This window comes from Oncorhynchus kisutch, linkage group LG22, assembly GCF_002021735.2.
Source record: "Oncorhynchus kisutch isolate 150728-3 linkage group LG22, Okis_V2, whole genome shotgun sequence".
Classification (NCBI taxonomy): domain Eukaryota; kingdom Metazoa; phylum Chordata; class Actinopteri; order Salmoniformes; family Salmonidae; genus Oncorhynchus; species Oncorhynchus kisutch.
Genome location: NC_034195.2, coordinates 57,225,264 through 57,286,211, shown reverse-complemented (window position 1 = coordinate 57,286,211; position 60,948 = coordinate 57,225,264). Strand labels below are relative to the sequence as shown.

General features: G+C 43.8%; 1 protein-coding gene across 2 annotated transcripts; it reads right to left on the bottom strand.

Moving 5' to 3' along the window:
- Positions 1-15,073: 15,073 nt before the first annotated feature.
- kif23 (kinesin family member 23) lies at positions 15,074-57,704 on the bottom strand. Of its 2 annotated transcripts, XM_031801766.1 has the most exons (23): positions 57,576-57,704; positions 57,296-57,362; positions 56,741-56,869; positions 55,669-55,774; positions 53,576-53,712; positions 53,292-53,404; positions 49,403-49,573; positions 47,167-47,214; positions 46,711-46,823; positions 45,283-45,404; positions 41,955-42,057; positions 41,584-41,663; positions 38,625-38,744; positions 37,865-38,024; positions 35,537-35,701; positions 35,228-35,394; positions 33,167-33,340; positions 28,493-28,693; positions 26,724-26,960; positions 21,386-21,474; positions 19,243-19,324; positions 18,031-18,101; positions 15,074-16,298 (listed from the first exon to the last, which is right to left on the bottom strand). In XM_031801766.1, exons 1-23 carry the CDS (start codon positions 57,587-57,589, stop codon positions 16,283-16,285), a joined length of 2,685 nt encoding a protein of 894 aa, XP_031657626.1. In that variant the 5' UTR covers positions 57,590-57,704; the 3' UTR covers positions 15,074-16,282. The 2 variants fall into 2 exon arrangements, with proteins under 2 accessions (XP_031657626.1, XP_020311421.1); XM_020455832.2 differs by lacking the exon at positions 47,167-47,214.
- Positions 57,705-60,948: the final 3,244 nt, after the last annotated feature.

The window sequence follows — 60,948 nt, the reverse complement described above, 5'->3', positions numbered from 1 at the left end:
GTAGCACAGTGTGTAACAGCCTACTATTAGGCTACATTGTAGCACAGTGTGTAACAGCCTACTATTAGGCTACATTGTACCACAGTGTGTAACAGTCTACTATTAGGTTACATTGTAGCACAGTGTATAACAGTCTACTATTAGGCTACATTGTAGCACAGTGTGTAACAGCCTACTATTAGGTTACATTGTAGCACAGTGTGTAACAGCCTACTATTAGGCTACATTGTACCACAGTGTGTAACAGCCTACTATTAGGTTACATTGTAGCACAGTGTGTAACAGCCTACTATTAGGTTACATTGTAGCACAGTGTGTAACAGCCTACTATTAGGCTACATTGTAGCACAGTGTGTAACAGCCTACTATTAGGTTACATTGTAGCACAGTGTGTAACAGCCTACTATTAGGTTACATTGTAGCACAGTGTGTAACAGTCCACTATTATTGACTATGACCTGTAAAACAGTGTCAGTGATAACACCAGGGTGTGTCCCTAACACATTCCTGAGCTACAGATAACATGAAACTGTCCAGTGCTCTAGACATTTTTTAATTTTTTTAATTTTACCTTTATTTAACCAGGTAGGCTAGTTGAGAACACCTTTATTTAACCAGGTAGGCTAGTTGAGAACACCTTTATTTAACCAGGTAGGCTAGTTGAGAACACCTTTATTTAACCAGGTAGGCAAGTTGAGAACAAGTTCTCATTTACAATTGCGAAACGGCCAAGATAAAGCAAAGCAGTTCGACAGATAAAACGACACAGAGTTACACATGGAGTAAAAACAAACATACAGTCAATAATGCAGTATAAACAAGTCTATATACAATGTGAGCAAATGAGGTGAGAAGGGAGGTAAAGGCAAAAAAGGCCATGATGGCAAAGTAAATACAATATAGCAAGTAAAATCAGATAATGTGAAACTCTCTCAGAGCTCTAGACATCAGATAACATCAAGCAGCACAGAAAAGTCCAACTCTGTGAGGCTGAAACATTAGTTGGCTGCTCTCTCATTCCCTCTGTGGTGCATTCTTTAGTTAGACCCATAAATGGCTGTAGTCGTGGCAACAGAGCAAAGTAAACAACCAAACAGTCATGTGAGAGCAGTGAGTCACCACCGGGGTATTCCACTGAAGGAGGAGGAGGAAAATGATTAAAAACATTTAGCTTAAACATTCAGTGTTTTCTATTCATCCATTCTGTGCCACTGGCAGGTCTTGCTTAGTTTTGCGATTTTGACTGGAGTAGACTGTTCACTGAAGTCTTACCTATATAGGAGACAGTGCTGAAGTGTAGTAGTGTAGCAGTATAGTGGTGTGGTAGTATAGTAGTATAGTAGTGTAGTAGTGTAGCAGTATAGTGGTGTGGTAGTATAGTATTGCAGTATATTTGTGTGGTAGTATAGAATTGTAGTAATATAGAGGCATAGTAGTGCGCTATTGTAGTATAGTAGTGTAGCAGTATATTATTGTAGTAGTATAGTAATATAGTAGCATAGTAGTGCAGTAGTATAGTGGTGTAGTGGTGTAGTAATATAGTAGTGTGCTATTGTAGTAATATATTAGTGTAGTATGGCAGTGTAGTAATATAGCAGTGTACTAGTATAGTAGTGTAGTGGTGTAGTAGTATATTATTGTAGTAGTATAGTAGTGTAGTGGTATAGTAGTATAGCGGTGTAGTAGTATAGTAGTGTAGTAGTGTAGTAGTATAGTAGTGTACTATTGTAGTACTAGTGTGGTGTAGTAGTATAATATTGTAGTAATAGAGTGGTGTAGTAGTATAGCAGTGTACGATTGTAGTTATATAGTAGTATAGTAGTGTACTATTGTAGTAGTATAGTAGTGTGGTTGCATATTAGTGTAGTAGTATAGTAGTGTGGTTGCATATTAGTGTAGTAGTATAGTAGTGTACTATTGTAGTACTAGTGTGGTGTAGTAGTATACCATTGTAGTAATAGAGTGGTGTAGTAGTATAGCAGTGTACGATTGTAGTAATATAGTAGTGTGGCTGTATAGTAGTGTAGTAGTATAGTAGTGTACAATTGTAGTAATATAGTAGTGTAGTAATATGGTAGTGTAGGGGTGTAGCAGTATATTAATGTAGTAATATAGTAGTGTAGTGGTATAGTAGTGTAGTGGTATAGTGGTGTGGTGGTATAGTAGTGTAGTGGTATAGTGGTGTAGTAATATAATAGTGTAGTGGTATAGTGGTGTAGTGGTATAGTAGTGTAGTGGTATAGTGGTGTAGTAATATAGTAGTGTAGTGGTATAGTGGTGTGGTGGTATAGTAGTGTAGTGGTATAGTGGTGTAGTAATATAGTAGTGTAGTGGTATAGTGGTATAGTGGTGTGGTGGTATAGTAGTGTAGTGGTATAGTGGTGTAGTAATATAGTAGTGTAGTGGTATAGTGGTGTAGTAATATAGTAGTGTAGTGGTATAGTGGTGTGGTGGTATAGTAGTGTAGTGGTATAGTGGTGTAGTAATATAGTAGTGTAGTGGTATAGTGGTGTGGTGGTATAGTAGTGTAGTGGTATAGTGGTGTAGTAATATAGTAGTGTAGTGGTATAGTGGTGTGGTGGTATAGTAGTGTAGTGGTATAGTGGTGTAGTAATATAGTAGTGTAGTGGTATAGTGGTGTGGTGGTATAGTAGTGTAGTGGTATAGTGGTGTAGTAATATAATAGTGTAGTGGTATAGTGGTGTGGTGGTATAGTAGTGTAGTGGTATAGTGGTGTAGTAATATAGTAGTGTAGTGGTATAGTGGTGTGGTGGTATAGTAGTGTAGTGGTATAGTGGTGTGGTGGTATAGTAGTGTAGTATAGCAGTATATTAATGTAGTAATATAGCAGTGTAGTGGTATAGTGGTGTAGTAATATAATAGTGTAGTGGTATAGTGGTATAGTAGTGTAGTGGTATAGTAGTGTAGTGGTATAGTAGTGTAGTGGTATAGTAGTGTAGTGGTATAGTGGTATAGTAGTGTAGTGGTATAGTAGTGTAGTGGTATAGTGGTATAGTAGTGTAGTGGTATAGTGGTGTGGTGGTATAGTAGTGTAGTGGTATAGTGGTGTGGTGGTATAGTAGTGTAGTGGTATAGTGGTGTGGTGGTATAGTAGTGTAGTGGTATAGTGGTGTAGTATAGCAGTATATTAATGTAGTAATATAGTAGTGTAGTAGTATAGTAGTGTAGTGGTATAGTGGTGTGGTGGTATAGTAGTGTAGTAGTATAGTAGTGTAGTGGTATAGTGGTATAGTAGTGTAGTGGTATAGTAGTGTAGTGGTATAGTGGTATAGTAGTGTAGTGGTATAGTAGTGTAGTGGTATAGTGGTATAGTAGTGTAGTGGTATAGTAGTGTAGTGGTATAGTGGTATAGTAGTGTAGTGGTATAGTAGTGTAGTGGTATAGTGGTGTAGTAATATAGTAGTGTAGTGGTATAGTGGTGTAGTAATATAGTAGTGTAGTGGTATAGTGGTGTGGTGGTATAGTAGTGTAGTGGTATAGTGGTGTAGTAATATAGTAGTGTAGTGGTATAGTGGTGTAGTAATATAGTAGTGTAGTGGTATAGTAGTGTAGTGGTATAGTAGTGTAGTGGTATAGTGGTATAGTAGTGTAGTGGTATAGTAGTGTAGTGGTATAGTGGTGTAGTAATATAGTAGTGTAGTGGTATAGTGGTGTAGTAATATAGTAGTGTAGTGGTATAGTAGTGTAGTGGTATAGTAGTGTAGTGGTATAGTGGTATAGTAGTGTAGTGGTATAGTGGTATAGTAGTGTAGTGGTATAGTGGTATAGTAGTGTAGTGGTATAGTGGTATAGTAGTGTAGTGGTATAGTGGTATAGTAGTGTAGTGGTATAGTGGTATAGTAGTGTAGTGGTATAGTGGTGTGGTGGTATAGCAGTATATTAATGTAGTAATATAGTAGTGTAGTGGTATAGTAGTGTAGTAATATAGTAGTGTAGTGGTAGAGTGGTATAGTGGTGTGGTGGTATAGTAGTGTAGTGGTATAGTGGTGTAGTAATATAGTAGTGTAGTGGTATAGTGGTGTGGTGGTATAGTAGTGTAGTGGTATAGTGGTGTGGTGGTATAGTAGTGTAGTATAGCAGTATATTAATGTAGTAATATAGTAGTGTAGTGGTATAGTGGTATAGTAGTGTAGTGGTATAGTGGTGTGGTGGTATAGTAGTGTAGTATAGCAGTATATTAATGTAGTAATATAGTAGTGTAGTGTTATAGTGGTGTGGTGGTATAGTAGTGTAGTATAGCAGTATATTAATGTAGTAATATAGTAGTGTAGTGGTATAGTAGTGTAGTAATATAGTAGTGTAGTGGTATAGTGGTATGGTGGTATAGTGGTGTAGTGGTATAGTAGTGTAGTGGTATAGTAGTGTAGTGGTATAGTGGTGTAGTAATATAGTAGTGTAGTGGTATAGTGGTATAGTAGTGTAGTGGTATAGTGGTATAGTGGTGTGGTGGTATAGTAGTGTAGTGGTATAGTGGTGTAGTAATATAGTAGTGTAGTGGTATAGTGGTGTGGTGGTATAGTAGTGTAGTGGTATAGTGTTGTGGTGGTATAGTAGTGTAGTATAGCAGTATATTAATGTAGTAATATAGTAGTGTAGTGGTATAGTGGTATAGTAGTGTAGTGGTATAGTGGTATAGTAGTGTAGTATAGCAGTATATTAATGTAGTAATATAGTAGTGTAGTGGTATAGTGGTGTGGTGGTATAGTAGTGTAGTATAGCAGTATATTAGGGTAGTAGTATAGTCGTATAGTATTAATGCAATATAGTAGTGTGGTGGGGTGGTGGTGTAGTAGTATAGTAGTGTATTATTGTAGTAGTAGAGTAGTGGTATAGTAGTGCAGTGGTATAGTAGTGTAGTGGTATAGTAGTGTAGTAGTATAGTAGTGTAGTAATATAGTAGTGTGGTAGTATATTCTTGGGGTAGTATAGTAGTGTGGTGGTATGGTAGGGTAATAATATAGTAGTGTGCTATTGTAGGAGTATATTGTAGTAATATAGTAGTGTAGTAAGATAGTGGTGTGCTATTGTAGTGGTATAGTAGTGTAGTAATATAGTAGTGTGCTATTGTAGTAGTATAGTAGTGTGGTAATATAGTAGTGTGCTATTGTAGGAGTATATTACTATAGTAATATAGTAGTGTGCTATTGTAGTAGTATAGTAGTGTAGCAATATAGTAGTGTGGTAGTAAAATAGTAGTGTTCTATTGTAGTACTATAGCAGTGTAGTAGTATAGTAGTGTATTAGTATGGTAGTATAGCAGTGTAGTGGTGTGGTAGTATATTATTGCGGCAGTATAGTAGTACAGTAGTGTAGTGGTATAGTATATTAGTATTGTAGTATTGTAGTATGGTAGTGTGGTGCTATAATAGTATAGTAGTATTGTATAGCTTAGTAGTAGTGTGGTAATAGTAGTTTAGTAGTATAGTGGTGTGGTGATAGTAGTATAGTGTAGTAATAGTTGTATAGTAGTGTAGTGGTTTAGTAGTACAGTATAGTAGGGTAGCGGTATAGTAGTATAGTGTAGTGGTATAGTATAGTCGTGTAGTGGTTTAGTAGTATAATGTAGTAGTGTAGTAGTCGAGGTATAGTAGTGTAGTAGTGTGGAGACAGTGCTGGAGTGTACTAGTGTCTCGGCCCACAGCAGACAGTCTTAGTAAAACTCCACATAACTCAGCTGGTACTCCATCTTGGACAGGACATGAACAGGAACCACCTGCCGGACAAACACAGGAAGCTTTAGTTACTTCACTGTTATATTGTCTCTTGGTTTACTAAAGGATTATTAAATGTTTACTCAACATTTACAAATGGGTTCCTAAAGGCAGTTGCATGTATTCATGCTTGCCAAGAGAAGCATCGGAGAAAGCATCCGAGCAGGTGAAACGGTGCCCCTCTGTGAAACGGTGCCCCTCTGTGAATCGGTGCCCCTCTGTGAATCGGTGCCCCTCTGTGAATCGGTGCCCCTCTGTAAAACGGTGCCCCTCTGTGAATCGGTGCCCCTCTGTAAAACGGTGCCCCTCTGTGAATCGGTGCCCCTCTGTCTCTCTGTCTCTCTGTGTCAACCATCCATCTGCTCCAAACTGGTATGACATTGTTTCCGCTAGTAGCATTGAAAGGAAAGCAAGGGAAGCCAGCGAGCATTTGACCTCCCTTGATAAAAAAAAGGTATAAGAAATTAGCCAATCAGCATTGAGCTAACCTGAGCAAGCTCAACTGTGAATGGTCCTGGCACACCAAAAAACAAGTGTCAAGAGAAGCCACTCCAATCAAATTGCATTGAGAGCAATACGTCATTGAAAGAAACAACTTGAATTGTTGCATCTCGTTGTGTTGTTGTCCTCCGGTGGCTAGCTAGCTAAAGTTGTCCCTTTCCTAAATTAGCCGTGGATGGAGATAGGACTCGTGTTTTTACTTAATTCTCCTTACTGGTCAATGATTATAACGGCGATTCTGAACCAACCAGTCAAACGTTTGGACACACCTACTCATTCAAGTTGTTTTTTTCTTCTAGATTTCTAATCAATACAAAATGTAATTAAAATGACTGAATTAGGTTGGCTAAATGAGAAGGAGTAGTCTACAATGATCCAACCAACAGGTAGGCTGTTGTTTCATATGAATAGAGTTGTTGAGGACAAGGACGCCTCAAAATATCCTCAATTAGCCTTGCTACAACAACAAGCTAGATGGCTAGGCTAACTAAGCTGGCTAATGTAGCTAGCTTCTTTACAAGGATGTGGTGCAGTCAAGACCGGCACTACCAGATGGCATGAAGTTTGTCTTTAACAGCAGCAGTCAGTCTACACTCCCAATCACATCTGCTATCCATGTGTATGTGAGCAATAAACATTTCATTTGACATACACTGGCTTCTGCTCCTCTCTCGACCATCAAGACCACAAATTAAACTTGAGCGCTTTCAATTGTAACTTTTGAGCATGGCATCATTGTCCCAGATCACAGAGAAAAAGTACATCTAGAAGCTTCCGTTGGCCAGTCCAGCGTTGTGATGGGCTATGATGAGCCGTCTGTTTAGTTAGCAAGCCGGGTTGACCCTTACAAAAAAAAAGACTGCGGTTTTGAAACTGCAGTAAAAGTGCATTAAATGCTTTATTTTGGACGCAATAGTCACACTCTAACTGCAATCTTTTTTCGTAAGGGCCAGCAGCTTGATAACCAAATTAATTTGGGAAATACATTCTAATAGGTATACTAGACCTTGTGTAGAGTGGAATCTACTTGCTAAATTTAGCTAGCTTATTACTTGTTAGCCAGCATAACGAAAAGCAGACAGTCAGCTCTAGCAAACACCATCGAAGGAGCCCACTAATTGCAGGCAGGACACAATATTTAGGAGATTAAGCCCAAGGAAGGACACACACAGCACATTGGAGATTTTTGATTATATACTGAACAAACATATAAAAACACAACATGCAACAATTGACGATTTTTACTAAGTTATAGTTCATATAAGGAAATCAGTCAATTGAAATATATTCATTAGGCCCTATTCTATGGATTTCACATGACTGGGCAGGGCCACAGCCATGCATAGGCCCACCTACTAGGGAGCAAGGCCCAGACAGCCATAATGAGTTTTCCCCACAAAAGGGCTATATTACAGACAGAAATACTCCGTTTCATCAGCTATCCGGGTGGCTGGTCTGAGACGATCCCGCAGGTGAAGAAGCCAGATGTGGAGGTCGTGGTCTGCGGTTGTGAGGCCTGTTGGACGTACTGCCAAATTCTCTAAAATGACAGAGGTGGCTTATGGTAGAAAAATGAACATTCAATTCTCTGCCAGCAGCTCTGGTGGACACAATGGTGTAAAGTACTTGTTTTTTGGGGTATCTGTACTTTTGTATGTTTGACAACTTTCACTTAATGTACTTTTTACTCCATACATCTTTCCTTACACACAAAAGTACTCATTACATTTTGAATTCTTAGCAGGACAGGAACATTGTCGAATTCACTTATCACGAGAACATCCCTGATCATCCCTACTGCCTCTGATCTGGAGGACTCAATAAACAGAGAACATCCCTGGTCATCCCTACTGCCTCTGATCTGGAGGACTCGCTGAACAGAGAACATCCATGGTCATCAGAGTGCCCCTGGCTATCTGTAAATGATGTCTGAGTGTTGGAGTGTTCCCCTGGCTATCTGTAAATAAACAGGAAAAAGTGGTGTCATCTGGTTCTTTATAAAAAGGAATTTTAAAAGATGTATACTTTTACTTTTGATACTTCAGTATATTTAAAACCAAATACTTTTAGTCAAGTAGTATTTTACTGGGTGACTCACTTTTTCTATTAAGGTATCTTTACTTTTACTCAAGTATGACAACTGGGTACCTTTTCCACCACTGGGTGGATATTCCTGCAGTCAGCATGCCAATTACACACAATTACACACTCAAATCTGCAGCATTGTGTTGTCACACAAAACCTCACATTGTAGAGTGGCCTTTTATTATCCCTAGCACAAAGTGCACCTGTGTAATGATTACTGTTTAATCAGCTTCTTCATATGGCACACCTGTCAGGTGGATGGATTATTATGGCAAAGGAGAAATGATCACTAACAGGGAATTTAATTTTGCATTTTTTTATTGTGCACAAAATGAGAGAAATAAGCTTTTTGTGCATATGGAACATTTCTGTGAACTTTTATTTCAGCTCATGAAACCAACACTTTGTTGCGTTTATATTTTTGTTCAGAATATGAAGACACAAAGGGGAGAATCTTCTACATGCTACTGTTCATCCAGTACATAACCATTCCCAAATCATTTAAATGTAAATTTATGATAAACCAGCAAAACTCAGGTTAACATGTCAGAATCAGATTCATTGACCAGATACATTTATATGTACAGGAATTTGACTGAAATGGTAAACTATAAACAGAATATATAGAAAATAAAATATATTGATGCAGAATTTCCACAGATCCACATAGTGCATTTGGAAAGTATTCAGACCCCTTAACCTTTTCCACATTTTGTTGCATTACAGCCTTAATCTAATATGGATGAAATAAAATGTGTCCGTTAGGGAGGGCGATGGCGTGGGGGAAGAAACTGGTCAGGTGGTGGGAGGTTTTGGTTGCGATTGACCTGAACGGTTTGCCAGAGGGGAATCTTTGAATCTTTGGAAGAGGGGGTGAAGGGGTCGGCGATGATCTTTCCTGCACGTTTCCTTCCTGGAGTCGTGCTGGACCTCGGTGGAGGGCAGGTGGCAGCCAATGATCCTTTTTGGGGGGAGTTTGCCATCTACTATAAGTGGTGTATATTCAAATTTTGGGGGTCAAATTTAACTTGCAACATGGCCTAACAGTTTTTATTGAAGCCAGTAACACAATCTTAGTGATTGACAATACACAGTATTGCATGTTGACTAACCAATGGCAGTGAAATTAGATTAAATCTAGTCATGATCAGTTCCATATATTTCCTTCAGAAAGAGGCGACCCATCATTCAGGGCAGGTGTTTCAGCCTAGCAGAGCAAGGTGTTTCAGCCTAGCAGAGCAAGGTGTTTCAGCCTAGCAGAGCAAGGTGTTTCAGCCCAGCTGGGCAAGGTGTTTCAGCCCAGCTGGGCAAGGTGTTTCAGCCCAGCTGAGCAAGGTGTTTCAGCCCAGCTGAGCAAGGTGGTTCAGCCCAGCTGGGCAAGGTGTTTCAGCCCAGCTGAGCAAGGTGTTTCAGCCTAGCTGAGCAAGGTGTTTCAGCCTAGCTGAGCAAGGTGTTTCAGCTAGCTCTGACCGTGAAAATGCGCTTTGAACAGTCATCCAACCTGGAAATCCAAGTCGGGAGCTCTGGCCTGAAGATCACTGATGTCATGATTCAACCTGGAAATCCAAGTCGGGAGCTCTGGCCTGAAGATCACTGATGTCATGATTCAACCTGGTTTCTTTCAGGGTTCCAGTTGTCTTGAAAGCACCATCAATCCAGAGAATGACAGACTGATTAATAAATTTGCCCTTAAGAAGGACCGCCGCTCCACCTTCCTGTTCAAATGAGCACAACAAGGCGAGTCCAAAAATGTCTTGTATGCCGCTGCATGAATGATGTAATATGCCAGGGATATATGTATAATGTAGCTAAGAAAGTAATACTAAGTGTATGTTGTGTAGTAAGATGTTAGTAGCCCATGTGCCTCACACTAATCATTTGGTCTATTTTCACCTCTTAATTTCACCGACTGTTCTGACTTGGTGGTGCACATGTAGCCTATAACCTGTTTTTGAGAAATGTAATCATTGAATACTGCAACAGCTGTCATTGTCTGCTTGTATGCCCCTTTATTCTACGGTTCTGACTTGGTGTACAGGGAGACCACTGTAACGGTCCATTTTCGGAATTCTGTTGTACATTTCAAAAGTGCTGAAAATTATAGTTATATTGACTACGTCTGTTATCACTCGCTCATGTCTAAATCGAAATGACAGATTGCCACTTATCCGCTCATCATGTTTTTTTTTTAAAGGCAGTAAATTAAGCTGAATTAACCGTTTCGCTGCCAGACAAGGCTCCGCTGATAGCCAGGTGTAGCAGTGGTAAGGTGTTGGGACTCTGCTGTTGGGACAGCTTTATGTCGGCCCTAACAGTTTGTGGGCACCATTTGTCACCTTTATAGTGCAATTAATGTATTGTTTAGAATTGTGTAGTGGCTTTGCTGGCATGCATATAAAATAATTTGGGGGAGTCTTCCCAACCAAGATGTACATGCTAAAATAGCCACTGCATTCAGGTAGTCTTTTCAGAGCTATTATTTCAGTGGCATAACTCTCCACTAGAGGACGCTCCACTAGAGGACTCAGGCTGATGGTAGGTCTTCAGTGATGTCATGTCTTTGTAATGGGTATAAAGTTCAACTCTTTACTGGCATACCTTGGTATGGCCCATCAACATAAGGTTCATAGATGCCACGTCTATCAACTCAAATTGTCACGTGCCGAATACAACAGGTGTTGTATTACAGTGAAATGCTAACTGACGAGCCCTTAACCAACAATGCAATTAAGAAAAGAGCAACAATAAAATAACAGTAACGAGGCTATATACAGGCTGTTACGGTACCGATTAAATGTGGAGGCTATATACAGGGTATTACGGTACAGAGTCAATGTGGAGGCTATATACAGGGGGTACCGGTACCGATTAAATGTGGAGGCCATTTTTATTTTACTTTATTTAACTTAGGCAAGTCAGTTAAGAACAAATTCTTATTTTCAATGACGGGAACAGTGGGTTAAACTGACATGTTCAGGGGCAGAAAGACAGACTTTTATCATATCAGCTTGGGGATTCCATCTTGAAACTTTCCGGTCACTAGTCCAACGCTCTAACCACTAGGCTACCCTGCGCCCCCCTATATACAGGGTGTTACAGTAGAGTCAGTCTGGAGGCTATATACAGGGGGAACAGGTTAGTCGAGGTAATATGTGCATGTAGGTAGGGCTAAAGTGACTGTGCATGGTTAAAACGGAGTAGCAGCAGCGTAAAAGAAAAGGTGGTGGGGGTTAATGCAAACAGTCTGGGTAGCCATTTGATTACCGGTTCAGGAGTCTTATGGCTTGGGGGTAGAAGCTGTTAAGAAGCCTTTTTGTCCTCGACTTGGCACTCTGGTACTGCTTGATGTGTGGTAGCAGAGCAAAACAGTCTATGACTTGGGTGGCTGGAATCTTTGACAATTATTAGGGCCTTCCTCTGACACCACCTGGTGTAGAGGTCCTGAATAGCAGGAAGCTTGGCCCCAGTGATGTTCTGGGCTGTACACACTACCCTCTGTAGATGTGAGCCACGACCAGCCTTTCAAAGAACTTCATGGCTACAGACGTGAGTGCTACGGGTCCGTAGTCATTTTAGGCAGGTTACCTTCGTGTTCTTGGGCACAGTACTAGGGCGGTCTGCTTGAAACATGTTGGTATTACAGACTCAGACAGGGAGAGGTTGAAAATGTCAGTGAAGACACTGCCAATTGGTCAGCGCATGCTAAGTACACGTCCTGGTAATCCGTCTGGCCCAGCGGCCTTGTGAATGTTGACCTGTTTATAGGTCTTAGATCACCTACGGAGAGCGCGATTAGTCATCAGGAACAGCTGATGCTCTCATGCATGCTTCAGCGTTGCTTGTCTCGAAGCGCACATAGAAGTAATTTAGATCGTCTGGTAGGTTGTCACTGGGCAGCTCACGGCTGGGATTCCCTTTACAGTCCGTAATAGTTTGCAAGTCCTGACACATCTGATGAGCATCAGTGTAGTAGGATTCAATCTTAGTCCTGTATAGATGCTATATCAATCTTAGTCCTGTATAGATGCTATATCAATCTTAGTCCTGTATAGAATTCTTTTTTTTCCACCTTTATTTAACCAGGTAGGCTAGTTGAGAACACCTTTATTTAACCAGGTAGGCTAGTTGAGAACAAGTTCTCATTTGCAACTGCGACCTGGCCAAGATAAAGCATAGCAGTGTGAGCAGACAAAGAGTTACACATGGAGTAAACAATTAACAAGTCAATAACACAGCAGAAACCAAAGGGGGAGTCTATATACAATGTGTGCAAAAGGCATGAGGAGGTAGGCAAATAATTACAATTTGCAGATTAACACTGGAGTGATGAATGATCAGATGGTCATGTACAGGTAGAGATATTGGTGTGCAAAAGAGCAGAAAAGTAAATAAATGAAAACAGTATGGGGATGAGGTAGGTGAAAAGGGTGGGCTATTTACCAATAGACTATGTACAGCTGCAGCGATCGGTTAGCTGCTCAGATAGCTGATGTTTGAAGTTGGTGAGGGAGATAAAAGTCTCCAACTTCAGCGATTTTTGCAATTCGTTCCAGTCACAGGCAGCAGAGTACTGGAACGAAAGGCGGCCAAATGAGGTGTTGGCTTTAGGGATGATCAGTGAGATACACCTGCTGGAGCGCGTGCTACGGATGGATGTTGCCATCGTGACCAGTGAGCTGAGATAAGGCGGAGCTTTACCTAGCATGGACTTGTAGATGACCTGGAGCCAGTGGGTCTGGCGACGAATATGTAGCGAGGGCCAGCCGACTAGAGCATACAAGTCGCAGTGGTGGGTGGTATAAGGTGCTTTAGTGACGAAACGGATGGCACTGTGATAGACTGCATCCAGTTTGCTGAGTAGAGTGTTAGAAGCCATTTTGTAGATGACATCGCCGAAGTCGAGGATCGGTAGGATAGTCAGTTTTACTAGGGTAAGCTTGGCGGCGTGAGTGAAGGAGGCTTTGTTGCGGAATAGAAAGCCGACTCTTGATTTGATTTTCGATTGGAGATGTTTGATATGAGTCTGGAAGGAGAGTTTACAGTCTAGCCAGACACCTAGGTACTTAGGTGCTATATCAATCTTAGTCCTGTATTGATGGTTCGTCAGAGGGCATAGCAGGATTTCTTATAAGCGTCCGGGTTAGAGTCCCGCTCCTTGAAAGCGGCAGCTCTACCCTTTAACTCAGAGTGGATGTTGCCTGTAATCCATGGGTTCTCGATGCACTTATTGATGAAGCCAGTGACTGATGTGGTGTACTCCTCAATGCCATCGGAGGAATCCCAGAACATTCCAGTCTGTGCTGCAAAACAGTCCTGTAGCATAGCAGTCATCTGACCACTTCCGTATTGAGTGAGTCACTGGTACTTCCTGCTTTATTTTTTGCTTGTAAGCAGGAATCAGGAGGATGGAATTACGGTCAGACTTGCCAAATGGAGGGCATCTACACGTCTATGTTTGGAGTAAAGGTGGTCGAGTTTTTCCCCCCTCTGGTTGCACATTTAACATGCTGGTAGAAATGAGGTAAAACAGATTTAAGATTCCCTGCATTAAATTCCCTGGCCACTAGGAGACCCACCTCTGAATGTGCATTTTCATGTTTGCTTATGGCCTCTTAGTGAATCAGCTTGTGGTGGTAAATAGACAACTAAAAATAGATACATTCTTGTGGTAAATCTGGGATGTTCACATACTGCTTTACACACACTCTGTATTCTATTCTACTGTATAATAGTCAATGACACGCCAACATTGTTCGCCCTAATATTTATATATTTCTTAACACCATTTACTTTAGGTGTGTGGATTGTTGAGAATTGTTAGATATTACTGCACTGTTGGAGCTAGGAATACAAGCATTTCACTACACCCGCAATAACATCTGCTAAATATATGTATGTGATTGGCTCTTCCTTAATATTAGATTTGGCGCACCAGCGGTGACCTATCAAATAGACCCACACCACCACACCTCCTCTTACCGGAGGCAGCTGTTCTCTCTTCCAGATGCACCGAAAACCCAGCCAGCTGTTATTGACAAATAGACCCACACCACCACACCTCTTACCGGAGGCAGCTGTTCTCTCTTCCAGATGCACCGAAAACCCAGCCAGCTGTTATTGACAAATAGACCCACACCACCACACCTCATCTTACCAGAGGCAGCTGTTCTCTCTTCCAGATGCACCGAAAACCCAGCCAGCTGTATGTTGTCCATGTTGTGGTTCAGCCACGACTCGGTGAAACACAAGATATTACCGTTTAATGTCCCGTTGGTAGGATTGTGTTGAACGCAGCTCACCCAGTTTATTTTGAGTATGAGGAGAAAAACAGTAGATGTTCAGACTACATGTAAATCGAGGCAGGGGCAGGAGGAGGACAGAGAAGATAGGAGGCATGGTTCGTAAGGAGAGAAGGATCTACAGCTAGCCTAAGCCAATGGCATTACAACTTAGTTATTTTAGAGAGAGCTGCAGGCTGGAAGTTCTCTTGTGGTGATGGGGAAGTTTCTTATATTATGTTTTTACACATCGCCCCAATCTCTTTTCCCTCCAGTGCATTCTTAGTTCAGGAAGAGAACAGCTGATCCTCTACAGTAAATCACAGTCATTCTTATAATATCCAGTCCAGCCATTTATACTTTTTACATTTTAGTCACTTAACAGATGCTCTTATCCAGAAGGGCGTTAGAATTGTGTACCATAAAACAGCTGATGATCTAAGTTAACACTTCACTCCATATAAAAACACAAAAAGCTGTTTTGAAAGGAATTTAATTCCTAAACTACTTTTACAATCAAAGCCGTGGAGATCAGTTTAGTTCAAACCAGAATAAAATATCTTTACAAAACGAGCAGAGAAATATGAATAATATAATATATCAGCTGATTCAAAACTAAAGTGAAAATGAATGAAGGCTTGAACTTAGTTTCAAACAGACAGAAAATCAGCAGAGAAAATATTTCACTGAACAAAATGTATCCCGACATTAGCCCGGTCTCAGATCTGTGTCGTCTTGTCAACTCCTGTGCTCATTGTCACGCCACAATAACTATAGTATTTAGCAACACAGTACAAATGGATCTGAAACCAGGCTACTCTTCACTGACTTGCCCATGTGCCACCTAACAAAATACAACTCTCCTTATAAAAAAAACTAATGACAGAAAAACTCAAGTCAATCTGAAAACATTGAACTATTGTTATATTGTCAACAGGCCCAGTTCGTTATGAACCACAGCAGTCCATCTTTGGCTGAATCATGATGCATTCAGTTAATACTGGCTTTATATGGGACCACACCACACACCAAAATATTAAATATTTTACAAAATAAGTTGATGTATATATACACACACACACACACACACTACTGTACAAAAGTTGGGGGTCACTTGAAAATGTCCTTGTTTTTTAAGTTTTTTAAAAGAAAATCACTTCCTTTGTCCATTAAAATATTGAATTGATCAGAAATACAGTGTAGACATTGTTAATGTTGTAAATGACTATTGTTGCTGGAAACTGCTGATTTTTAATGGAATATCTACATAGGCGTAAAGAGGCCCATTATCAGCAACCATCACACCTGTGTTCCAATGGCACGTTGTGTTATCTAATCCAAGATTATCATGTCTACACTGTATTTCTGATCAATTCGATGTTATTTTACTGGAATTTTTTGTGTCTTTTCTTTCAAAAAACAAGGACATTTCTAAGTGGCCCCGAACTTAACGGTAGTGTATACACACTGTTTTTCATATATAAAAAAAGCAATAGGAAATGTTTAAATAGTTGTTACTAAGGCTAAAGATTAAAAATAAAACGTTTCCAGAGTGTTAGCTATTGCACACCAGCCGCGTGGAGGTGAGGAGGGAGGGGAAAAGGAGGAGGGAGGGGCAGAGGACAGAGGGAGGGGTGAGGGCTGAGGACAGGGGGGGGGGTGTATGGAGCAGCCCAGACAGGATCTTCAGGGCTTTCTGCGTCTAAAAACACAAAAACATAAGTTACTCACTTTAGAAACACAAACACCTTCCTAATGCGCTGAACATACCAAACATGGGAGCATCTTTCTAATACGCTGAACATACCAAAAATGGGAGCATCTTTCTAATACGCTGAACATACCAAACATGGGAGCATCTTCCTAATGCGCTGAACATACCAAACATGGGAGCATCTTTCTAATAGGCTGAACATACCAAACATGGGAGCATCTTTCTAATACGCTGAACATACCAAGCATGGGAGCATCTTCCTAATAGGCTGAACATACCAAGCATGGGAGCATCTTCCTAATAGGCTGAACATACCAAACATGGGAGCATCTTCCTAATAGGCTGAACATACCAAACATGGGAGCATCTTCCTAATAGGCTGAACATACCAAACATGGGAGCATCTTCCTAATAGGCTGAACATACCAAACATGGGAGCATCTTCCTAATAGGCTGAACATACCAAACATGGGAGCATCTTCCTAATAGGCTGAACATACCAAACATGGGAGCATCTTCCTAATAGGCTGAACATACCAAACATGGGAGCATCTTCCTAATAGGCTGAACATACCAAACATGGGAGCATCTTCCTAATAGGCTGAACATACCAAACATGGGAGCATCTTCCTAATAGGCTGAACATACCAAACATGGGAGCATCTTCCTAATAGGCTGAACATACCAAACATGGGAGCATCTTCCTAATAGGCTGAACATACCAAACATGGGAGCATCTTTCTAATACGCTGAACATACCAAGCATGGGAGCATCTTCCTAATAGGCTGAACATACCAAGCATGGGAGCATCTTCCTAATAGGCTGAACATACCAAACATGGGAGCATCTTCCTAATAGGCTGAACATACCAAACATGGGAGCATCTTCCTAATACGCTGAACATACCAAACATGGGAGCATCTTCCTAATAGGCTGAACATACCAAACATGGGAGCATCTTCCTAATACGCTGAACATACCAAGCATGGGAGAATCTTCCTAATACGCTGAACATACCAAACAATCTCCTAATATTGAGTTGCACCTCCCCTCCACACTTTTCCCTTCGAACAACCTCAACTTGTCAGAGCATGGACTCTACAAGGTTCCACTGGCCAATGTTGAGTCCAATGCTTCCAGAGTGTACAAAACAGTTCCAACCCTTTTCCCCCTCAGAACAGCCTCAATTCTTCGGGGCATGGACTCTACAAGGTGTTGAAAGTGTTCCACAGGGATCCTGGCCCATGTTGACTCCAATGATTCCCACAGTTGTTTCAAGTTGGCTGGATGTCCTTTGTGTGGTGGACCATTCTTGATCCATATGAAACTGTGGAGCATGTAAAACCCAGCAGTGTTGCAGTTCTTGACCCAAACCGGTGCACCTGGCACCTACTACCATACCCCGTTCAAAGGCACTGAAATATCTAGTCTTGCCCATTCACCCTCTGAATGGCACAAATACACAATCCATGTCTCAATTGCCTCAAGGCTGAAGAATCCTTGTTTAACCAGTCTCTTCCCCTTCATCTACACTGAAGGAAGTGGATTTAACAGGTGACATCAATAAGGGATCATAGCTTTCACCTGGTCAGTGTGTCATGGAAAGAGCAGGTGTTCTTAATGTTTTGTACACTTGTGTATTAATTTAGAAACCTTGAAAAGTGTCCCCCGAAAGTTCAGACGCATTTGTAGAACACCTATGGAAGACATTATACTTACTTCTGATGTCCATGGTGCTGGTAGCCTGGACCCAGGTTAGATCCAGCCCTCATCTCCACAGCCATAGAACACTGGAACATAGAACACAGTGTGGAAGCTTCTAGAATGGTTAACTATAACTGATCAGAAATGTTTTAACATCAAGTGTCTTAAATGGGGGGCGTTGAGACACCACAAGCCAGAACAGCTTCAATGCACCTTGGCATAGATTCTACAAGTGTCTGAAACTCTGTTGGAGGGATGCGACACCATTCTTCCACATCATTTGGTGTTTTGATGGTGGTGGTGGAAAACTGGCCTTGGGAGCCGCTCCAGAATCTCCAAATGTGTTCTATTGGGTTGAGATCTGGTGACAGACTGCCCTGTGGATGGGGGCTTTGTCATGCTATAGCCATGGTAGTCAAAATAATGGCCTCCCAGCATTTTATACATGACCCTAAGCATGATGGGATGTTAATTGCTTAACTCAGGCACCACACCTGTCGATATACTTTGTATCTTTAATTGACTCAAGTGCATCCATTGTTTTGGCAGTTACCTGTACCTTACTGTATACCCTACAGCCATGACAGCCTGGTACCAGATATGAGTGTACGGTCTTGGTCATTGTCCTATAGTCAGTCACAGGCCAATGCGTGACAATGAATATAGTGGTATGTAGCAGTGGTGTTAGCACACGGTTAGGCCAGGATACAGTTCCACACTCCATCCCCCAGGGGCAGCAGAAACCAGTTGCTGAGCCTGGTTGATGACCACAGCTCATGGTCCCAGCTGGTAAGCAGTGAGGCTTTTCCTTAGGTCCAGTCTTTGGTATTTTTCCTTTTTGTACATGTGGGGCGGAAAATATCTTCACCATCTTTACAAATACTCATTTGCTTGGAAGACCAAGAGGTCAGAGACAAAGCTGGCCCTGGACCAAGGTAATGTTGCCGTCTCCCTGAGTAAATATATATATATTATATATTTATATTCGACACCTAGGCACATACACTGATTTCTTACATAAATGCACACATTCATCCAGGTTCCAGACCAGTCAACAAGGCCTAGGACCCCTAGACATAATGATTCAGGTTCCAGACCAGTGAGTGCAGCGAAATCAGTAGGCTTGTTATGGGTTTCGTAACACTAGGGCTTGTACTGCAAAAACTGACCTGGTACCAGACAAAAACAGTACAATAGCCAGTGTAGGGAGTGAGTCCTGTCTCTTACCCTGGTCTCCACATCTGTCCAGTCTCCCTCCATACGGTCGCCCCCCTGGGCAGTGTTGCCCTCTGACGACCTCCTCTTACGGCTGAACGGAGGAACACACAGTGAGTGTTTGACATCAACATCAGACGATACAAAAGCAAATGATCTTCACCTTATCGTTCTGATCTAAGACTCACAAAACTATCATTATGTGATCCAAGATTAGACATTTTTAGAAGTGTTTGCACATTTGTAAAAACTGAAATAACCTGACTCTGACTCTTAAACGGACTCTTTACTCAGTACTATGTTGAAGCGCCTTGGGCAGCGACTACATCCGCATGTCTTAGGTATGAAGTTACAAGCTTGGCAACACCTGTATTTGGGGAGTTTATTCTTCTCTGCAGATCCTCTCAAGCTCTGTCAGGTTGGATGGGGAGCGTCAGAATACTTATGTAAACGTAATTTCAGTTTATCTTTAATAAACCTGTTTTTGCTTTGTCATGTGGTATTGTGTGTAAATTGATGAGGGGAAAAAAATATTTAATCCATTTTAGAATAAGGCTGCAACCTATCAAAAGGGGTCTGAATAATTTCCGAATGCACTGTATGCATGAAAGTACAATGAACAAAAATATAAACGCAACATGGAACAATTTAAAATATTTGACTGAGTTACAGTTCATAAGGAAATCAGTTAATTAAATTCATTAGGTCCTAATCTATGGATTTAACATGACTGGGAATACAGATATGTATCTGTTGAGCAAACAAGAGAAAACAAGTCAGTATTGGGTGTGACCACCATTTGTCTCATGCAGTCAACACATCTCTTTCGCATAGAGCTGATCAGGCTGTTGATTGTGGGATGTTGTTCCTCTTCAATGGCTGTGTGAAGTAGCTGGATATTGTCGGGAACTGGAACACGCTGTCGTACACGTCGATCCAGAGCATCCCAAACATGCTCAACGGGTGACATGCCTCGTGAGTATATGTAGGCCATGGAAGAACTTGCGACATGGGGCCGTGCATTATCATGCTGAAACATGTGATGAGGCGGATGAATGGCATGACAATGGGCCTCAGGATCGCATCACGGTATCTCTGCATTCATATCAATAAAATGTAATTGTGTTCATTGTCTGTAGCTTATGCCTGCCCATACCATAACCACACCATGGGGCATTCTGTTCACAATGTTGACATCAGCAAACCGCTTGCCCACATGACTCCATACACGCAGTCTGCCCGGTGCAGTTAAAAGTGAAGTGGGATTGATCCGTGAGGAGCAAGTCAAGACCCTGGTGAGGACGATGCACATACAGATGAACTTCACTGAAAAGGTTTGACAGTTCGTGCAGAAATTCTTTGGTTGTGCAAACCCAGTTTCATCAGCTGTCCGGGTGGCTGGTCTCAGACCATCCCGCAGGTGAAGAAGACGGATGTGGAGGTCCTGGGCTGCCGTGGTTACACATGGTCTGCGGTTGTAAGGCCGGTAGGACGTACTGCCAAATTCTCTAAAATGACGTTGCCGGCGGCTTATGGTAGAGAAATTAACATTAAATTCTCTGGCAACAGCTCTGGTGGATATTCCTGCAGTCAGCATGCCAATTACACGCTCCCTCAAGACATGTGGCATGGTGTTGTGTGACAACTGCACATTTTAGAGTGGCCTTCTATTGTCCCCAGTACAAGGTGCAGCTGTGTAATGATCATGCTGTTTAATCAGCTTCTTGATATGCCACACCTGTCAGGTGGATGGATTATCTTGGTGAAGGAGAAATGCTCACTAACTGGGCTGTAAAACACATTTTGGCACAAAATCTGAGAGAAATAAGCTTGTAACATTTCTGGAGTATTTTAATACAACTCGTGAAACATGGGATGTATGAATGTATGTTAACATGAATGTATGGAGTAAGTTAGCAGTAACAGTGGTACTAGTAGCAGTACTAAGTTAGCAGTAGACAAGACACCTACCTTGGTCCAGTGGGGAGCTCCTGTCTCAGTCTAATAAGTTAGCAGTAGTAGTAGTAGTAGTAGTAGTAGTAGTAGTAGTAGTAGTAGCAGCAGCAGCAAGTTGGCAGCAGCGGTAGTAGTAGTAGTAGTAGTAGTAGTAGTAGTAAGTTAGCAGCCATAAAATGGCAGTAGACAGGACACCTACCTTGGTCCAGTGGGGAGCTCCTGTCTCAGAGTTTCTATATCAGTGAACTGGACTGCCTGTCCTCCCCCTCGTGTCTTGAACACTTCACCCTAAAAGTTTACAACAAAGGCATCACAACACAGGCATCACAACACATTCACATTTTAGTCTTTGAGCAGACTCATATCCAGAGCCACCACAGTAGTGAGTGCATACATTTTCAATACTGGTCCCCAGTGGGAATCGAACCCACAACCAGACGTTTCTAGCGCCATGCGCTACCAACTGATCCCCACAGGAATACAGGCATGAGAACACAAGCATTAAAGATGGCGATGTAGAGATGGACAGCTGGCACCTTTATGAGCTCCTGACCAATTCTGCATGGTGGTGGTAGTAGTACTGGTAAATTAGTAAAAGTAGCAGTAGTAGTAAGTTAGTAGAAGCCATGGATTACAGGCAACATTCGCACTGAGCTGAAGGATAGAGCTGCCGCTTTCAAGGAGCGGGACACTAATAAGAAATCCTGTTACGACATCCGACAAACCATCAAACAGTCAAAACATCACTGCAGGACTAAGATCGAATCCTTCTACGCCGTTTCTGATGCTCGTCAGATGTGTCCGGTTTTGCAAACCATCATGGATTACAAAGGGAAACAGCCACGAGCTGCCCAGTGACGCGAGCCTACCAGACGATCTAAATTCTTATTCCTCGCTTCAAGGCAAGCAACACTGTACCATGCATGAGAGCAGTAGCTGTAGCTAAAACAGGGTAACATTCACAAGGCCGAATGGCCAGACGGATTAACAGGACTCATACCCAGGCATGCGCTGACAAGGGTCTAAAGTGACATTATCAAACCTCTTCCTGACCCGGTTTGTAATACCTACATGTTTCTAGCAGACCACCATCGTCCCTGTGCCCAAGAACACCAAGGTAACCTGTAAATTATTACCACCCCGTAACACTTACACATGTAGCCCTGAAATTATTTGAAAGGCTGACATGGCTCACATCAAATCCATCATCCCAGACACCCTCGGCCCACTCCAATTCGTATACCGCCCCAACAGATCCACAGATGAACAAATCTATACACTCCACACTGCCCTCTCCCACCTGGACAAGAGGAACACCTACGTGAGAATGCTGTTCATTGACTACAGCTCAGCATTCAACACTAGTGTCCTCAAAGCTTATTACTAAGCTAAGGACCCTGGGACAGAACAGTTCCCTCTGCAACTGGATCCTCGACTTCCTGACGAGCCACCCCCAGGTCCCGAGTGTAGGCAACAGATCCGCCATGATGACCCTCAACACGTGGGCCACTCGGGTGTGTGCCCTCCTGTACTCCCTGTTCACCCACAACTGCGTGGCCGTGGACAACTCCAACAACATTATTAAGTTTGCTGGTCCGATCGACGACGAGAGCCTATAGGGAGGTCGTCAGACACCTGGCAGTGTGATGTCAGGACAACAACCTTTTCCTCAACGTCAGCAAGACCAAGGGGCTGATCGTGGACTACAGAAAAATGAGAGCCAAGCACACCCCCATCCACACCGAACGGGGCTGTAGTGGAGCAGGACGAGAGCTTCAAGTTCGGTGCCCATATCACTTAGGAATTATCATGATACACGCATCACAAAATATTTTCTTACGGGTCCTCAGATCCTCAAAGTTCTACAGCTGCACCATTGAGAGCATCTTGACCGGCTGCATCATCGCTTGGTATGGAACTGCTTGGCATCCGACTGCAAGGCGCTATATACACACTTTACACAAGGCGTTGTCAGAGGCAGGTCCTAAAAATGGTCATAAACTTCAGCCACCCAAGTCATAGACGGTTCTCTTCGCTACCGCACGGCAAGCAGTACCAATGCACAAAGTCTGGAAGCAACAGGACCCTGAACAGCTTCTACCACCAAGCCAGAATACTGCTAAATAGTTAAACAATAGATACCCAGACTATTTGCATTGATCATGAAAGCCATCGTAACAACATTTTGACTCATCACATACACTGCTGTTACTGTTTAAGCAACCAGATTAGTCACTGTGTCCCTACCTATATGTACATATCTACCTCATTTACTTCATACCCCTGCACATTGACTCAGTACTGGTACTCCCTGTATATAGCCATGTATGTGACTGTGGAATGTGACTGTGGAACACAGAGACACTTGGACATCAAAAGGTTGAATAATTGAACAGTATTTCTGTATTCCAAGCAGTTGGAATGGTCAGTGGACACTTAAGTCATGTCGAGCTTGTTTCATCTGGTGACCTCATGAAGGACAGGAGACAACTTTTTTTGTTTGTATACACTTCTCAATTATGGGGTTAGCATCTGAAAGTTGTATAAAATAAACGATTATGCATAAGAATACTTTTGGAAAGACAACGTGACGTTTGTCTTCTAAATGAGAATTGTTTTTCATAGTAACTTAGGATCAGTCAGTGGCCATGAACACCTCCTGTTCTGCTAAAAGGATAAAACCTACTTCCAACAAAATGTACAGAGAACATGGAAGCTGTCGCTACATGTTGAAATGGTTGACAACTCTACCAAAGGACAGGACCAGAGAACATGGACGCTGTCGCTACATGTTAAAATGGTTGACAACTCTACCAAAGGACAGGACCAGAGAACATGGAAGCTGTCGCTACATGTTGAAATGGTTGACAACTCTACCAAAGGACAGGACCAGAGAACATGGACGCTGTCGCTACATGTTGAAATGGTTGACAACTCTACCAAAGGACAGGACCAGAGAACATGGAAGCTGTCGCTACATGTTGAAATGGTTGACAACTCTACCAAAGGACAGGACCAGAGAACATGGACGCTGTCGCTACATGTTGAAATGGTTGACAACTCTACCAAAGGACAGGACCAGAGAACATGGAAGCTGTCGCTACATGTTGAAATGGTTGACAACTCTACCAAAGGACAGGACCAGAGAACATGGACGCTGTCGCTACATGTTGAAATGGTTGACAACTCTACCAAAGGACAGGACCAGAGAACATGGACGCTGTCGCTACATGTTGAAATGGTTGACAACTCTACCAAAGGACAGGACCAGAGAACATGGACGCTGTCGCTACATGTTGAAATGGTTGACAACTCTACCAAAGGACAGGACCAGAGAACATGGAAGCTGTCGCTACATGTTGAAATGGTTGACAACTCTACCAAAGGACAGGACCAGAGAACATGGAAGCTGTCGCTACATGTTAAAATGGTTGACAACTCTACCAAAGGACAGGACCAGAGAACATGGACGCTGTCGCTACATGTTGAAATGGTTGACAACTCTACCAAAGGACAGGACCAGAGAACATGGACGCTGTCGCTACATGTTGAAATGGTTGACAACTCTACCAAAGGACAGGACCAGAGAACATGGACGCTGTCGCTACATGTTGAAATGGTTGACAACTCTACCAAAGGACAGGACCAGAGAACATGGAAGCTGTCGCTACATGTTGAAATGGTTGACAACTCTACCAAAGGACAGGACCAGAGAACATGGACGCTGTCGCTACATGTTGAAATGGTTGACAACTCTACCAAAGGACAGGACCAGAGAACATGGACGCTGTCGCTACATGTTGAAATGGTTGACAACTCTACCAAAGGACAGGACCAGAGAACATGGACGCTGTCGCTACATGTTGAAATGGTTGACAACTCTACCAAAGGACAGGACCAGAGAACATGGAAGCTGTCGCTACATGTTGAAATGGTTGACAACTCTACCAAAGGACAGGACCAGAGAACATGGAAGCTGTCGCTACATGTTGAAATGGTTGACAACTCTACCAAAGGACAGGAACAGAGAACATGGAAGCTGTCGCTACATGTTAAAATGGTTGACAACTCTACCAAAGGACAGGACCAGAGAACATGGACGCTGTCGCTACATGTTGAAATGGTTGACAACTCTACCAAAGGACAGGACCAGAGAACATGGACGCTGTCGCTACATGTTGAAATGGTTGACAACTCTACCAAAGGACAGGACCAGAGAACATGGACGCTGTCGCTACATGTTGAAATGGTTGACAACTCTACCAAAGGACAGGACCAGAGAACATGGAAGCTGTCGCTACATGTTGAAATGGTTGACAACTCTACCAAAGGACAGGACCAGAGAACATGGACGCTGTCGCTACATGTTGAAATGGTTGACAACTCTACCAAAGGACAGGACCAGAGAACATGGAAGCTGTCGCTACATGTTGAAATGGTTGACAACTCTACCAAAGGACAGGACCAGAGAACATGGACGCTGTCGCTACATGTTGAAATGGTTGACAACTCTACCAAAGGACAGGACCAGAGAACATGGACGCTGTCGCTACATGTTGAAATGGTTGACAACTCTACCAAAGGACAGGACCAGAGAACATGGAGATCATTCCCACGTTGAAAATGGCTAATAAATCTACAAACCAAAGGAACAATCAGACTGCAGCTGTTTTAATTCTATAGTCTGGTAAACACAACCGGTCGAACGACCGAATGGTACTCTGACGTATACATTATAACAATCTACAACTGATCTAATCAATTCTGTGATTGATTAGTTATTTATATACTAACTAAGCCAGTTTGTATATCGCTGATTCATGATGTTAGGGTTGGTGCAGATCTCCAAGGGTTTGCAACATTCAGGAATGAGACTGATGAGATCATAACACATTAATAGAAGACTGTAATCGCTAAGAGTTAATTTGGGAAATAGACTATAAACATTTTCCCGTGGTGCTCCAACTTCCTAGTTAATTAAAGTTACATGATTAGTTTAATCACATAAGGAATAATTACACAGAGAATTGATTTGATAACAGTCTTCACATGTAATGACAGCAAACGCTACGACACCAGGCATCGGCACACATTTCAGCAAATAAACAGCGCGTCTAAATTAAAAGATTAAGGTTACAATGGACAACTGATATTCCCACGGTCATTAAGGTCATTGACAAAATATTCTGTCATCGTTGCCAGCCATGGTGCCACCTAAAAGAAAATTACATCAAATTCAAGCTAGCAATGATCAAATTGGCAGAACAAAATTTGGGTGAAGCAACAGCCAGGCAATCTAGGATCGATCCAAAAGTTAGAATGGCGAAGTCAAAAAGTAGAAAAAAAAAATCAGAAGAGGGCAAGACTGCAAGCTGGGGGGTTTAGTAAGGAAATAGAAGCCTTGCCCAAATAGAAGCCCCTCTCTAATAAGCGCTGGTTGTGTTCAGTGATTAAAGCAAATAAACAGCCAGGCTATTCATTGAAATTTGACGGTAGATAAATTCAGAGAGCTTTCTGCAAGTCTGGCTAGTACATACCTTAATGAGTTTGGTCTGTATCTCTCCATCAGAGGCCACGTCTTGGTGAGTGAGCATGTACTTGTCACATTTGGCTAGGGCCTTCTCGCTGGGGGCCGAGACCTTAATGGCATTGGAACCCAGGATGGGCTGCATCACCGTGTCCAGCTCCACGTTAGACGACGGCTTGTGGTCCACCCACCTCTCCCCGCCCGCAGAGTGAGAGCGCCTGTGGACCGCACGCACCGGGGGACCCGTCTGGTCGTCGACGGAAACGAAGCAGAGTGAAAGTCAGAGAATCATGTGTTGCTAACAATAAAACCATTCCTGGAGTTAGTGACAATAATAGATCATCAACTCTACAGGAAGTACAATCTAGCCAACCAAACAAAACAACTCAATCTGATTCAATCAGGGATCAGTCAACATGGTGGTAGAAAACGACAAACATGGCTTGGTAGTAGACATGTTGATTTAGAAGAACCAATCCTGTTACGTTAGAAAATAATTTTTATTTCAGTCTAAAGTGTAAACAAGAACATAGTACCAGTACCAGTTATATAGAGGGAGTGTTCATAAAAACATTACCCCACAAACCTAAAGGTCAGCTGATGAGCTGGTTGCAGGAATCTACTGCAGCTCTGCTACCTACCAGATGACCGTACCACCTTAGTCTGATGAGACTCACTGACCCTGTATGCTCCTTCCTGTTCCTCTAGGTCTAGATCACAGGTCTGGTCAGGAACCTCTCTCTCTTCCTCTCTTTCTCTGGCCCTCTCCCAACACCTGCCTCTCCTCCTGCTAAGGCTGCTGGGTAGACCCTGGGTCTGAGCTAAGGTTCTAGTCTTAGGGGTCCAGTACTGGGCCGGGTCAGCATGTCTGTCCTGAGGGACTCTCTGCTCCCACTCTGAGATGCAGGAGGTGACAGAGAGGGAACTGGTGCCGGTGCTAGCGCTCTGAGGGGAGGTGGGGTGGGAGCTTGGCCACTGTCTGACCTGCTGGGGAGGGGCGTACACTGGGTCTAGGGCCTGGCTGGACCTGGAGTGGACGGGCTGCAGGGCAGAGTACAGAGTATGGTGGTGGTGCAGATAGACAAGTCAACCAGCTAGTTGGGATACATAGCATCCATCCATTACATACCATTCATCCCATACATGGCTGGCTGCACACACTAACAAACACACACAGGCTGCATGAACACCAGATAGACAACACACAATTACATAAATGTTACATTCAATCAAAGTCTGACATAGTTTGGGATAGAACGGTGGATTTCAGTTAAACCTTCTACAAAAAGGTCAGTGTCAGTAAATTAAACTCATTAAGTCCACATTGTAACACGTAAAATAACAGTCAGGATGTGTTTCCACATCCTGATTAACAGACCTGCCAGTCAGTCAGGATGTGTTTCCACATCCTGATTAACAGACCTGCCAGTCAGTCAGGATGTGTTTCCACATCCTGATTAACAGACCTGCCAGTCAGTCAGGATGTGTTTCCACATCCTGATTAACAGACCTGCCAGTCAGTCAGGATGTGTTTCCACATCCTGATTAACAGACCTGCCAGTCAGTCAGGATGTGTTTCCACATCCTGATTAACAGACCTGCCAGTCAGTCAGATGCGTTTCCACATCCTGATTAACAGACCGGCCAGTCAACAGAGGCTGGTCAACCTGTTAGCAGTAAAGGGGGAAACAGTAGTTTGATTAGGAAAGGAAAACACTTCAGTAGGGTATATTAGCTGGATGAGTGAGTGCTCTAGAAGCGCATGTCGTGGTAACGTACGGGAACGGGTGACGGCGAGGCCGATCTCTTGGCGGGAACGCGGTCCCTCTCCCGGGAGGGGCGCTGGGGCTTGTCGGGGGCGGGGCGCTGGTCTGAGGGGGTCTTGCTCTCCGTCACGATGGCCTTCAACTGCTTCAGCTTCTCGTCTTTCACCCACAGCTTGTTCTGCATCTCCAGCTGCTTGGCACACACACGACGCTCCTGGAAACACCACAACCAGGGTTAACAGAGTGCCCAGATGATGGTTGTCAGTTCAAAACCAAGAACTCAGGACACGTATTAATGCGAGAGCTTAATGGAGTAAATTAACTAACGAGTAGGAAAACAGATGTATAGATCAAGCACCCTGATGAAGTCTAGTCTACATTTCTTGTGTTCTTCAAAGTGCTTGCCACCAGCTGTTAGCCAGCTGCTCTGACCAACTAGTGAAGTTTAACACAGAATCCAAGTTTGTTTATTGGAGCCAGCCTGCTTCATTAAAAAAAATAAACCTCACGTGGCGTTTGGCCTTAGTGCTGGGACTGTATTTCAAGACCCGAGTTCATACCATCTGTGCATATACAAGCTAGCTAATGACTGAAGATGGGAGCCAGTTAAACTCCACAAAAGCCAAGAAATGTGAGAACTCGAAATGTTTTAGTGTAACTCGCCGCCTTCCATTGTGAAAAATGTGAAGACATTTGTGATTTAACAGGTGGGATGATTTGGCCTCACTTGGAAGAACAAGGAGCTCCAGGAACGACCGGCCTTACTGGAGGATGCTACGGAGAGCGCCACCCTAAATGACCAGGCCAAGCACCAATCAGACGGGGTTCCTCAGCTGTGGCAGGGGAGGGAGTGCTTAGTATGGGGCCTTCACATGCCTCACAGGCTTGCCTGCGCTACCCCATCCAGCGGAGCATCGTTGGAGGAAGGTGGGAGGTGCCCACGGTGACCCACAGCGGTGACCCACAGCGGTGACCCACAGCGGTGACCCACAGCGGTGACCCACAGCGGTGACCCACAGCGGTGACCCACAGCGGTGACCCACAGCGGTGACCCACAGCGGTGACCCACAGCGGTGACCCACAGCGGTGACCCACAGCGGTGACCCACAGCGGTGACCCACAGCGGTGACCCACAGCGGTGACCCACAGCGGTGACCCACCCCCCCTCCCATTTGACAACTTCCAACATCATTGTGGTAAACTCCATATACCGTTGGAAGTATGTGGGCCCACTAAAGTCCACCGCCACCCCGGTGCCCGAGTCCGGAACATATGATCGGGTTGAGAGATGCTTTGGCCTCCTGGGAACTGATTTGTATTCAGTTAGCACAGTATGTATTAATTCATCTGACCTCATTTTAGAAGTGATGTTCCCTACCCTGACAGTATGTCGGAAGTTCACCTTAGCCAAATATGAGATATTTAGTCCAAATTGTGCAACCCTACATCACATCTCAGCTACAGGCCCTAAACAATCTCAGACTTGGCATATTGATTATTAGATCTCTGTCCTAAAGCAGCACTTCTAAATGAACGCATCACTGACAGTATATCTAACACAGTGCAAGCAGAAAGTAAAATCAGACCCCTTCCCTTCTTCCACAATTAGTTACGTTACAGCTTTACTCTAAAATTGATTAAATAATTCCCCCCCCTTCAATCGACACACACCAACCCATAATGACAAAGGCAAAAACAGGATTAGAAATGTATATAAAAACAACAAAAGCAACTTATTTACATAAGTATTCAGCCCCTTCAGTCACTAGCCGGCTATCCTCCGGTACTGCTGCCCTATGTAGATGGTCATGGAATACTGGTCACAGTCTACAGACTAAGCCCTGTCTACGCTGGGGGAGGGGTCTCCATATAGACTTCTATTCATTTTTCAACCGGGGGACCTTCAGACGAGTCTTGTGAGGCCTGTGGGTGTCGTAGAGCAAAACCACCAACGTGTGCGTGAGTCTAACCTTTCCAGAGGGTCATATTATTGTGTAGCCCAAACTGTTCGGATACTACAGACAGAAGTTTGTAGATCGGCTAGCCCCCTAGAGTGGATTTATGTTAATAGTGGTTAGATACTGTACATATGTACTGTGCATTCAGAAAGTTCAGACCCCTTTTCAAAATGTTGTTCCGTTACAGCCTTGTTATTTTCGGACCTTAGAACTGACATAAGTATTCAGACTTCACTCAGTACTTTGTTGAAGCACCTTTGGCAGCAATTACAGGAGTCTTCTTGGGTATGACGCTACAAGCTTGGCACACCTGTATTTTGGGAGTTTCTCCCATTCTTCTTTTCAGATCCTCTCAAGCTCTGTCAGGTTGGATGGGGAGCGTTGCTGCACAGCCATTTTCAGGTCTCTCCAGAGATGTTAGATCGGGTTCAAGTCCAGGCTCTGGCTGGGCCACTCAAGGACATTGAGACTTGTCCCGAAGCCACTCCTGCATTGTCTTGGCTGTGTGCTTAGGGTCATTGTCCTGTTGAAAGGTGAACCGTCTCCCCAGTCTGAGGTCCTGAGAGCTCGGGAGCAAGTTATCATCAAGGATCTCTGTACTTTGCTCCATTTATCTTTACCTCAAATGCTGACTAGTCTCCCAGTCCCTGCCACTGAAAAACATCCCCACAGCATCATGCCGCCACCACGCTTCAACTTAGGGAGGGTGCCAGGTTTCCTCCAGACGTGACGCTTGGCATTCAGGCCAAGGAATTCAGTCTTGGTTTCATCAGACCAGAGAATCTTGTTTCTCATGGTCAGTCCTTTAGGTGGTTTTTGGCAAACTCCAAGCGGGATGTCATTTACCTTTTACTGAGGAGTGGTTTCAGTCTGACCACTCTACCATAAAGGCCTGATTGGTAGAGTGCTGCAGAGATGGTTGTCCTTCTGGAAGGTTCTCCCATCTCCACAGAGGAACACTGGAGCTCTGTCAGAGTGACCATTGAGTTGTTGGTCACCTCCCTGACCAAGGCCCTGCTCCCCTGATTGCTCAGTTTGGCTGGACAGCCAGAGTCTTGGTGATTCCAAACTTCTTCCATTTAAGAAAGAGGCCATTGTGTTCTTGGGGACCTTCAATGCTGCAGAAATGTTTTGGTACCCTTCCCTCGATCTGTGCCTCGACACAATACGGTCTCGGAGCTCAACCGACACTTCCTTCCACCTCATGGTTTGGTTTTTGCTCTGACATGCACCTGTCAACTGTGGGACCTTATATAGACAGGTGTTTTCCTTTCCAAATCATGTCCAATCAATTGAATTTACCACAGGTGGACCCCTAATCAAGTTGTAGAAACATCAAGGATGATCAATGGAAACAGGATGCACCGGAACTCAATTTCAAATCTTATAGCAAAGGGTCTGAATACTTATGTAAATTAGGCTGTTTATTTTAAATTCAGTTCTGCCCCCACATTTTCTATAGGTTTGAGGTCAGGGCTTTGTGATGGCCACTCAAATACCTAGACTTTGTCCGTAAGCCATTTTGCCACAACTTTGGAAGTGTGCTTGGGGTCATTGTCCATTTGGAAGACCCATCTGCGACCAAGTTTTAACTTCCTGACTAATATGTCTTGAGATGTTGCTTCAATATATCCACATCCTTTTTCTTCCTCATGATGCCATCTCTTTTCTGAAGTGCACCAGTCCCTCCTGCAGCAAAGCACCCCCACAACATGATGCTGCCACCCCCGTGCTTCACGGTTGGAATGGTGTTCTTCGGCTTGCAAGCATCCCCCTTTCTCCTCCAAACATAAATGGTCATTATGGCCAAACAGTTCTATTTTGTTTCATCAGACCAGAGGACATTTCTCCAAAAAGTACGATCTTTGTCCCCATGTGCAGTTGCAAACCGTAGTCTGGCTTTTTTATGGTGGTTTTGGTGCAGTGGCTTCTTCCTTGCTGAGGGGTGTTTCAGGTTGTCGATATAGAACTCGTTTTACTGTGGATATAGATACTTTTGTACCCGTTTCCTCCAGTATCTTCACAAGGTCCTTTGCTGTTGTTCTGGGATTGATTTGCACTTTTCGCACCAAAGTACGTTCATCTCTAGGAGATAGAACGTGTGTGTGTGTGTGTGTATATATATAAATGAGCAAACATGTCATTATGGGGTATTGTGTGTAGATTGATGAGGAAAATGTTTATTTAATCCATTTTAGAATAAGGCTGTAACGTGGCAGAATGTGGAATAACTGCATGTTCCGTCATCAGACGGTTCTCCAACGGAACGTGTTCCTGCAGATAAATACTGAGGCATTTGGATTTATATGGGTTGACGTTTATAAAAACAGAGATGAGCTGGTTAAGATAAGATTTAAAGTTGTCAATTTTTCTACAAAAACAGTTGGTGTCTTTCTCTGAGCAGTAGGAAGCAGATTATTCAGTCATCCTTTTTATCTGTTGTTAATTATGGTGATGTTATTTATCAAAGTGCAGCTGCTGCTACTCTTAAACCTTTGGCTGCCATCTACCATAGTGCCCTTCATTTTGTTACAGGCCAGTTTTGATACTGATCACTGTATCCTGTCTGAAAGGGCAGAGATCCCCCTCCTGCTGCGGCACAGAGACACACACACCCCCCCCCCCCCCTCCTGCTATGGCACAGAGAGAGGAGATCCTCCTCCTGCAGAGAGAGATTCCCCTACCCCCCGCTGCCACACAGAGAGACCCTCCTCCTCTAGGCTACTCACACACTCCTTCTCCCACTTGTGCTTGGTGTCCTGGACCATGCCCTGCATGCGTTGCTCCATGCGTCTCTTCTCCGTCTGCTCTCTCTGCAGACGCTGCTCTCTGCTCTCCAGCTCCTGCTGCAGCGTACGCTTGTCATCCTCATAGATGTTGGTGGTCTTCTGCAGGATCTCAATCTGACAGAGAGAGATGTTAAGTGACAGTACATGGCACTACAGACCAGGAAATACCTGACTGGTACACTAGGGCTGACCCCATTTAGTCGACTGGGTCGATTGTTTGGTCGACAAAGATTTTAACTGCATCGTGTGAATTGTTTGCGTTTGAGTGTCTATCAATTCTCCATTACATATCATCACCAGCAGTACATTATCTTTTAATTCCTATCATTTACAATGTTTATTTGGTTATGGTAATTTCTGTTAATGCATTCAATATTATTATTTCAGCCATCATGCATACATTTATTTTCTCCCCCCACACCAAACGCAATCACGACACGCAGGTTAAAATAGCAAAAACAAACTCTGAACCAATTGCATTCATTTGGGGACAAGTCGAAAAGCATTGAACATGTATGGCAATTTAGCTAGCTAGCTTGCTGTAGCTAGCTAATTTGTCCTGGGATAAACATTGAGTTGTTATTTTACCTGAAATGCACAAGGTCCTCTACGCCGACAATTAATCCACACATAAAACGGTCAACCGAATCGTTTCTAGTCATCTCTCCTCCTTCCAGGCTTTTTCATCTTTGAACTTATATGGTGATTGGCATCTAAACTTTCATTATATTACCACGACAACCAGCAACAGTTCATCTTTCAATCACCCACGTGGGTATAACCAAATGAGGAGATGGCACGTGGGTACCTGCTTCTATAAACCAATGAGGAGATGGGAGAGGCAGGACTTACAGCTCAATCTGCGTCAGAAATAGAATGACTTCTATTTTAGCCCTTGGCGTAGCAGACGGTCGTTGGCGCGCGCGGGCAGTGTGGGTGTAATAACATGGACACGCGACGTGTCTGGTCAGCAGGTTACTGTTCTCATTGTCAGAGTGGACACGTTGTTTGCAGAGCGCAAAACCTAAGCTACACTTGTGAGAAACAAGTTTTGGTTTATTTCATTCCATCTACAAGTTGTCAATTTAGTCCTGGTCTTGAGAGCTCTTGTCAATGTTGAGTAAGGATGTGCACCCGATTACACATAGAAGTAGATTTGGGGATCTGATAGCATTTCTGATTGGCTTAATGCTGCCACCACCACCACCACCATCTCAAAGTAATGTTTTCAGCTCAAAACAGCAAGTAAACAAAGTCTGTTATTACATCTATTGAAAATGACAATAGTTCTTCAATGTATGAGAAAAACTTTCACGCCCTCTTCCTTTCAATAACCACTCAATGTGAAAGGGAATGCATGTTAGGGGCAACTTCATGAAATAGGCCTGTCTACCTCATTACATCTTGTTCCTTGCGCAAATAGCCTACAGCTGTGTCCCGAGCTGAAGTGGTGGGGTAAACTCAGTTTGTCATGGTAAAAAGTGACCCAGGCTCTGCATCGAAATGGCCGTCTGTCACCCACCTGCCTGCCTGCCACACTCAATATGTCCGTCTGTCACCCACCTGCCTGCCTGCCTGCCTGCCACACTCAATGTCCGTCTGTCACCCACCTGCCTGCCTGCCACACTCAATATGTCCGTCTGTCACCCACCTGCCTGCCTGCTACACTCAATATGTCCGTCTGTCACCTACCTGCCTTTGGAACTTGTTCTCCGTCATACCTTGTAGTGAATGGTGAAGGCCAGCAGTAAATCGGGTACTATTCCATTGTGTTTACCTTGCAGTGAATGGTGAAGGCCAGCAGTATATCGGGTACTATTTCATTGTGTTGACCTTGTAGTGAATGGTGAAGGCCAGCAGTATATCGGGTACTATTTCATTGTGTTGACCTTGCAGTGAATGGTGAAGGCCAGCAGTATATTGGGTACTATTTCATTGTGTTGACCTTGCAGTGAATGGTGAAGGCCAGCAGTATATCGGGTACTATTTCATTGTGTTTACCTTGTACTCCAGCATCTTGGACTTCTTCTCCAGACGGTCAATCTCAGTCTTCTGGCTATGAAGGGTCTTGTCCTTCTCTCCCAGTTGACCTCTCTGGTCCTGGATCAAGTTCTCCTTGGAGACCAGGCTACTGTCCAGCTCCTGGAGCATGGACTTCAACATGTCGGCTGGAGGAGGAAAACAAATTAAGACGGGGCTTTTTGATCACATCACAGCTTGATGAGTTTGTGGTCACCATCCTACCAGCCCCGTTGTACTCCTGGGTCACCATCCTACCAGCCCCGTTGTACTCCTGGGTCACCATCTTACCAGCCCTGTTGTACTCCTGGGTCATCATCTGCCTGATCTTGTGTCTCTTCTCCAGCACCGCTATGAGGCGGGGCAGCGTGACGTCATCATGGGGGTCCGTGATCTCGCTGGCAGGCAGAGGGGGAAGGTTCTGGAGCAGTTGGTGCATCACTGACTGGGTGGATTCTAGACAGAGGGGAACACAGACCACAGTTCATAAGTACAACCCATTGGATAAGACCGTGGCCCATCATTTACACCACCTTCAGATAATATACTCCTACGAGAAACAACATGTAGTGTCTTCAGCAAGTATTCACACCTGGACTGTTCGACAGTTTGAACATTGAGACATTAAAGACATGATAGATCAGACGCATAGTATATTAAGGAGTGAAAGAGACTGGGTCTCTGTAGAAAGTCAGATAGCTGTGGAATGTGTTGGGTGGACAAGAGGAGAGCAACATGTTGATACAGGGGAGACAGATGGACATCTGTGGATTAGGTGAAGGAGGGGTTGAGGTCAGGAGGAGAGGACAGAGATGTGTTGATACAGGGGAGACAGATGGACATCTGTGGATTAGGTGAAGGAGGGGTTGAGGTCAGGAGGTGAGGACAGAGTCATCAGGAAGTAATAAACATTTGGTATCCTTTTACTCTCTTCCTGTGAAACCATAAGATGCAACCATTGGGAAGAAGGAGGGTCTTAAGTGGGATATATATCAGAACCTTTGGGAAGAATTAAACTTGGTTAAAGCTTATCTAGTGTCTCTGAAAAATAAGAACCAAACAACTACTTACACATTGTTGATACAGCCTGAATTTAACATGGTCACTGGCCGACACACAACACTCCATAATGTCAAAGTGGAATAATGTTTTCCCCAGAAAATGTCTTGAGTCAATAAGTATTCAACTCCTTTGTCATGGCAAGCCTTAAGTTCAGGAGTAAATATGTGCTTAACAAGTCACATAATAAGTTGCATGGACTTAGTCTGTGTGCAATAAGTGTTCAACATGATTTTTGAACATCTACCTCATCTCTGTACCCAACACACAGATAATTGTACGGTCCCTCAGTCGAGCAGTGAGTTTCAAACACAGATTCAACCACAAAAACCAGGAAGGTTTTCCACTGCCTTGTAAAGAAGGGCACCTATTGGTAGATGGGCAAAAAAAAAAAAAGAGCAGACACTGAATATCCCTTTGAGCATAGTGACGTTATTAATTACACTTTGGATGGTGCATCAATACACCCAGTCACTACAAAGATACAGGCGTCCTTCCTAACTCAGTTGCCGGAGAGGAAGGAAACCCCTTGGGGATTTCCCCATGAAACCAATGGTGACTTTAAAACAGTCAGAGTTGAATGGCTGTGATAGTAGAAAACTGAGGATGGATCAACAACATTATAGTTACTCCGTAACCTAATTGACAGAGTGAAAAGAAGAAAGAACAGACTATACAGAACAAAAATATTCCAAAACACACATCCTGTTTGCAACAAGGCACTAAAGTAATACGGCAAGAAAATGTGGCAAAGAAATTACATTTTGTCCTGAATACAAAGTGTTATGTTTGGGGCAAATCCAATACATTACTGAGAACCACTCTCCGTATTTTCAAACAGTTGTGGCTGCATCATGTTATGGGTATGCTTGTAATAATTAAGGACTAGGGGGTTTTTCAGGATTAAAAAGAAACAGAATGGAGCTAAGCACAGACAAAATCCTAGAGGACAACCTGGTTCAGCCTGCTTTCCACCAGACACTGGGAGATCAAATCTCCGTTCAGCAGGACAATAACCTAAAACACAAGGCCAAACCTACCCTGGAGTTGCTTACCAAGAAGACAGTTACTGTCCGAGTGGCCAAGTTGAAAATCTATGGTAAGACTTGAAAATGGTTGTCTAGCAATGATCAAGAACCAATTTGACAGAGTTTAAATCATTTTGAAAAGAATAAATGGGCAAATATTGTACAATCCAGGTGGGCAAAGCTCTGAGACTCACCCAGAAAGACACAAATCACTGCCAAAAGGTGATTCTAACATGTATTGACTCAGGTGTGAATACTTATGAAAATTAGATATGCATTTTATTTTCAATACATTTATAAAAATATGTTATCATTTTGTCGTTATGGGGTAGTGTGTGTAGACGGGTGAGAAAAACAATTGAATCCATTTTGAATTCAGGCTGTAACAAAATCGTGGAATAAGTCAAGGGGTAGGAATACTTTCTGAAGGCACTGTATACCCTCACTGTACCGTGAGTGACTTTGAATAAAAGCTTCTGGCAAGTGGCATGATATATATTATTACTCAAAGTGCAACAGTCATCCTCTCTACCTGTATTGACAGGACCTCCTCGTTCCTCCAGGCGTCGCGACAACTCGTCTTTGAAGGCTTGGTTTTTCTGCCGGCGCCCAGCAGCTAAGCCACAGATGGGCCTGTCCACGGGCCTGGCTACCTCCACCTCCTGGGTCATCTCAGCAAAACGCATCACCAGCTGCAGAAACACACAGATCAGACAGACCCCCCAGCAGTAGAAACACACAGATCAGACAGACCCCCAGCAGTAGAAACACACAGATCAGACAGACCCCCAGCAGTAGAAACACACAGATCAGACAGACCCCCAGCAGTAGAAACACACAGATCAGACAGACCCCCAGCAGTAGAACACAGACCCCCAGCAGTAGAAACACACAGCTCAGACAGACCCCCAGCAGTAGAAACACACAGATCAGACAGACCCCCAGCAGTAGAAACACACAGATCAGACAGACCCCCAGCAGTAGAAACACACAGATCAGACAGACCCCCAGCAGTAGAAACACACAGATCAGACAGACCCCCAGCAGTAGAACACAGACCCCCAGCAGTAGAAAGACACACAGATCAGACAGATCTCCAGCTGCAGAAACAAACAGACCACCCATGGACCGGTGTGGCTCAGTAAGTAAAAGCATGGAGCTCAAAGCCAAGTTGTGGGTTCAATCAAGCAGTCATTTTGTCACCATAGAAGAATGTCAGGCCAAAGACACATCCATTCCTAGAAACAATAAACGGTGGGAGAATGATTCCACGTAGGGGATAATGGACTCACCATGGTTTCTTCGTAGTCGTCGGCTTTAGGATTGACACATACAACCATCCGTACTTTACCCTCCCCGTCAAAGTAGTTCTTGAACAAGTGAGTCACCTTGGAGTCACGGTATGGAACCATCTATGTGTGGAAGAGAGAGAAAGACTTCCATTAGGCCTGTTCACGGTGCCTTGTTCTTAGCCCCAGACTGGCTCTGGATTAGCATGCATGTTAACCCGGGCTCAACTTTAAACTTCAGGCCTAACGATTCACACAGACCAACAAAACGAGACCAACATTCTCTCTGACACGCGACCAATGTTATTATAAGCAATACGACATGTATTAACACAGCTTCTAGCCTAGCATTTGATTTCCAACAGTTAAGGTTTGGATAAACCTTGCTCTCCACCTGACCTCAAGGTCTAACTTTTGACATTCAATCTGGCCTGTACAGAGAATGCTATGTACGTTTCCTGATCCAGGAGAAATCATTCAACATTATCATGGATATATCCAAGTAAATAAAGAGCTATGAAACTAGACAAATGGAGAGTTTGCTCATAAAGACCCTATTAAATTACTAATTCTATGCATTTTCTGCCCTTCCTACTGTAGACTTTTGTAGCTTCAGACGTTAGGCACTGACCTGCATAGCAACCATTTTTGTTGGGCACTAACCTGCATAGCAACCATTTTTGTTGGGCACTAACCTGCATAGCAACCATTTTTGTTGGGCACTAACCTGCATAGCAACCATTTTTGTTGGGCACTAACCTGCATAGCAACCATTTTTGTTGGGCACTAACCTGCATAGCAACCATTTTTGTTGGGCACTAACCTGCATAGCAACCATTTTTTGTTAGACACTAACCACGTTTCCAGCCACAGTTTTTACGAGTGTAAAGTCAAGTCCGTTGTGATGGAAACTGGAACAATTTTATAAAGGAAAAAATGTGTTCAACCCGGTGGGACCTCTGTGTGTCTGTAAAATTAATTATGTGAGAAATGACGGTGGAAATTATTATGCACAAATATTGATATAATAACCATCTTATGGAAGTAAACTGGAGTCCTCCCCCTGATTTAGGAAGGCATGCAGTTTATTAAGCTACGGATGCTATAAGTGATGAACTTCACGGTGACGAGCTTCATGCTCCTGTCAATAAATATCCAGGGTCTAATTCTGGTGACATGACGACGGACGCTTGACTGCAGTTTGACTAATAAAATAAATATTCTCACTCTTATCCACAATAATGTCATCATGTAGAATAGGCTAGCAGCACTGCATCTGCCAGCTGTTGGCTAGAGAGCATGTCAAGACCAGACTATTTAATGCAACAGTTGTGACTAAACTAACGGTAGAGTTGAAAATGTGATGCAAACATATGGAACATTTTATGCACTACGTCATCACTGATTGTTATCCTCAAGTACATTTGGTGGGAAAATGTACCCATTTACTTTTAAGAAAACCTGTCACCAAAGTGGATGGAAACGCAGCGAGAACAACCAAAGTTTCTACACAGATTAAAGTAGTTTGGTTTTTGTCCTCGGATGATTTAGTATGAATTAAGATACTTATCAACATAATGTGGAGAAGGTATTACAGGCATCACAAGCATATGATGATACAGCATGGCCCGTCTACTCTGCCAAATACAGACCCTGTGATGCAGCATGGCCCGTCTACTCTGCCAAATACAGACCCTGTGATGCAGCATGGCCCGTCTACTCTGCCAAATACAGACCCTGTGATGCAGCATGGCCCGTCTACTCTGCCAAATACAGACCCTGTGATGCAGCATGGCCCGTCTACTCTGCCAAATACAGACCCTGTGATGCAGCATGGCCCGTCTACTCTGCCAAATACAGACCCTGTGATGCAGCATGGCCCGTCTACTCTGCCAAATACAGACCCTGTGATGCAGCATGGCCCGTCTACTCTGCCAAATACAGACCCTGTGATGCAGCATAGCCCGTCTACTCTGCCAAATACAGACCCTGTGATGCAGCATGGCCCGTCTACTCTGCCAAATACAGACCCTGTGATGCAGCATGGCCCGTCTACTCTGCCAAATACAGACCCTGTGATGCAGCATGGCCCGTCTACTCTGCCAAATACAGACCCTGTGATGCAGCATGGCCCGTCTACTCTGCCAAATACAGACCCTGTGATGCAGCATGGCCCGTCTACTCTGCCAAATACAGACCCTGTGATGCAGCATGGCCCGTCTACTCTGCCAAATACAGACCCTGTGATGCAGCATGGCCCGTCTACTCTGCCAAATACAGACCCTGTGATGCAGCATGGCCCGTCTACTCTGCCAAATACAGACCCTGTGATGCAGCATGGCCCGTCTACTCTGCCAAATACAGACCCTGTGATGCAGCATGGCCCGTCTACTCTGCCAAATACAGACCCTGTGATGCAGCATGGCCCGTCTACTCTGCCAAATACAGACCCTGTGATGCAGCATGGCCCGTCTACTCTGCCAAATACAGACCCTGTGATGCAGCATGGCCCGTCTACTCTGCCAAATACAGACCCTGTGATGCAGCATGGCCCGTCTACTCTGCCAAATACAGACCCTGTGATGCAGCATGGCCCGTCTACTCTGCCAAATACAGACCCTGTGATGCAGCATGGCCCGTCTACTCTGCCAAATACAGACCCTGTGATACAGCATGGCCCGTCTACTCTGCCAAATACAGACCCTGTGATGCAGCATGGCCCGTCTACTCTGCCAAATACAGACCCTGTGATGCAGCATGGCCCGTCTACTCTGCCAAATACAGACCCTGTGATGCAGCATGGCCATTTACAGAGCGGTACAGCATACAGCCAGATAATGTGGTGTAGTACAGATACATATCCCCAACTGTACCTAGTTGGCTCCAATGCCTACAGCATCATATACACAACGATAGTATGGAGTAGATAAATGGTCCAGAATGTATTAAATACAGTCCGAACCTTGTTTGTGCCACACATTTGATTCTCCCGAAGCACTTCGATACACGTCCTCAGAGTCATGAGCGACTGGTTGATGTTCCCTGAAATCAGAAATATACATTTCAACTTACAAGTAGAAAATACATAATTCCTGAAGAAAATGTGAGCTTTCTTCAGCAGTCCAAGTAAAGACTGTCTTCTGGTAGTGGGTAACATTTATACTCAGGGTTCTCCCTAAAGAACTCCCTTTGGTTTAATACCATTGAAGGCTCTAGATGGCAGATGCAGGCGTTCAAAAGGCACTCCCCCCAATCGTACTCAGAAGCCCCACCTTGTTAAAACCTCCTGGGGAGAACCATGACATTGTTGAATGGAAAGTGACTATAACCCACCTGCTTCTCTGAGGCGGTTGCCCTCAGCCCGGGTCCTGCTTGTGCGCTCACTCCCCGCCAAGTCAACCAGGCACAGCTGGCTGACGTTCACCTGGTTCTTATCCTGAGCACACAAAGTCAAAACATTTATACATATTTAATCTTCAACTAGACAGTTATTTGGAAACGTGACGGGACTCTTCTGAAGTCGGTAGCACCGATCTGCCAACTTCCAGATAGCTAAATGTATGTATGTATGTATGCATGCATGTATGCATGTATTGTGACGGCCCTGAATTATTCAGAACCGTCTCAGTGCTTCTCCTTCCAATAGGGCGCTTTCCCTTTAATTCCCAATTAAATAGCCAGCATCAGCTGCGCAAAAGTGGGGTTGTGATGGAGACGTGAATGAGGATGTGTTCAACCCTCAGTTCCGAAGCTTCTCTATTCCGTTTGTTTTGTTGCCGTTAAACGTGTGTTTCGTAGCCTAATAGAGTTTACCCAGGATTGGATCCACTCTTTGGTCCGTGGACTACACCTCTCCGTTCTTCGTGGCCTTTCTCCGCTGGAGATCTATTGGCGGATTGGATTGTCTGACTGACCGACTGACTACAACCTTTTTGTATACGGTATTTCAATTGTTTTGATGTCATGTATACGGTGATGATTTATGTAGTTAGTTGTAGTTGAGGACTTAGTAAGAGTTGATACGCTTTAAAGTTCTGTGGTAAAATAATTGTTATATTGATTGTATGATTAATACTGGGTTTACGCTACACTGAATGAACGGACAAACATTGTGTGACAAAGGTCACGGGAGTTCCCTGAACTCCTTTACCGGGCTGGACTCTTTAGGCCCGAGGTACAGGACATTTCTGGAGGAACCAGAACTCATTGTGTTATTATTATATGTGTGTCTAATCATTGATGTTGCTAATACAACCCACGCTAAATAATATAGTTGTTTTTGAAGTTCTTTCCAATGTTTTAAGGGTTTATGAAAAGTGTATTTCCATCCTGACTTTTACATAAGTCATTTGTATTGGTGTAGACTTGACGGACCAGATGGGACTCATTCCCACCCAAACCAAAAGGAGAAACCAATGTTTTCTCTGGTAGGCACAACCTACCTGGCACCCCTATAAATAATAACCTCAAGTCAAAACCGTTACAGTATGTATGTATGTATGTATGTATGTATGTATATCTTAGCAAGCATGCACGGGAAATACAAAAACCGTTGTGCAGATGAGTGATCCAATCAGTGGATTCAGAGGAAATCATTCTTACCCCCTTCCCTAGGCTGTGTATGTTTCTAACAAAAAACAGCATCAGTGTCCCACACAAGTTAAAAATGCTCACCTCCAACACTCGAAAGAGCTCTTCGGGGCCTACTTCCCAAGCCGTTTGGCTCAGTTGACATGCTAGTGAGTGAAATCGAACAGCTGATGGAGCTGTCATGTGACCGAATGCTGCAGACAACACATTCCCAGGTCACTAAGGAAGAGTTCTGGGTCCTGAATTAAAAGAGAACACCCTGCCGTCTCCCTCTGAGCATTAATGCTGCGTTCAAAACCACTGGGAACCCTTAGACTTCCAACTCCATTAAACTGATAGTAACCTTCACCAGCTGATATCGATGTGAAGCTGGATTCAGTGCTCTCGTCTGCATTAAAACGAAATACCAATCCAGGTTGGATGTGACAGCAGAGATGAGGTGCTCACTGTTGACCACGCCCCCTGACTTTGAGAAGCTCTGACGCGACATTCATCAAGCCACACCCATCTCATTAATGATGGTGAGATAAGATACATAATGTAAGACTAGTTTGAAATTGACTATCATCATAGCCCCACATTAACAGTATGTGATGGTGAGTTGATTGACTGCTAGAGACAAAAAAATAAGTCAACATTGGCTGCTTTTTTTCCACATGGTTGAGGTCACAGAATTTTCAGATATCAAAATGAGGTCATGGGACAAAAAAAGTTTGGGAAAGCCTGATGTAAACATTATTAAAGTGACCAGTGTCCAATGATTATGTACATAGCACGGTTTCCATTAGCCGGTAAAAGATGGCTTTTGGACGTTATGTATTTTTGCCGATCAATAAAATTGGTGAATGCCAATTGTCCGGGTCGAAGAAAAAAAGAAAAAAAAAATCACTGTGAAATAATGAATTTCAGCCTCTTCATTGATTGCAATGCCAGTGGATGTAGAGCAACAGCAGCTGCTACGGCTCAAAAGGGCAGCCGCTCAAAACATCTTGTCCAGATGGGCTAGGGCAGTGTGGGCCAGGGCAGTGTGGGCCAGGGCAGTGTGGGCCAGGGCAGTGTGGGCTAGGGCAGTGTGGGCCAGGGCAGTGTGGGCCAGGGCAGTGTGGGCCAGGGCAGTGTGGGCCAGGGCAGTGTGGGCCAGGGCAGTGTGGGCCAGGGCAGTGTGGGCCAGGGCAGTGTGGGCCAGGGCAGTGTGGGCTAGGGCAGTGTGGGCTAGGGCAGTGTGGGCTAGGGCAGTGTGGGCTAGGGCAGTGTGGGCTAGGGCAGTGTGCAGCACGATGGCGATTGTGTCGTCCATGGATCTTTTGGAGCGGTATGCAAATTATAGTGGGTCTAGGTGTCACTGTCAGGTAAGGTGGAGGTGATAGGATCTATGACAAGCCTCTCAAAGCACTTCATGATAACAGGAGTGAGTGCTACGGGGCGATCGTCATAGAGTTCAGTTAACTTTGCTCACAGGAACAATGGTGGACATCTCGAAGAAAGTGGGGACAGCAGACTGGGATAGGGAGAGATTGAAACTGCCCGTAAAGACTCCAGCCCGCTGGTCTGCACATGTCGTCTGACCCGGGAGCCTTGCGAGTTAAGATGCTTAAAATGTCTCACCAGTTACCTTTCCGTGGTTAAATGCTGCCACCTATCCAGGGTTTCTGGTTTGGATAGGATCTAATCATCACTGTAGGAACAACACCCTCTATACACTTCCTGATGAACCCAGTCACTGTAGGAACAACATCCTCTACCCACTTCCTCATGAACCCAGTCACTGTAGGAACAACATCCTCTACCCACTTCCTGATGAACCCAGTCACTGTAGGAACATCCTCTATCCACTTCCTGATGAACCCAGTCACAGTGGGAACAACATCCTCTATCCACTTCCTGATGAACCCCGTCACTGAGTCATTGTATATGTCAATGTCAATTTTCAGAGTCAACACAGAACATTTCCCAGGCCACGTGAGCACCATCATCTTGAAACATGGATTGCGATTGGTTAAGGAGCGAGATTCTTGTCTGATTCCATTGCAGAGAATGAGATAAAAGGGACATTTACTATATATGATATTACCTGTAAGATGTTGTCCCCATCTGCATCTAGAGGGGCCTGGGCCAGTTTGATGATGAAGACACTGTGGGAGCGGCTGGACTCTCTGTTGAGCTGAGTGTTGGCTATACGCCTCTTCTTCTGTCCTGTAACATAGACAGTCAGCCTACCATCAATACACCTTTACAACATCACACTGTGGGAGAGACTGGAATCTGTTGAGCTGAGTGTTGGCTATACAACATCACACTGTGGGGGAGAGACTGGACTCTCTGTTGAGCCGAGTGTTGGCTATACAACATCACACTGTGGGGGAGAGACTGGACTCTCTGTTGAGCCGAGTGTTGGCTATACAACATCACACTGTGGGGGAGAGACTGGACTCTCTGTTGAGCTGAGTGTTGGCTATACAACATCACACTGTGGGGGAGAGACTGGACTCTCTGTTGAGCTGAGTGTTGGCTATACAACATCACACTGTGGGGGAGAGACTGGACTCTGTTGAGCCGAGTGTTGGCTATACAACATCACACTGTGGGGGAGAGACTGGAATCTCTGTTGAGCTGAGTTTTGGCTATACAACATCACACTGTGGGGGAGAGACTGGAATCTCTGTTGAGCTGAGTGTTGGCTATACAACATCACACTGTGGGGGAGAGACTGGAATCTCTGTTGAGCCGAGTGTTGGCTATACAACATCACACTGTGGGGGAGAGACTGGACTCTCTGTTGAGCTGAGTGTTGGCTATACAACATCACACTGTGGGGGAGAGACTGGACTCTCTGTTGAGCTGAGTGTTGGCTATACAACATCACACTGTGGGGGAGAGACTGGACTCTCTGTTGAGCCGAGTGTTGGCTATACAACATCACACTGTGGCGGAGAGACTGGACTCTCTGTTGAGCCGAGTGTTGGCTATACGCCTCTTCTTCCGACTTATAAACAAGGAACAGGAGCTCAAGCTCGACCAAATCACCCAACCAACCTCCATTACCTACTCAAGAACATGATAGGGCCCAGGTCAAACACAGAATGGACGGGCTGTGATAGTATGAAAATGTTGCTTGGTCTCTGGTTGGCTAGGACGGGTTAAGCACTAAGAAAACAGTATTGCTGTAAAAAAAAATAATTAATAAATAATAATAATAATAAATAATAATAATTAATAATAATAATAATAATAATAATAATAAATAATAATAAATAATAATAATAATAATAATAATAATAATAATAATAATAATAAATAATAATAATAATAATAATAATAATAATAATTAATAATAATAAATAATAATAATTAATAATAATAATAATAATAATAATAATAATAAAAGGGCTTTAATGGCTGCATTTACAGACAGACCAATCGCCCCCCAATAAAATCGGGCTGCGCCCGTGAATAAAATGTAATTGATTACATGTTTAGTGAAGGTGTGAGACGATCTTACCTCTCCAGAACACTTCAAAGGCCTCTTCTGTAGATTTAACTTCTACCTCGGTGCAGCCGGCCACATACATGTTGTGGTTCTGGTCCTCTCTTAGGAGCTTAGACTGGGGCGGTCTACAGAGAGAGACCGAGTGTCAACTGACTGATAATGCTGAGCTAGCCTGGTCCAAGCTCTGTTTGTGTCGTCTGGCCAACAACAATGGTCATTCGTAACATTCCAAACAGATCTGGAACCAGGCTAATGCTGCGTATTATGATGGCAGCCACAGAAAGCATTACAGTCAAGACTAAAGCAACATAGAAAGACAAGCAACATTCCATTCAACATGATTAAATTAAGCACTTCTGCCACTACAAAGCACAACAGACAATTCCATGAACACTTCCTGGTTGCAACATTCAGTATTAGGGTATATTATACATGTAGCTAAATGAGTATGCTCTATATGTGACATACATGAACTCTTGGTTGGGCTGCCTCTGAGGAGTACCTCCTCCATTCCACCTAACAAAGTAAGGAACACAAACATTTATCTGACTGCAATAACTACTCTGATATGAAACTATACCTTCCAGTAGCCAGTGGGACCAGGAGATAGCTACTACTCTGATATGAAACTATACCTTCCAGTAGCCAGTAGGACCAGGAGATAGCTACTACTCTGATATGAAACATCATACATTGCCTTCAGAATGTATTCATACCCTTTGACTTATTCCATATTTTGTTGTGCTGTAGCCTGAATTCCAAGTGGATGAAATAATTGTTCTCTCACCCATAATGACATCACAATAGCCCATAATGACATCACAATAGCCCATAATGACATCACAATAGCCCATAATGACATCACAATAGCCCATAATGACATCACAATAGCCCATAATGACATCACAATAGCCCATAATGACATCACAATAGCCCATAATGACAAAGTGAAAACAAGTTTAGAAATGTTTGCATTTAAAAAAATACAGAAATCTAATTTGCATAAGTATTCACAGCAGTGTCAATACTTTGTAGAAGCACCTTTGGTGGCGATTACAGCTCCGAGTCGTCTCGGGGCATGTCTGTATCAGCTCCGAGTCATCTGGATTTGGGGATTTCCTCCCATTATTCCTTGCAGATTTCTCAAGCTCCATTAAGTCAGATGGGAAGCTGTGGTGAACAGCATTCTTCAAGTCTATCCACATATTTTCAATGAGATTCAAGTCTGTTCTTTGGCTGGGCCACTCAAGGACTTTCCAAATTCAATTGATTGGACATGATTTGGAAAGGCACTCACCTGTCTATATAAGGTCCAACAGTTGACAGTGCATGTCGGAGGAAAAACCAAGCCACGAGATCGAAGGAATTATCCATAGAGTTCAGAGACAAGATTGTGTTGAGGCACAGATCTGGGGAATGATACCAAAACAAGAAGCCGATGATCACTCTGACAAAGCTCCGGAGTTCCTCTGTGGAGATGGGAGAATCTTCCAGAAGGACAACCATCGCCGCAGCACACCACCAATCAGGCCTTTATGGTAGTGGCCAGACTGAAGCCACTCCTCAGTAAAATGTCAATTACGCTTGGAGTTTGCCAAAATGCCCCTAAAGGACTCTCAGACCATGAGAAACAAGATTCTCTGGTCTGATTATTGAACTCTTCGACATGAATGCCAAATGTCATGTCTGGAAGAAACCAGGCACCACTCATCACCTGGCCAATACCATCCCTACGGTGGAGCATGGTGGTGGCAGCATCATGCTGTGGGAATGTTTTTCAGCGGCAGGGACTGGGAAACTAGTCAGGATTGAGGGAAAGATGAACGGAGCAAAGTACAGAGATTCTTGAGGATAACTTGCTCCAGAGAGCTCAGGACCTCAGACTGGGGTGAAGGTTCACCTTTCAACAGGATAACGACGCTAAGCACACAGCCAAGACAATGCAGGAGTGGCTTCGGGACAAGTCTCTAAATGTCCTTGAGACTTGAACCCGATCTAACGTTGCTGGAGAGACCTGAAAATAGCTGTGCAGCGACGCTCCCCACCTGACAGAGGTTGAGAAGCTCTGCGGAGAAGAATGGGAGAAACTCCCCAAATACAGGTGTGATTAGCTTGCAGCGTCATACCCAAGAAGTCTTGAGGCTGTAATCGCTGCCAAAGGTCCTTCAACAAAGTTCTGAGTAAAGAGTCTGAATACTTATGTAAATGTGATTGCTAATTTATTAAATAAAAAAACAGCTAACATTTCTAAAAACTTGTTTTTGCTTTGTCATTATGGGGTATTGTGATGTCATTATGGGGTATTGTGATGTCATTATGGGGTATTGTGATGTCATTATGGGGTATTGTGATGTCATTATGGGGTATTGTGATGTCATTATGGGGTATTGTGATGTCATTATGGGGTATTGTGATGTCATTATGGGGTATTGTGTGTAGATTGATGAGGATTTTTAAAATCTATTTCAGCATAAGGCTGTAACGTAATAAAATGTGGAAAAAGGGAAGGGGTCTGAATACCTTCTAAATGCTCTGTATTTTAGGAATTAGCCTCATCTAGGGTTATGCTGAGAAATTTAAATATACTGGGTTAGGATTTTAATCCATAACTTCACTAGTTATACTTGCCATATCTACAGACTGACCGAAACATGAAAAATAAAAAACAATATCCATTTCCATCCAGCTGCTGTAACTGTCTTACTTGGGTTTGATGGGGTCGTAGGGGGCTTCTTCCAGCAGATCATAGATATAGTTGTTGTATATCTCGATGTAGGACACAAACACACTGTAGCTACTGTCCTCGTCCACCCCGTCCGCCCGGCAGGCCTCCTCTGGGTTGATCATGTCTGCAAACTCTGGGTCCAGCCTCTGCCTGGAAACCAGGGGTTGGAACCAAAATTAATTTTGAATCGTTCCGTTCTGAACAAAACCATATTTATTTTTGTTCAACCGTTCCGACCCACAAAATACAGTTCTGAATCGGGAACAAACACACAAAAAAAAACAGGTAATATTGTGCCATTCTGTTCCATTTTAAACCTCTGAAAGAATCAATTATTCATCTTCAGCTCAACATTAAATGACTTCACCAATCAGTGCGGATAGAGCAGCTTGCAGCTGCCAAGCTATATTTGTTTACATGGGCGACAGACACGTGTAGGGCGTGAGATGCGACTGACATATTGCGTGTCGGGAGAGAGCAAGCGAGGGTAGCGGAGGAGGCTTGAAGCACTGGGCATCTTGTTATGATATCATTATCTGAATTAGGTCCACAGAATTATACCTAAGAGGAGCTGCTTCTGTGGAGGAACCTTGAATGTCTGAACTTCCTGGAGTTGACTTAATGATGGACCAGAGCTAGCTAGCTAACAAGCGTGTGTGTGCAGAGCAGCACCAGGATTAAAACACACATCTTAACCTTTTTGTAGTTAATAAATCCAACGTGAAACATGATAAATATAATATCCTTAAATAGCGTTGAAAAAGTTATTCCATTCTTCTCTAATAAATAGTTTCCCCCTAATTTCTGAACCGCGCTTGTAACTGCAGCACAGTGGGCCGTGCTCCCGAGGGGGAGGGGCAGGTAGCCTACACACCCCTTGGTGAAGATTTCTAGCTGACTGGCAGACACTGGAACAAGTTCCTGAGTGACAGAGGGAGGGGCTACAGTGGGCTGTGCTGCGGAGGGGGGAGGGGCAGGCAGACACTGGAACAAGTTCCTGAGTGACAGAGGGTGGGGCTACAGTGGGCTGTGCTGCGGAGGGGGAGGGGCAGGCAGACACTGGAACAAGTTCCTGAGTGACAGGGGGGGGGGCTACAGTGGGCTGTGCTGCGGAGGGGCAGGCAGACACTGGAACAAGTTCCTGAGTGACAGGGGGGGGGGCTACAGTGGGCTGTGCTGCGGAGGGGCAGGCAGACACTGGAACAAGTTCCTGAGTGACAGAGGGTGGGGCTACAGTGGGCTGTGCTGCGGAGGGGGAGGGGCAGGCAGACACTGGAACAAGTTCCTGAGTGACAGAGGGTGGGGCTACAGTGGGCTGTGCTGCGGAGGGGGAGGGGCAGGCAGACACTGGAACAAGTTCCTGAGTGACAGGGGGGGGGGCTACAGTGGGCTGTGCTGCGGAGGGGCAGGCAGACACTGGAACAAGTTCCTGAGTGACAGGGGGGGGGGGGGGGGCTACAGTGGGCTGTGCTGCGGAGGGGCAGGCAGACACTGGAACAAGTTCCTGAGTGACAGGGGGGGGGGCTACAGTGGGCTGTGCTGCGGAGGGGCAGGCAGACACTGGAACAAGTTCCTGAGTGACAGGGGGGGGCTATGGTTATATTGGGAAAAGATTAAAGTTATCTGAATACTTTCCTTGGTGCCCTTATTTCCTAGTTAATTACAGTTACACAATTAATTACTTTGATCGCGTTATACTAATTACAGGGAATCTTTGATAAAACTATGTTTTCAATTTAATGATAGTAAAGACATGACAATGGCTAATATGCAAATGTAATGCTTAATATTGGGTTCCCGAGTGGCGCAGCGGTCTAAGGCAATGAGTCGCAGTGCACTACAGTCCCTGGTTCGAATCTAGGCTGTATCACATCCGACCATGATAGCGAATCACATAGGGCGGCGTACAATTGACCCAGGTTTGGCCGTCATTGTGAATAAGATCTGTTAACTGACATGCCTAGTTAAATAAACATTTGACAAAATGCTCACACTGTAGAGCCATGCAAATTGACCACCCGCCAACGTGGCTGGTGAAATAGACCGTCTCACCTGCCAATACCTAAATCTACCCACATTTGGCAGGTGGTCATTTAAAGCCCTTAGTATTACATAGGGCTGAGAACTGCCAGGGACCTCACAATACAATATTATCACCATACTGAGGTGCCGACACCATACGTATGGCGATTCTACAGTATAGGATTGAATTGCGATTCCTATAAAATACATTTACTTAATATTCCTCTGGCAGTCTCTATGGGGGTGCCACATGGGGGTGCCACATGGGGGTGCCACAGGGTTCAATACTCGGGCCGACTCTTTTCTCTGTGTAGATCAATGATGTTGCTCTTGCTGCGGGCGATTCCCTGATCCACCTCGACGCAGACGACACCATTCTATATACCTTCGGCCAGTCTTTGGACACTGTGCTATCTAACCTCCAAACAAGCTTCAATGCCATACAACACTCCTTCCGTGGCCTCCAACTGCTCTTAAACGCTAGTAAAACCAAATGCATGCTTTTCAACCGGTCGCTGCCTGCACCCGCATGCCCGACTAGCATCACCACCCTGGATGGTTCCGACCTAGAATATGTGGACGTCTATAAGTACCTAGGTGTCTGGCTAGACTGCAAACTCTCCTTCCAGACTCATATCAAACATCTCCAATCGAAAATCAAATCAAGAGTCGGCTTTCTATTCCGCAACAAAGCCTCCTTCACTCACGCCGCCAAGCTTACCCTAGTAAAACTGACTATCCTACCGATCCTCGACTTCGGCGATGTCATCTACAAAATGGCTTCCAACACTCTACTCAGCAAACTGGATGCAGTCTAGTTACCACCCACCCACCACTGCGACTTGTATGCTCTAGTCGGCTGGCCCTCGCTACATATTCGTCGCCAGACCCACTGGCTCCAGGTCATCTACAAGTCCATGCTAGGTAAAGCTCCGCCTTATCTCAGCTCACTGGTCACGATGGCAACACCCATCCGTAGCACGCGCTCCAGCAGGTGTATCTCACTGATCATCCCTAAAGCCAACACCTCATTTGGCCGCCTTTCGTTCCAGTACTCTGCTGTCTGTGACTGGAACGAATTGCAAAAATCGCTGAAGTTGGAGACTTTTATCTCCCTCACCAACTTCAAACATCAGCTATCTGAGCAGCTAACCGATCGCTGCAGCTGTACATAGTCTATTGGTAAATAGCCCACCCATTTTTACCTACCTCATCCCCATATTGTTTATATTTATTTACTTTTCTGCTCTTTTGCACACCAATATCTCTACCTGTACATGACCATCTGATCATTCATCACTCCAGTGTTAATCTGCAAAATTGTAATTATTTGCCTACCTCCTCATGCCTTTTGCACACATTGTATATAGACTCCCCCTTTGTTTTCTACTGTGTTATTGACTTGTTAATTGTTTACTCCATGTGTAAATTTGGGGCTGTTTTCGTTTCTCACCGTTTTCTTTAAGTTTTCGTTAGCAAAATCATATGTGATTTTAAGGAAAAGCTTCTCCATCTACCAGAAGACTTTTCATTAGCATGATCGCTAACGGCTACATAGTTACAGGAAATACAAATCACTGATGCATTCTATTCATGTCTTATGATAGACAAATTAATTCATTTTCAATACATTTAGTTGATTCCCTACTAAGTTCAATACATTTGAATATGGTTTAATTATGGTTTAATGTCTTGATTCCGTGATTCTGTTGTCCACATTCTCCGCATCGCAAATTTTATAGGGCCCGAAATAAAACATATTCCATTGACATACATTATTACAATCACACAGGGAAAATATATTTGCGAGATTGAGTTTCAGGCTTCCTCGTTATAAAACACTCACCTGGAGGGTGTTTTAGGGACAACAGTTGGCTGGTTTTCCCTCTTCTGGCGCTCCAACAGAGCATCCACCTGATTCTGGACCTCCATACCATTCTTATCATCGGTCTTTAACACCTGCACATCACAGTGGAATTAAATAGTACCAGACTGTCCCATTCAATATGGATCGAAGCTGGGAGATTTCTCTAACAAAGTCTCAACATCATTATAACACACGGTATTATGGACATTAGACCAGCTTTGAAGACGAAGACATAAAAACAAAAAGTGAGTTATTTCTCTTACGAATCGTTTGGCCTGGTAAGGGCCGACGCTGTTGAAGATCATGTCCAGGGAGCGGGGCAGGAGCCCCCCCTGTCCTGGAGACCCAGTCATAGTGAAGGTCTTCCCACTGCCCGTCACCCCATAGGTAAACAGCAGACCTGAAGAAGGGAAAGAACAGACATCCTGATTAATAGACATACAACACGAGATGGTAAGACATTCCAGGGTCGTACATGCATTAGTGCACACCGTAGCAAAACATTTTGCAATGGAAAACAAGTTACTCATGGAAAAGTTCAGGTCGTTCTTCCCCGTTTCCTGCAGTTTAGTTCCAAGTGGATAGACAGGTTAGCTGACAACGTCACAAAAACAATGCTCCGCTTTAAAAATGTTTATGGTTCTGGATGGCCAGACAGCTAGCTACAATGACAAGAAGCTGCCATGTGTTGTTATGCTTCTGGATGGCCAGACAGCTGGCTACAATGACAAGAAGCTGCCATGTGTTGTTATGGTTCTGGATGGCCAGACAGCTGGCTACAATGACAAGAAGCTGCCATGTGTTGTTATGCTTCTGGATGGCCAGACAGCTGGCTACAATGACGAGAAGCTGCCATGTGTTGTTATGCTTCTGGATGGCCAGACAGCTGGCTACAATGACAAGAAGCTGCCATGTGTTGTTATGCTTCTGGATGGCCAGACAGCTGGCTACAATGACAAGAAGCTGCCATGTGTTGTTATGCTTCTGGATGGCCAGACAGCTGGCTACAATGACAAGAAGCTGCCATGTGTTGTTATGCTTCTGGATGGCCAGACAGCTGGCTACAATGACAAGAAGCTGCCATGTGTTGTTATGGTTCTGGATGGCCAGACAGCTGGCTACAATGACAAGAAGCTGCCATGTGTTGTTATGCTTCTGGATGGCCAGACAGCTGGCTACAATGACAAGAAGCTGCCATGTGTTGTTATGCTTCTGGATGGCCAGACAGCTGGCTACAATGACAAGAAGCTGCCATGTGTTGTTATGCTTCTGGATGGCCAGACAGCTGGCTACAATGACGAGAAGCTGCCATGTGTTGTTATGCTTCTGGATGGCCAGACAGCTGGCTACAATGACAAGAAGCTGCCATGTGTTGTTATGCTTCTGGATGGCCAGACAGCTGGCTACAATGACAAGAAGCTGCCATGTGTTGTTATGCTTCTGGATGGCCAGACAGCTGGCTACAATGACGAGAAGCTGCCATGTGTTGTTATGGTTCTGGATGGCCAGACAGCTGGCTACAATGACAAGAAGCTGCCATGTGCTATTATGGTTCTGGATGGCCAGACAGCTGGCTACAATGACAAGAAGCTGCCATGTGCTATTATGGTTCTGGATGGCCAGACAGCTGGCTACAATGACAAGAAGCTGCCATGTGCTATTATGGTTCTGGATGGCCAGACAGCTGGCTACAATGACAACAAGCTGCCATGTGGAGAATCCTAGGTGGCTCGTTTCATCTCGTTGTAGATACCATGTCTTGTTTTGAGGTGTTGACTGATGTCATGTCTATGCTAATATGGTTCAAATTAGCCATCTAGGTAACCAACAACTATAACAATGTATTGAGACATGGGCGCATTGCGCAAATGTATCTTGTTTTCAATAAACATTGGAGACAAATTATAGATACATGTTGTCAACAATCTTAGCCAAACCAGTCTTTTTTTTTTTTTACCATAGTTAAGGTTGTTGGTAAGCAACCCATCTAGAACTCATGTATGCAGTTCACCCCCATTAACATACCATAGTGGAGGTTGTTGCTAAGCAACCCATCTAGAACTCATGTATGCAGTTCACCCCCATTAACATACCATAGTTGAGGTTGTTGCTAAGCAACCCATCTAGAACTCATGTATGCAGTTCACCTCCATTAACATACCAATACAGGGTACAGGTCATGAGGGTTTAATTGACCCTGACCTTGTAATAACATCCCACTGTATAAAACTGCAGGGGCCTGTTCATCTTCCTGTCAAACAGCAGCTGAAGAGTGTCGAGCCTCTGATCACAGATGACCAGCTGTTGGGCAACAGAACAGAAGATGAAAGGGTTATGAACCGGTTTTTCCCCTTACCATTTTTACTGTGAATGAGGTCATCCACTAGGGGCTTGGCAACATCCTGAAACAATTCCATCTGGGACGTCTTAATGCAGAACACCTTCTTGAAGGAGTACTGCGTCTGTCAAAGCAAAGTGTCTGTTAGCCCAAATTTCTGGCCGTCTGTCCGATGCCAGGACACATACAGCACCTTGTTTAGCTTTAATGACAGACATGAAACACAGGTTAACAGTGGTTGCAGAAAGTATTCATACCCCTTGACTTACCTCCACATTATTATTATAATTTTTTTTTTTACACAATTATGGGTCCAGTGGGCATCATTTGAAAGCATGTTATATTGCCAATATGACTAGCTAAATGATGAAATATGATCTTAGTGTTGTCTTTCACAATGCAATTCAAGGAAAAGGATAATTGTGGTGTGCATAGAATGGAGTCCTTCAGTGTGTTGGCCGCGGCAGCTGTCTGAGGTAGTGTTTATTACATTCCTCAACATCTGAGCTTTCAAAATACATCAAGTCGTATCCAGCATTTCCCTCAGACAACATTTTTTTTTGCAAAAGTTACCAAATTAGCAGGAGGGATGGGACAGCTGTCAGACAAAACACATACAAATCAAATTATTTTGGCAACATACACATATTTAGCAGATGTTATTGCGGGTGTAGCGAAATGCTTGTTACTAGCTCCAACAGTGCAGAAGTATTTAACAATTCACAACAATGCACACAAATCTAGAGGTAAAATGTAATTAAGAAATAGAAAATATGAGGATGTCAGAGTATCATTGACTGAAATACAGTAGAATTGAACACATTACATACGAGATGAGTAAAGCAGTATGTAAACATTATTAAAATGACAGCGACCTGAAGCGCAGAGCCAGAGCTCTGTCGTCATGTATAGCATTTTACTGTACAGCCACTGCTTTCCAATTTAAGCATTAATCAGTGCCCAAATATGCCATGTACGTACATGGGTCGTACATGCACTCCTACATTCTTAGGGTGTCTGTCAACTCATGCTTTTCAGTTTTCAGCAGCAGAAATAGCTCATGTCACACAGAGGTTTCAGACAAACATACCTCCTTGAACTCGCCATTCCTGTTGGCTTTGAGTCCGTCAGGAGCGTGTAGCTGGATGGTGGTGTTGCTGATCACCTCAATACAACACTCCTCATCCTCCACTCCAAGAGGTCTCACACGACAGTAAACCTGAGAGACAGCACCAAAATACAATAACTACAGCTAACTATTACAACCTGATGCACCTCAGAGTAATCCTGTAGTAGTGGCCTGACGTCCCCCAACTCTTTCTCTAGTAGTCTGAGCTCCAAATAACACATGCCCTATTTAGTGCACTAATTTTGACCTATATTAGTACACTAGTTTTGACCAGGGGGGCGTAGGGTTCTCCAGACATACAATACATGTAGCTCTGCTGTGGCTTTATTATAGAACATGAGTAACATATATAGGTATAAAATAACTAGGTTTCCAAATGGATTTAGTTATTCTTTCTTGCCATGCAGGACAATTGAGGAAATCATTAAACCGATCACAGTAACCAACTCAGTGGCAGATAAATTTTTTCCAAATGTGCTGACTAGTTAGTAAGGAATGTTTTTGTCGTTTACTTACACCAACTGGATCTTTCTGGTTGCTGGATTGCTTCTTTGGAGCAGGTCGACGGGGGGTTTTATGCTTCCTAAGCAAATCAAATGAAAAACCCAACAGGTAACCAAGTTAGCGACTCGACCAATTTAGCCTTAGTTGACCTGGTCGGCTAGCGTTAGCCAGCTAACGACAACTTGACGCGGTTTACATTACGCAAATAGCGGTCTAAAGATATTGGTTATTTGCAAATAACTTTAATAATAAATAATGTTTTCTTTATTGAATTCTTAATTTTTCTACTCACGTAGGTCGTATCATGGTGAAATGTTATGGTTTGATTTCTTGCTTCCAGCTCCAACGTTCCCTCTACCTCGCGGACTAAATATTTTTCAAATTTAACCAATCAGAGGAGACTGAAACAACGGAAGTTCCTCCCAACTATTTCTGGTAAACGAAAAAAGTTCGGAACTTCCAAATAAAAGCCATTTATACAACACTGCCGCTTACTGGGTAGAAGCTGTAACTTACAGAGTAGGTACACAACACGTGTGGTGTATGCATGGAAATTGCAATAAAACGAAGAACAAGGAGCTCAACACAGTTGAACTCGTGGATCAAGAAATTTGAAGAACATGCATTTACATGCAGTCTGGCTGTCTGCCCTTGCCCCCTACCGTTTTCGTTTGTTCTTGTGCAACCATCTAGCTACAGTAAATGTGAGTTTAATAAGCTATGTCGATCAGTGTGGTTGATTCCAATTGTGTTCCTAAATTAAAGTGATAGTTACCAAAAAAATGTGTATGTTTGTATTCGTGTTGAGAAGAGTCCATTTCATCAGTCATAAATGAATTGGAAAGGTCTAATTTCCAGTGGTGTAAAGTGCTTAAGTACAAATACTTTAAAGTACTACTTAAGTAGTTTTTCTGGGTATCTGTACTTTATTTTACTATTTACATATTTGACTACTTTTACTTTTACTTCACTACATTCCTAAAGAAAATATTGTACTTTTTACTCAATACAGTTTCCCTGACACCCAAAAGTACTCATTACATTTGGAATGCTTAACAGGACAGGAAAATGGTTCAATTCATCCCTACTGCCTCTGATGCGGCAGACTCCCTAAACACACATGCTTCATTTGTAAATTAGGTCTGAGTGTTGGAGTGTGACCTTGACTATCCATAAATAAAAAAACAAGAAAATTGTGCTGTTTGGATTGCCTACTTAAGTATATTTTTGCAAATAATTTTACTTTTAATAGTGAAGTATACTTAAAATCAAATACTTTTAGACTTTTACTCAAGTATTTTACTGGGTGACTTTCACTTTTACTTGAGTCATTTTCTATTAAGGTATCTTTACTTTTACTCATGTATGACAACTGGGTACTTTTTCCACAACTGCTAATTTCCATAAATAATGTCAAATAAATGTTTATTCGTCACATGCTTCATAAACAACAGGTGTAACAGTGAAATGCTTACGAGCCCTTCACAACAATGCAGAGAGAAAGAAAATAGAGAAAAGTCAAACACATAATAATAAATACACAATGAGTAACGAATGATAACTTGGCTATATATACGGGGTACCAGTACCGAGTTGATGTGCAGGGGTACGAGTTAATGAGGTAGATATGTACATATAACGAGGAATTATTCTGTGCCTGTATTTTCCATTCATTTAGAGTTGAGGCATCGGATATCATATCTGTATGTTGACAAACTGTTTTGTGTTGAATAAGAGTCATTCGTTTTTCATTGCTGATTGTTTCATTTCTGCACACAGCATACACATTCAGAAAGGAATCCGGCTAAGAAGGCTCCTTCTGAGGCATCTCAATCAAAGCAGAAGTCAAGGTAGAGGAATGGAGAAGCCTCCCGTTGCCTGCCGCACTGCTGCTTGGGTTCCACCTTGCGATCTGTTCACCATCTGCCCTGGTCTGTCTCCCCCTGTATGGTACAGGTACCCCCGCCACACTCCCCCCTCTCTCCGGAGCTTTCGCTCTCGCCTCCAGCACTCACGCACTGTTGGGGCGAATGACTCTGAACTTACAATGGCCCCAAGTCGTTATATTTTTTCTTGTGCTTGATGCTATTTGCCTCATGACTCCTGCATGCTTTGCTGACTATGAACTTGCTTTTTTAGCCAGCCGTGGGAGAGACTGTTTGTTCCAACACTCGGGACTCTCTCTATTGGTTACACAGACTTTTGGCCTTCCATCCTATTCTAACCACCTCTCGCCAGCTTTGTATTCATATTACCTGATGAAATTACTGGTGTCATCTGATGCACATTCAGATGTCATAAATTAGCACTGCAGAGCTCTCCCTGTCCTCTGCCGTGCCTTGATTGTATTACTGTTGATGATATCTGGAAATGTGCATGTACACCCTGGCCCATCTACTGTTGCTAGCCCCAATTCTGACTTGTGCTCTGATATGATTGACCCAAACTGCTACAGACCTATATCTATCCTACCGTGCCTTTCTAAGGTCTTCGAAAGCCAAGTCAACAAACAGATTACCGACCATTTCGAATCTCACCATACCTTCTCTGCTATGCAATCCGGTTTCAGAGCTGGTCATGGGTGCACCTCAGCCACGCTCAAGGTCCTAAACGATATCTTAACCGCCATCGATAAGAAACATTACTGTGCAGCCGTATTCATTGATCTGGCCAAGGCTTTCGACTCTGTCAATCACCATATCCTCATCGGCAGACTCGACAGCCTTGGTTTCTCAAATGATTGCCTCGCCTGGTTCACCAACTACTTCTCTGATAGAGTTCAGTGTGTCAAATCGGAGGGTCTGCTGTCCGGACCTCTGGCAGTCTCTATGGGGGTGCCACAGGGTTCAATTCTTGGACCGACTCTCTTCTCTGTATACATCAATGAGGTCGCTCTTGCTGCTGGTGAGTCCCTGATCCACCTCTACGCAGACGACACCATTCTGTATACTTCCGGCCCTTCTTTGGACACTGTGTTAACAACCCTCCAGGCAAGCTTCAATGCCATACAACTCTCCTTCCGTGGCCTCCAATTGCTCTTAAATACAAGTAAAACTAAATGCATGCTCTTCAACCGATCGCTACCTGCACCTACCCGCCTGTCCAACATCACTACTCTGGACGGCTCTGACTTAGAATACGTGGACAACTACAAATACTTAGGTGTCTGGTTAGACTGTAAACTCTCCTTCCAGACCCATATCAAACATCTCCAATCCAAAGTTAAATCTAGAATTGGCTTCCTATTTCGCAACAAAGCATCCTTCACTCATGCTGCCAAACATACCCTTGTAAAACTGACCATCCTACCAATCCTCGACTTTGGCGATGTCATTTACAAAATAGCCTCCAATACCCTACTCAACAAATTGGATGCAGTCTATCACAGTGCAATCCGTTTTATCACCAAAGCCCCATATACTACCCACCATTGCGACCTGTACGCTCTCGTTGGCTGGCCCTCGCTTCATACTCGTCGCCAAACCCACTGGCTCCATGTCATCTACAAGACCCTGCTAGGTAAAGTCCCCCCTTATCTCAGCTCGCTGGTCACCATAGCATCTCCCACCTGTAGCACACGCTCCAGCAGGTATATCTCTCTAGTCACCCCCAAAACCAATTCTTTCTTTGGCCGCCTCTCCTTCCAGTTCTCTGCTGCCAATGAC

Bases quoted from the DNA above. Each gene is read 5' to 3' on its own strand.
- kif23 (XM_031801766.1), bottom strand. The intron at 55,775-56,740 runs GTATGTTTGTCT...TTGCTTTGACAG, and splicing joins GGAATGGCGAGTTCAAGGAG to ACGCAGTACTCCTTCAAGAA. The intron at 41,664-41,954 runs GTGGGTTATAGT...TTCTGATTTCAG, and splicing joins CAACCGCCTCAGAGAAGCAG to GGAACATCAACCAGTCGCTC.